At 37.0% G+C, this 72,089-nt stretch overlaps 2 protein-coding genes and 1 long non-coding RNA gene across 7 annotated transcripts; 2 read left to right on the top strand and 1 right to left on the bottom strand.

Moving 5' to 3' along the window:
* Window positions 1-1,964: 1,964 nt before the first annotated feature.
* LOC147543980 (uncharacterized) lies at window positions 1,965-7,823 on the top strand. Of its 4 annotated transcripts, XR_015224302.1 has the most exons (7): window positions 1,965-2,118; window positions 3,742-3,850; window positions 4,783-4,927; window positions 5,014-5,250; window positions 5,342-5,509; window positions 6,171-6,240; window positions 6,811-7,823. It is a non-coding gene; the product is annotated as an uncharacterized LOC147543980 (long non-coding RNA). The 4 variants fall into 4 exon arrangements; XR_015224304.1 differs by lacking the exon at window positions 3,742-3,850; XR_015224305.1 differs by lacking the exon at window positions 1,965-2,118 and having other exon boundaries at window positions 3,160-3,850; window positions 6,877-7,823.
* A 1,488-nt stretch (window positions 7,824-9,311) lies between these two features.
* On the top strand, window positions 9,312-10,259 carry LOC147543979 (uncharacterized). The gene is made up of 2 exons (XM_086635555.1): window positions 9,312-10,002; window positions 10,111-10,259. The coding sequence occupies exons 1-2, from the start codon at window positions 9,312-9,314 to the stop codon at window positions 10,257-10,259; spliced, it is 840 nt and encodes a 279-aa protein (XP_086491681.1).
* Window positions 10,260-20,086: 9,827 nt separating this feature from the next.
* Window positions 20,087-45,350, bottom strand: LOC147543978 (WAT1-related protein At5g64700-like). Of its 2 annotated transcripts, XM_086635065.1 has the most exons (7): window positions 45,126-45,350; window positions 44,835-44,897; window positions 44,620-44,736; window positions 32,647-32,899; window positions 23,975-24,133; window positions 20,758-20,909; window positions 20,087-20,526 (listed from the first exon to the last, which is right to left on the bottom strand). In XM_086635065.1, exons 1-7 carry the CDS (start codon window positions 45,296-45,298, stop codon window positions 20,319-20,321), a joined length of 1,125 nt encoding a protein of 374 aa, XP_086491191.1. In that variant the 5' UTR covers window positions 45,299-45,350; the 3' UTR covers window positions 20,087-20,318. The 2 variants fall into 2 exon arrangements, with proteins under 2 accessions (XP_086491191.1, XP_086491192.1); XM_086635066.1 differs by lacking the exon at window positions 23,975-24,133 and having other exon boundaries at window positions 45,126-45,343.
* Window positions 45,351-72,089: the final 26,739 nt, after the last annotated feature.

The raw sequence follows: 72,089 nt of genomic DNA, 5'->3' as shown, positions 1-72,089 counted from the left end.
TATTTCGATTAATCAATGTTTTGGCTATGCACTATATGTGTTAGAGTACTATTGATTAATATTTGGAGTTATAGTGTATCAATGGAAAATAGATTATAATCTCTTTGACATAGATTTAGGTGCAAGAGCAAACGTATCTTATGTTTGATATATTTGTAATTGTTATAAGAGGCATGTCAGCATATGTATACGAGTAAATTTTAGTCACATGTAATACTACATAGTGTGAAGCATGTTCCTGCATAAACTTGACTCAATCAATGTGAAGATCATTAGATTGAAAATCTTCCATCAACTTTACAATGTTGTGCACCTAATTATCTTGGGATATTTAAAGTATAATAATACCCAATGTCAAATAGTTAGATTTGGAATCTAGTGTAAAATGAACCAAGGAATGTGAGTATTTGAGAATTGATTTTAGTGAATTCTCAAACTCTCAATGATTCTACAAAAATAGCATAAGTTAAGTTATAAATTGGATTTATTTGTGTTGTTCTCTTATTGTTCAACACGAAACTAAAATAGTGAGGGTGTCTAATCTCTAATGTTTGACACAAAACTTGAAATAGTGGGGGTTAATATATTTGTTAATCAAGGAGGATTACATATATACTAACCTATAAATTCAAAATAGTGGGGGTAATTCATTTTCATGAGATGATACTTGAAAGAGATAATATATTCATATATTGAGATTATGAGATTCAGAAAATCATTATCAACAAAGTGGTAACAATCTTGACATTAGAGTGGTCAATCTAATATCAAGAAGATTGTTGTTACATGGTAAAAGAAGATCAATATTTTTCGATTCTAAATGAGATTTTGAAAAAAAAAAAATTATATATTCAAAATGTGTTGAATATAATTGGCTTCTTTTATTTTGGAATCCAATATCAATTTGAAAATATGAGAAAACTTTTGAGAAAAGTTTATAATAGTGACAAGTCACTTGAATATGTACATATGGTAAATCAAATAAAAATGTAGACGTCTATGTGAAACACATAATTCAAGATGGAATTAATAGTGTTAGATTTGCAAAATGTAAACATCGTTTATCAAATCTCTGACGAGAGATATGCTTAAACTTTAACATCTAGAGAGATGGGGTTGAAACTCTTTACATAAAAGTCACCATTGACGGCAACCCAACCTAACACTAGGAAATGACTAGTCTTAGGTTCAATGGGTAACAACAAGTCATTGATAAGTGGCTAGTTTCAACACTTAAATTTTATATCTAACCCTATCTAAGATGATAAGTGTTGGTTGCTACGGTATGAGGTTGAGTTTAAAACTCTTAATGAAGTTCAGTCAAAGACAAGTATCTCTAAAGTAGCAAAGATACTGGAAGAACTTCAACTATGTGAACTTAGAGGTGGTGCCGCCTCTCATTAGATTTAGAGTTTATCTAAGGAGAGTTCATGAAACCAAGAAGCACATGGCCATATAAGTGCTAAGCGAGAAACGTGTGGAGCAAAAGAACAAATGTATTGTGTGTGTGGTGTTACCGGTTTTATCACAAGGAATAACTGGTTCAAAGCTACAAGCTACCTGGGATTTCGATAAAACTTTGTGCACTTACACTAAGGTATGGTTCAAATCGAAAGATACCGTACTTTATGCACTAATACTAATATATTTCGTTTGGCAAAGGAGTTTTATTAATAATTGTCCAAGTGGGGGATTGTTGGAATTTTGGACAAGTTATTAAGTAATCTATTTTATAAAATCAGAAATTAATTTTTATAATGTTTGAATTTGAAATTTATGTCTAATAGTTATATCTATATAATAAAACAGGTGGATGTGTGCTGACTGGGACAAACCCCTGGATAAATCCGGCCGTCCGTCCCCACGTCAGCACTAGCATCCACCGTTGGATTGAGTTACTCGGGTGCTTGTGGGTATGTATCTTTTCGGAGGCTTGTGACGGAGAGACACATCCCTCCTCACGGACATGCCTCTTCTAAACTCCCTCCATAAAAACCATCACAGTCAGAAATTCTCCATAGAAAAGGATTGGCTTTGGATTTTGTTTTGCTTAGAAAGGATCGGCTTCGGATTTTGGTTTCCTTAATTCGTTTGGTGGTTGTGGTTGATGCCGGCAAGGTCAGTGTTTTTCACAAAAATTGTTATGTTCTTTGAATTTTATATTGAATGTTCTGTTCTCTGAATTTTTTGGGTAGAATTCATTCGATCACTTCTCAAAAACTGTTTCTGCTCTTCTTTTGTAAAACTTGCACATCTTCTTTTGTTTATGTTCAATGGAGAAACCTTGAAATAAAACTTGCACATCTTCTGTTTGATGAAATGCCTGAAAGAATTTTTGTTGTGTAAAAACTGATTGCTTGCTTTATGTTCAATATAGAAATCTTTATCATCCTTTCATGCTCTTTATCATCTTCTTTTGTTTATGTTTAATAGTGTCGTAAAAGAAATATTGGGTTAGTGTTTCATTTTATTATATAGATTTCTTTTTGTTTCTTTCAAATTTGTTTCATGACAATAGTTATCTTCAAACACAAAAACCCCATTTTAAAAACAGAGAGAGAGAGAGAGAAGGAGAGAGAAGAGAGAGAACACAGACCTCCTTGACATTTAGATGATGTAACCCATGAAGTTTTGCAAAGAGAAGCATCGTAACCTTCTTTTTTTAAATTCATCACTAGGCTTTTCTTGAGAGTACTATTGTAATTCAATAGAGAAATCTTCATTATCCTTTCATGCTCTTAATGACTCACTGATTGCTGTTTTTTTTTAATGTCAAAACTGAGCTCAAAGTTGTGGCTTATTCCTTTACATTAATAGTGTCCTAAAAGAAATATTGGGTTAGTGTTTCATTTTATTCTAAATCGTGTTGTTCTTCTTTGCATTATGTTTATCTTCTCTGAATTTTCTAATTTCCTACTGCCCTCCATAAAACCATGAACTATCCGGTTCAGAATTTTTTTTAGCTTCATTCGTGTGCGAATTCGGTCGGCGTCGACACGGTTAGTACTGTGTTCTTTTAAATTTCTTTTTGTTTCTTTCGAATTTGTTTCATGACAATGTGAAATCATGATGTTTGCGGGATTTACAGAGATTAGACACGTCATATATGTTAAGTTTAACTTTAGATCCTCTACACAAAATTGATTGCGTACTATGAAGAAGAATTGAATTTAATGTTATCAAAATCAACTCTTCTCATAGTACTTATTTCTAGAAAGGGGATTTTGGTGTGTTTTAAATTCAAAATTTTCTAATTTAGAATGATGTGAATAGTAACTTTAGTGAACTCTATAGTTCACTTTTGGGTTCTTGGGTAGGTGGGTCTTCTGACTTTATTGTGCAAATGGAGGTAAAGTTGTGCATCAAGTGGGGATCAACAATTTTTCCCTGCAAAATATTAGTACATTTTTCAGACTTAAGATTGGACAATATATACACACACCAATTGAGCACAAAGTTGTGGCTTATTCCTTTACATTAATAGTGTCCTAAAAGAAATATTGGTATTACATGGAGAAAAGATTTACCACGAAAGCTTCAAATGGACGGAAATCAGTGTCATCACAACCCTACCCACAAACAAGTAAAAAGTACTATTAGAATTGATTACCTTAACTCATCATTAGAAATCATGAACTTCTCCATCGGGTTCGTCTCTGAGTTTTTTGGGTTTAGGAAAAGTTTTTATCTTGAATCTCCACTTTCTTTCTGAACTCTCATGGACTTATGGTTATAATGAAGGAGTTGAGCGGCAACTAGGTTTCATGATTTTTTCTTAAATCTCCACCTTCTCTGTCAAGAGTTCCATTGAACTTACACTTTTGGAGTACTCCAACGTTGGGGATTTCCGGTGAGTAATCAATACTCCTCACTGAATGCTTAGTTGCTACTCAATTTTAGAATACTCCTGTCTCAATTTTGGAACACTCCCAACACGTGGTCTGTATTCTTAGTACTATCTGTTCTGTATCCTTAAGGTCCTGACTAAATTAATGTTCTGTTTTCTTAATACTATGCTGTATTCTTAAGGTCTTTGACTGAATTTCTGTTTACTGTTAAGAAATTTTGGAATACTTTCAAATTTGAAATCTCCATGTGTTTGTCTTTTTCAAATATTAATTTATGTACAGGTCTATTGATCAGTGTATTAATGTTTCATTGTTGGCTTGTGACATGAACGATATTTTTTGTTTCCCCCAGCTATTCACCGGTCAAGACTGCAAGAATGAAATTACAATTTAAATACTTTATCAGGGAATGTTGACATAGCTGCTTAGATTAAGTGTCAAAATCACTCTTTGATATGTTTAGCTGGATTGTTTTTTCTGATTTACAGTTATAGGAAAATTTGCTATGACCTTTGTTCTATGAAAACTTGACATAAATATCAGATGTAGAGGAAACTCGAAAACAGACTATAACTAAATTGAAAATGATGAAACAAAAATGCAAAGGTGAGTTCAATTCTTCTTCTTCTTTGGATTTCGCTAAATTTGGAATTTCGCCCGGAAAGAGATTCATTGTAGTAGTTACAAGTAAAATGGCTAACAAATATGTGTTTCATGCAAGCGTTGTGGTCTTCGTTTGAATTAGGGTTCTGTATTGCTCTTGTATAATATCAACTACCACTTTTCCTATTATTTTGATGAAACTTATTTTTTCCTATGATACTCTTCGTTTTGATTAGAGTTCAGAAATACTATTCGTTGTGAAAGTTGGCTTACAGATTAATATTGCATGCAATTTGTGTTTACTAACTATTTTTTTCTTTCATTGACACAGGACTTGCTCGGATGTCATCAGTCGATTTGAGAAACACTTGGGGCTCTATACTGAAGAGTATGAACAATGCATCGAGAACATTTTTCCAAGTGACATATGATAGTTAAATCGCAGTTATAGCCACAACAACACAAATTTTACCCAGGTTTCTTTTGACTCGGCCATACTCATGCTTTTATGTACTTCATTTGTGTTTACAGTTGAGAAATTTAATTATGAATACCTACTCAGAGCACTTGAGCAACTATCGCAGTTTGAGAAACAGGCATATGTAAGAGTAATTGATTCAGTTGTACTAAAAGGTATAAACTTCGAAGACATAAAGCGAGCGGGCGAACATATGATCCTCCAAAATGGATGTAAAGACTTATTTAAGAGAGTTATCAAGAATGAAAAAGCTAAATGCAGCTATCCATGTACTCTCATATTGTTGGTGTGTTGATCTCATGAGATCAGCTTTTGCATCAGGTACATTTCTGAAGTCCCGTCTGTGTTTCTATATTATATGCCGCAACTAAGGTTTATGAATAATTGAAGATTGTTTTGTTTCTCTTAACAGGAGGTCTGGAGGAATTAACCATTCACGCAAACGAGTTTGTATATGAAGATGGGGTTTCGACATGCAAAATTCTTAGGTAAGTGGAGTCTCTGTGAGAGAAAGCTGAAGCTTGCAAGGACATATCAAAGACTAACGAAAACAACAAGAGGCCCGTAACAGTTTATATAGGTAATTATGTGCGTGACTTTCTTTGCCTCCTAGAAGCAGATATAGGAATTGTAATCGAGTTAAGTGGAAGTCTTAGGAGATTAGCCACACAATTTGGTGTTAGTCTTGTCCCCCTGTTCACGGGTTTGGTGAAGAAACAGAAGGAATTCAGACAAATTGGTGAGTCTGCTGGTTGGAATGGGCTATCTGGTACTCTCTGCACATCGGATAGTTGGGATGAAACACATGCCCTCATTCTAGATCATTATAGAATTTGATAATATCTAAGCTCTCCCAACAATTTCCATGCCTTCATATATAGTAATAGTGGGGATAATGGTAGGCACCAATCAGGAGCACCAAAAGTTCTAACACTTTATACTTAATTTGGGATAAAAGGGTACGACGTTTGTCCCCTATTCGAGAAGTTGTAGAAATCGAGATTGCAGAGGTTTTTTATATTGTCGAATTAAACCAGTCCCTTAATTCGCGGGACTTTTACTTATTTCATGCCTTGCGAGTGAAGAATAAGCGCCTTAGTATACTATATTCTGACTTTATTTCTTTGATTTTTTTATTCAACATTTACAGCTTTGTGGATACCAACTGATCTTTGACTTTCAGTCTTTTTTATAAATCACATATCCGAATTTTATCTTTTTCTCTTTTGTATATTGTAAAGGTGAGTTGGGTATTGCAATTTTGGTCGGAGCACATATGCTTCTCTGTCTCGGCTTTCGACAACATGTTTGGTGAGTTTGCTTTAACATTTCTATCTTGGCCCCAATAAAGTACGTTTAAAATTTCATTGTAAATATTCATCTTTATGTGGGTTACTTTGTCTTTTGTTTCATGTTTGACATAGTAAATGTTCTAAAAATTTTGACGTGTGGGAATTTGGTAACATTGAGTCTCCGATGTAAGGCTTTGAAATTCTTAGCTTTGCTCTTCAAGATAGATACCTGTCCAAATACCCAATATCTTGAGGTTTATACAATTTTCTTCTGTAAAGAAAATTCAAAAGATTGAGTCAGAGAATCATGTAATAACACTACATATTTGTCGAAATTGTGAGAAATTGCTTCTCTCTGTAATTTGTACGTTATTGAATGATCTTTACACTTTCAAGCCCTAAAATCTGCCAATTCTTTAACTTATAATCGATTAGTTTTCGCACTTGTAAAGTTGTTGGAGAGTTAATGACTTCCGTAAGGAAATCGGAACTTACAAGTTTAAGAACTAAAATCTGCCAATTCTTTCAGATTCAGTAATCTTCTTAGTATAAACATGGGGTATTAATAATTAAATTTTGTTGGGTGCAGCTATGTGCATATAGGATTGGACCCCCCTGACTTGCCATCTTGATACCCACTGATATTTTTTTTCAGGCGAGGAGGATTTTGTGTCATTCATTGAGAAATTGAAATTCTAGGACAGAAACAAGACGAAAGGTTCAAGCGTTTTGGGCAGATTTTAGCGAGACATAGTTCAGTCTAATGCATTCTGCAAGGTCTTTCATTGTCAGAGACAACTATTAGAGAGCATTAGGCAAGAAAAAAAAATCTTATTCTTCGAATGGACAATGTGTTGCCTCACTGATGATATAAAAACACGATTTGAAGTCGTCGGGAGAAAATGAAGTAAGAATGATAAATCAGGGGAGAAAAAATAAATAAATGAGTCTGAAGATTTCACGTAGGGTTATTCTAAAGGGCCTTATGGCCAAGTTGTCGACTACGAGCACAAAGACATCCTCTAAAGTATAATGAGTTTGTCGGCTGAAGCAAAGTTAGCCTTTGCCCCTTACTTTCTCTATTTACTTTTTTTATCTTCAGGTTGATTGTTCCCAATGGTTGATGTTTGGTATACATGCAAGTACAAGGTAGTGATGGACAAAGACGAGTAGGCGGAGAATCACGCGTGAGTGTTACCTTTTTTTTTTTTCCTTTGAAGACATTTGGTGTTTGAGTTTTGAGGTCTTCAATGGAAGAAAACCAGCTAGAGGAGAAGAGGGGTTGATGTCATCTGAGTTCAATGTGGAGCTACAGAGAATAATAGATAAAAACAGGCTGGGGTTATAATAATAAGAGTTAACCCATGATGTATGCAATTATGCTTTTGTTTTCTCATACTTGCAACAAAGTTGTTATTATTGTAGGAACTCTTTGTTTAGGGGGTTGGATTAAAGTCTGTTTTGGGAGTTTCGTTCGTCTTGGTAGACTTGTGTGCTTTTGTAAATCCTTATACTTTTGATGGGTTTGTGGCTAATGATTTTTGTACGAATAATTATTCATTACCATCAAAGATACTTTCTGTTCCAATAAAAGAAAATAAAGATCGTGGCTAATGAAAATTCGATAGTAGTTTATAGTTTTTGTGATGGATAATGGTTGTATGTGGTTGTATGGATATTGAATAACAAAATTAGGAAGTTTGGCTACTCCTATTGAAATAAATTCGTACCTCATTTTTCCACGTTCACCGATTATATATATTCAAACTAGGTAAGTTTATCAAAATAGTTCCGTGCCGGAGGCACGGGCTATAGCCTAGTCTTTTGATAAATTATATGGAGAGATATCTTTGTTTGTGAAAAGATTTTCTACTTGAAAAGTGTCTTTTTGTCTTCTATAAATAAGATTTTCTATACACAACTTGGTGTAGTTTCACAAAGGCTTGTCATATCTTGGGAAGCAATTTGCCTTGTACCCTTCAAGTAATCTCGAGTGAGAGGGGGCAAATAATGCTTTAAGGAAAATGTACCTAGTACACGTTTCAAGCCTCTAATCTCCATCCCTCTTCTTTTCATCTTCTTTGTGTATTCGGAGACGATATTTTCTAACATAAAGTAGAGAACTACGCCTTTTTTTTTCCTCCATGTGTCCGCCTATGGTTGGGTCGCTTTTCATTCGGTTTGGGAGCATTTCTGTTTTTTTAAGCCGTGGCTTTGGGATTCAAAATAGTCCCTCGAGCATAACCTATTCCAAAACTTTACTTGACTAAATTTTGTTCCCAAGTTTTCATTTTCACCTGAGCTCGACCATCATAACTTCTGACTACCACTTCCAACCACCACCACCACTTCCGACCACCACCACCAACTTCAACCACCACCATTTATCTCCCTTTCTCCTTCCCTCTCCCACCCTACCTATCTTTGTTCCGGCGAAGGCTGTCATTGGCCTAAACTGAGAGAGATAGAGCAGGAGAGAGAGGGAGGGAAAGAGAGAGATAGAATTGGTTGTAAATAGCATCTCCCCTTTGTTTCTCATGAAGAACCTCTCTGCAACACCTTACAGCGGTCGCAACAAGGGCAAGTGGTACCCTTTAAATTGAAAAAAAAATGAGAGGGAGGACGATGTGTTGGTGCTGATGAAAATGAGGAGGAGATGCTGGAGATGAGGAGTGGTGGTTGCCGGAGAAGGTGGTAGTGGCGGTGAAGGTAGCATTTCTGCGGGTGAAGATGGTTATGAAGAAAGAAATTGGGTATTTAGTTTTAGGTCCTTTAATGTGGCTGCTCCAAGCTAACATTATTTGCACCCAATTCTTTCCATCCGAATAACAAACTTTTCTGTCCCTATATGGCTGCCTTTAATGTTTTTTTTTGATGAGACTGCCTTTAATGTTGATGTGCGTATATTTAACAATTCAAAATTTGAAGTCAACTACTTCCACGAAAAAATTCACAAAGTTGATTTCTTCAAGGTACATCTATCCTTTCCATTAGCTTCCAACTCTCAATTTGATAAAAAGAACTTCCTATACTAATCTTTTTCACTAATTTCCTTGTCTTTCCTTCTCTCTTTCTTAGAATTAAGCAATCATGGAGGGAGAACATCCAGACTTTAGATCTATGGGGATATTTGGCATCTATAAAGAAGCCTACAAGATTACAGTCTCATGGAAGAAGATCTTTAAATCGTTGACTCTAGCTCTTATCCTCCCCTTATCCATAATTTACTTGTCCCAGATGCAAATCTCCAGCTTTATCTTGGACAAGATCAACCACAACCAAGGAATTGCCGATAATACCGCAGAAGGAAGTTCCGTCCACAATAGAAGTAACAATCAAGTTAGGTCCGGTTGGATCATTTACGGGCTGGTTAACGGACTTTTCTTGTTCTTATTACTCATCTTTTCAGTGCTCTCAACGACCTCTATTGTTTACACCATAGCTTGCATTTATACCTCTACAGAAATCTCCCTGAAGAAAGTCATCAAGGTAGTCCACAAAGCATGGAAGAAACTCACAGTGACTTTCTTGTTGTGTTTTTTTATTTTGGCGGCTTACACCGGTGTGGCAGTTGGAATAGTATTCTTATTCGCCTCGCTAACTTTTGGACCAGAAGGAGAAGGAGCCAATAAAGTGTTGATATTTCTCATTGTTTTATCAGTTCCATATTTTATCGGATTAATATACATCATCATTGTTTGGAACATCGCAGGAGTAGTTTCGGTATTAGAAAAAGATTATGGTAGAAAAGCAATAAAGAAGAGCATAAAATTGGTTAAGGGTAAGTTGTGGATTTCCATTGTCATTTTCACAAAGTTTAAAATCTTAATTGTTAGCATATTTGTAGCCTTTCTAGTACTGGTGATTTATGGAAATATGTTGAGTGTAGTGGGGAAAGTGTTTGTTGGAATTCTGTGCTACTTGTTGCTTACCATTTTAAGTCACTTTTCTCTTGTAACCCAAACCATTGTCTATTTTGTCTGTAAAGCATACCACCAGGAGGAAATCAGTAAATCGGATGTAGTCCAGTTAGAGTGATTTTGTAACGGAAAATGATATATGACTCTCCTCGTGCACTCCGTGGTACATTCCCTTGCTCAAGTGGTTAATAAGACAAAGGGTATTTTAAAGTGCACGAGGGAATGGACTAGGGATCCCTGTATCAGCTCCATTTCCTATCAGTATGATTTTGTATAACTTTTTAGTATTTGTTTGCATTAGGTTTGTAAAATCATTTTTATTTCCTATTCTCTTCGAAAAGGAGACCCAAATTGAATACTGTAACTATATTGTGGTGTTTGTGTAATTATTTTATTTCATTTTATATTTATTCATTAAACAAACCTCTAATAGACTCCTTATCCTGAATCCCTGATGTCTTTCTACTGGAACAATTGATTGAATATCTTTGAATGTTGCTATCAGCTGCACACCCATTGCTAGGGATCCAATCTCACCAACAAATAAAAATTAAATCATATATTTAGTATTTCACGCAAATATGAGTACCCTTTTATGATTGAACATGAAATTACTACTTGTTTGTTTTAAAATCCTATTGTGATCACCCTTTTCTTTTGATTTACCCAGTTTGATATTTTTAGCATGTAAGTGTTATAGCACTTTAATAAGTGATAATCACTTAGTAATTGTGTTCTCAATGTATTCATAACTTTTGAATACATTGTGTTTGTTTTGTACAACTTATAAGAGCCATAGAAATTGAATTTTGACTATTTTATAAGTTATATAATTCTGTTGTGTGCACTACATCTTCAATATATTTTTTAGCAATAAACATTCTTAAATTATTTTCAGGAGTTCTAAAATATAATTAAAATTAGCATCTTATGTCATATATGATAATGATCTATGAATTATTATAATTTTAACAACATATTTTAATGTTACAAACATAATCCACATTCTAGTCTTCCCTACTCATTATTTCTTCAACCACAAAAGATATTCATGAATATCAAATAATTTGATGAGACGTGTCTTCCAGTGACGTGGCTGAGAAAATGGAGGCCCGGTGCGAAATTTTAATTGGGCCCCTTATGTCGCAGTAAGACAGTATAAAAAGAAATCATACACCGCAAATAATTATTCAAAATAAATATTCAAATTAATTATGATGTATTTATTGTAAGTAATGAATCCAAACCACAAATTCATAATACGAACTATAATAGTACCCTTAGAACAAACTAAATATATGGTTAAAGAATCTATAACAGTAAATATTAAATATTTTTGCTTTAAAGTCGATTGAAAATAGGAAAAAAACTAATTTGATAGATAAAAAAGTCAAAACCTCTTAAATTAAAAAAGTGAAGGAGAAAGAGAGATAAGAGAATGGAGAGTAAGAGCATCTCCAATGGGACACTCTAATAAACACTCTAAAAATCTAGTTGTCAAGTGTCAAATAAAGATTCTCTTTCCTAGTGTCAATATAGAGACACTCTACATTTGTTTGGTCTCCAATGGAGATCTTTAAAATCTCTTACTTAAGAGCATCTCCAATGGGACACTCTAACAAACACTCTAAACGTCCTAGTTGTCAAGGGCCAATAGAAATTCTCTTTCCTAAATGTCAATATAGAGACACTCTAATTTTTGTTGGTCTTCAATGGAGATCTCTAAAGTGTCTATACTTAATACACATGTCCTTCTTCAATTTAATAGATAAAAAGTAGTTGAAAAGCAAGATTTTCTATTGGTTGAAATTTAAAAGTAACACTTAGAGAGTCTCAAGTAGACACTCTCATTTTAGAGTTTCTCTCTCTAGACACTTTATAATAAATGTGTCCACCTCATATTAAAGTGTCTAATCAAGTGTTCCATTGGAGATGATTTTTTAACAAAAACTCAAAAAAGTCTATGTGGCACTCTAAGTGTTAGAGATTGAGTGTCCCATTGGAGATGCTCTTAATACACATGTCCCTTTTCAATTCAATAAATAAAAAGTAGTTGAAAAGCAAAGTTTTTTATTGGTTGAAATAATAAAGTAACACTTAGAGAGTCTCAAGTAGACACTCTCATTTTAGAGATTCTCTCTCTAGACACTCTATAATAAATGTGTCCAACTCATAATAGAGTGTGTAACAAAGTGTTCCATTGGAGATGATTTTTTAACAAAAACTCCAAAAAGTCATATGTGGCACTCTAAGTGTTAAAGATTGAGTGTCCCATTGGAGATGCTCTAAGAAATTGAAACGTCAGATTTTAGTTTTGACTTCGTATTGGCATTTAAGTCTGTTCAGATACCAACCTACTAACTACTTTTTGATAGGTTCTGTTTGATAGGTTCTTTTCTTAGGAAAAAGAGAATAATTTTCTTGTGTTTGGAAGGTTATTTAAGGGGGGGTGGGGGGGAGGGAAACAAAAAGGCACGTGACCTCTTTTCTTTTTTTCTTCAAAATTGGAGAATTTAATTACCCAAGCCATGATAGCCCAAACCAGGTCTCAAATTGACCACAACAACACAAAAAAAAAACATATTTCTCGTAGCTTGGTGAATTTAAACAAGCGACCTTCATGGATTGGGGCGGGTAGTTCACCAATTGAGCTAACATCCTTTAACTATCTTAGATTAGTAACTTCATATTATACGTTTCTTCGTATAAAAGTTTTTCAGACGAGGGGCCCTTAGGGAGAGGGGGGGGGGGGGGGGGGGGGGGGGGTATTGGCGGTGCGATCGCACCACTCGCACCCTATCATGCACGCCCCTGGTGTCTTCACTTCATCAATCATTAACATTCGCCCAAAGTCCTACATGTCTAGGATGATTTGGCCCACCAATTTGAATGGCATTGGGAAGTAAGAGAAACCAAATAGAAACAGGAAGAGCAAACTACCTAAAAGCTCTGCTTAGGAGGGTCTACTTCAGGACTGGAGCTTTAAATTAGTAGTATCCATTTTGTTCGACCACACCATCAGTAATCATTGATAGGATCGTCACTACAAATTTTCAGACCACCTCTTTTCCTAGACAATTTCAATTTGACCCTATTCTCGATTTACTCCCATTCCCTTTAGTTTAGTTTATTATTTTTCTTTTTTCTTTTTTTTTGTTGAACTATTATTTTTGTTTTTTCATTATTTGTTTTTGATTCATGCATAAAACAACACTTGCATCACTTTTTACTTATTTAGGTCAACTCCAATCTTGGAAGGATTTAGGCCCAAAAACTATTTTTTTCATTAATATAATTAAATCAAAAGATTCTACCTCAAAAATCAACTCCCTTCTAACCCAAATTAAGAACAAACTCTCCAAGTGGCAAACCAACCTTCTTTCTCAAGCTGGTCGCTCAATAGTTATCTCAACTATTAGAGCGACCGTTCCCCGATACCAGATGCAGTGCTTTGCCATTCCCAAAGGCATTTGTAAAAGCATCGAGTCCCTCCAAAGGACTTTCTGGTGGGGAAAATTCAAAACTTTTCACACCATAAACTGGTCCGCCATTTGTAAGCCACGCAAATTAGGTGGGTTAGGTCTCCGTCTTCCGCTTCTAGATAACCAAGCTTTCCTCAACAAACTTAATTGACGTCTTCTCAACAACCCCCATTCCATTTGGGTCCAAGTCTTCAAAGCCAAGTATTTTCCTGAATCTAATAAACCCTCAGGCTAATCATTCTTGGCCTTGGAAAGCTATCAGTAAACATTTCAATCAGATGGAGGGTTTGGTGTTCTGGGATATCAATAAAGGTACACAAATTAGTATATGGCACGATTTCTGGATCCCAAACCACCCTCCCCCCATCAACAATCAGAATAACTCTAGCCTCGAATGGGTTGCCTAGCTCATTACAAATAACAACTAGAATACTAACCTGCTTAACAATTGTTTTGATAATGATACTTGCAACGCGATTCTTAGCATTAACTTGCAGAATGATGAGGAGGACACCGCTAAATGGACGTTCACTAAATCAGGTAACTTCTCTGTTAAATCAATGTATAATTATTTGAGAAATGTGAGTAATGGACCTATGCACGACACAACGAACTGGTTCTTCATTTGGAATATGAGCACTATACCACGAATAAAACTATTTCTATGGAAATGTTGTACAAACAGTCTACCAGTCAGGGACAAAATTGCCAAGTATATTGGTAACATATACAATTGTACATACTGTGACGAAAATGAAACGCTAGACCATGTGATGCTACACTGCAACTATGACAGAGCAATATGGTTTCACTTTCAGGTTAGATCTGAACAATTAACTACGGTTAAGCAATGAATTCAGCAATGGGAATAATTAAATGAGGAAACTACAAATTTATATGCAAAAATTCTATGGTTTATCTGGAAAGCTAGGTGCGAGAATTGCTTTAACTCACCAAAACAAACACCAATGCAGATGATCATCCGTATCAACAATACGCCCACCACACCACTCAAAATTGAATCATTAGTAACCAATAAATGCTGGAAAACACTAAGGCAACAACAATGGAGACCTCCATCGACACCATTTCTCAAAATTAATGTGGATGCTTCCTTTACGCAATTGACGGAACCAGCTGGAATAGGGTGCATTATCCATGATGAAGAAGTAAATTTTATCATAGCTATCGCAGACACTGTCAGAGGATGAAATTCAGAAGAATGTGAAAGCTTAGCCATACACTACGGTATCTTATGGGCGATCCAACTTGAAATCCAACATGTTCACATCGAAAGTGACAATCAAAACATCATCAAATACATCAATGATCTGAGTGACGGTTTACACTAGCAATCCAAACAGATCATCTCCAAGTCTCTAGATCTCAAGAATCAGTTCACAGACATCATTTTCACTCATGCTCTCAGGGAATGCAACTCCAAAGCAAATGCTCTAGCTAAATGGGGTAGAAATAATTGTCAGAAAAAAGTATGGAATGTAGTACCTTCTTTTATTTCCGCTTTTAGTTAGTTACTTTGTAAGAATTATGTGGTTTGCTTTATTTATATCTCATCGAAAAAAAACTCCAGTGTTGAAGGAACTTAAGCGTAAAAATTGTGCATGTGCCAAACACGTGTGGTCGTATTTAGTGGGTGTGTGATCTTGTGCATGTGCGAAACACGTGGGTGAACTATTTTAGAAATAATGTTTTTTCTTCAAATTTTCAGATTTTGAATTTTCCACTTTTTTTCAAATTAAATATTTACAATTACTTAATTAAAAGTTTAAATTTACTCGAGTACAATTAAACAACAATAATTACAACTGAGTAAAGATAACTAGAAAGGGTTTCTTGGGTCTGGTGGAAGACAAGTCATATAAAACATCTCTAGCTGCCTTAAGCATTTGTGCACCATCTTCATTGAGAGTCCTAGAATCAATCATTATCTTCACACCACATTGATCTCTAGTATATTGCATATGATGGTTCTTGTATTCTTGTAGTACTCGTAAGTTTTCTTGTTGAACCCTTAAATATTCCTATTGTATCCATGCAATTTTCTGTTGTAATTCCACAACTTCATCCATTACAATTGCTCCCCGACGTGCTTCTTCGTCTCTCGCTTCCCGATATTCATCTGTTAAAGAACCACTGACTTTTGTATCTTTAGCAGTAGAGTTTGTAGAATTATCTTCAACTCTTGCATTTGCTTGGGCTTGCTTACGTCAAGTTGGTATTTTCTCTGATGGAGCCGAATAGGGTACTACTACGTCCAAATTGGAACCAGAATCTCTCTTGTCGGATGTTGTCGACCTGATATTTCAGACGTCAACTTGTTATGTGTCATCAAAGTTTTGTAAACATGTTCAAATCTAAAGGTTTTTCCTTTGTTGTGTCTTTTAAAAGCCTCAAGTGCTCTTTCGAACTGAAAGAAACAAAACTTAATAAGTTTATCTTATGAAGTAAAAAAATATAAATAAAATGATTATAAGTTTGAATATTTATCCGATTGTAATCGTTTTTTCCCGCTTTTCCGTACTTTATTTACTAGTCTCAAAATATAAATAAAGCTTTGACATTCAGAGTTTATCTCGCTGAAACGAGATTTAAAACTCCTAGACCTATGATGTCGGTCCGCCTTTGCATTATATCTTCTTCTTGTGCATACAACATTCGTGGAGCTTTTTTGGTTGTAGTTGGATCATAAGCATCATCAAAAGTTTCATCAAATGTTGAGGGAATGTGTGATGATGTTTCCTCAGTATCATCATTCCCTAATTCAATGGACGGGGAATTAGGAGATATCAGTTTCATAAACCTTACGTCGGACATTTATTGCGCATCTTGAGGATCCATTATATGAAGAAATTAATAAAATGAGAGAGAATGAGAAAGATATATAAGAGAAAGAAAGAAAGTGATAGCGAATGAGAGAAAATATAGGGAGAATTTGAGTGTGAGAGTTGATGGGTCATGAAAATGTCTCATCTAAGTCGTTTAACTTAGGAGAGTTTAGTACATTTCGAGGCTTTATTATAATAAAATGGTTGATTTTCTTTGTTAGGTGTCTTTTATTGAGTTAAGTGTGAAAAACGGATAAAATGGGCCAATGATACACAAAGAGCATTTTGGTCATTCGGAGTCAAGGAAATTCTGGTAAATTAGCACTATAAGTATATAGGTTAACACTGGAGTCCAAGACGAACCCGTAGGCGAAAGCAGAAGTCAAATCGGAGTCCGGACGAGCAAATCCTCTAAAATCAAAGTCGGAGTCAAACAAGGTTGACAAGTGGATGCATTCGGGGATGGTTATGGCGTGTGGGACGAAGCAGAACGACGTGGCACAATCTGGAAGCATGAATACCGTAATCCCTTGCATCCGCGTTACTTTGAATTAGGACCCGAAGCTACAATTTTGGTGTAACGCGCAACAACCATATTCCCATACTCTCTACACGTGTGGCCTAATCTGAACAATTCACTTCTGTGTATCCTTCATCTGACGATTGTTTCTTGATGTCGCACCTCCTTTCAGCAGCCGCACTACACAGAATCAGCTAGTTCTCATACACTTGGCCGCCAGACGTCTATTATTTCAAATTTAGGGTTTTCCACTTTTAAACCCCGCAAATTACCTAATTGCCCCTCCTTTTTGTCCAACTTAATTTTCAGCCTATAACTAATTGATAGATGGCTTTCTTGGAGATAAAGTAAACACAATTTCCCATTTCATCCATCTCAATCTTATCTCTTAAAATCCTAACTACCAACCAATATAAATAACTCTTTTCTTCTCATTCTTGAGTAGACTTAGATATCCCTCTCATTTCTTTAACCCTTCCTCTCTTACTAGTATTTCCTCTCTCTCCCCCTCGCTCTTCTAGTAGTAAAACCTTAAAACATCTTATTCTACCATCTTTAGCCACCTTCATCTATTCCTCTCATTACTTTCTTTTCTAATTTCTAGATTTAATTTCTAATTCTATCCCATTTCTTTTCTACAACCTATTTTAATCTAATTTCACTTCTAATCCTCTCTTCTTTCACCTATTCTCAAAGTGCTATTATTTGGATTTGGAGCATAATTTGGATCATACTTGGATAACATTTGGAGCAAGTATTTCGGTGATTTCTTTCTTTGTCTCATATATTTCCATGTATTTTGTTTTATCAACGTATATGTCTTTAAATTCAATGAGTAGCTAATCTTGTATCTAGGGTTGTAGAGGAAACCCATACTTGGGTTTTTTTTTATGAAATGTGTTCTTTCTTTTTCTTTGTAGGGATTGAAATTGATTTAAAAATAATTAAGATATTATTGTCGACAGTTTATGTGTCGTCAGCACAGTTTATAGCAACAGATAAGGGGCGTCGGCAGAATATGGGGACCTCTAAAGGGCGCGGATAATTTGGCGACAAACTCCATTGTCGACTGTGACTTAAAAAAAAAAAAGACCGTCGGCCAGAAATTTTAGTTACGAATTCCCGTGAAAATACTAAATTATGTTGACGGTAGTTAAAATTTAAGAACTCGCCGGTAGCACTGAGGCCGACAACATAAATTCTGTCGCCAGTGTCGTCGGCAATATTACTGCTTACGCCTTTTAAGCCGACACCTTGATGTCGTCGGAGAACTCTCTGGCAACGGCTTTTTCTATGTTGCCGACAATTTTATTCCGTTCGGCAGTAACCTTGATTTTTGTAGTGACTTCTTCTATCTTAAAAAACACACTTATTTCAACCATTTGAGCCATCACCACTGTTACTAACATTTACCTATTTCTTCATTGTTCTTTTTTTTTTATTCTTTTTTTTCATTTAAAAAATATTTTTGTTGTCTAAAAAAACACTTGTTTGCTCATGTAAGTATAATTGATAGTGAATGATCATCTTCTTAGTTACTTTAGAAAGATTGTGAAGATATGGCCGAGAAAATAGGTATGACAGTTATGGACAAAATGTAGAAGGAACGAAAGAGGAGGGAGAGGAAAGGGAGGAAAAGAAATGAGTGGGTCGGGAAATGATGGAAATGAACAAAACAAATGCCGCGACTTCGGAGAATAAAGAAAAATCTCTAGGGCAGAGAAACTTAGTCAATAAACATTGACTTAGAGGCATCTTCTATTTTTAGCTCAGAAATTGACTTGATCGAACATTACCCCCTAATTTTCATCTTCTCTCTTATATTTTCTCCCTCTCTCGTTCTCTTAATTGTTCTCTCTAAATCTCTATCTCTTTCGCTCTCTCACACAAGACACATTTCCTGCGAAGGGAAGTATTCCCTTTGCCGGAATCAGACCTTTCCTCAAGGTCCCCTTCTTCTCAGACGAAGGGGGTTCTGGCGAATGAGACACTTCCCTTCGCCGGAGCTATGTGAGAGAGGGAAAAATTGTGAGATAGAGAGATGTCGAGTGAGAGAAAAAGCGACCTAGAGAGAGAAATCGTGAGGGATAGGGCGAGATGGAGAAGAAAAAAGGAAAAGGGAGAAGGAGAGAAAGAGGGAGAAATAGTGAGAGAGAGAAGGAAAGATCGAGATAGAGGGCAACAATGAGGGTGAGAAGAGGTGGCAATGGTGGTGGTGGGGAAGTTGTGGTGGTGGAGGTGATAGAAAAGATGAAGGTAAAAGGACAATGTTTGATCAAGTTACATTTTTCGGCTAAAAAAATAGAGTTAATTTCTATTTCGCCACTACTTTGTGACCAGCTTCTTTTATGACCCCCTATTTTCTGCAAATTCAAATATGGCCCCCTTTTTTAATGTAAATGTCATAACTACCCTTGCTATAAATATTTTTTCAAAATAAAATTAAATAAAAAACATAAATTCCACCTCGCCCCTCTCTCCATCTCACATCTCACTTCCCCTCACCTCTCTCTCCAACTCACCTATCTCTCTTTCTCTCTCCATCTCACCTCTCTCTCTCTCTCTCTCTCCAACTCACCTCTCTCTTCTCCAACGAAGGTCTCCGGACGAAATTTTTTCCAGCCGACGACCTTCAAAAAACAAACTCTCATCTCTCCCTCTCTCTCTAAACAATCCGGCGAAGAGAAAGAGAGAAAGAGGTCAGTTGGAGAGAGAGGTGAGGTGGAGAAAGATGTGAGGTGGAATTCATGTTTTTTACTTAATTTTATTTTGAAAAAATATTTATAGGAAGGGTAGATATGACATTTACATTAAAAAAGGGGGTCATATTTGAATTTACAGAAATAAGGGGCCATAAAGGAAGTTGGTCACAAAGTAGGGGCCAAATAGGAATTAACTCAAAAAAATATGTCCACGAAAATGTACATAAAACATCAATTCCGTAGAGAATTTATTATCCGGAGATTATCTTTATGTCCCAAAGCCGCGAAAAAAAAAACTAATTTTACTACTTCATATATGGTGGGATATTTCACCCATAATTATGAGAAAAAAATTTGTTCACCCTTTTGGCTCAAACAACCATTTAGCTAAATTATTTTGGCCTAAACCGTCGCGGTCATTTTATTTTAGCCCAAGAGACCATATTGATAATATAGTGGTTTTTTCGGCTATCAAACCAAATTATTCTGGACAGTTATTTTACAGAATACAGATAAATGGAAAAAACTGTAAAACTTCTCAAAAACAAATTTATCTGCCATTAGAACAGGAAAAGTTATAATTCACAAATCACCTGCGCCGACTAGGTATATATTTTTAATTAAGACTTATTCAGACAACTTCTGTGGATGATTTTTCGAGTTGCTTTCTACATCATCACAAAGTTTATCATCACCAGATAAGTCATTTGTTAGTTCTTTACCTTTTCCACCTTCTAGTGATGCCAACGAAACGGTATCATTGTTTTTATTTTCTTTGTTCTTCCCCCACAAAACACCATATAGGCCTCCGACGAAGGCTATGCCCCCTAACACACTGAGACAAAAGCAATATTACTAAATAACAATATATTTATCAATTTTTTTCGAGTTCATAGAAATAGAGAAATTTAATCCGTTTAGATTTTTGAGTTGGACGCATAAAAAACCCCCATAAGAACTAAGCTAAGGTGTTTTAACAAAAAAATAAAAACTAAGCCTATGTTGTAGGAATTTGCAGCCAATTCGTGGAGAGAATAAGTGAAAATGAAAGGTAAAGTAAACAAACCTTCCCAAGCTAATTTCTTCTCCCAAGAAAAAGAAAGAAGAGACGATGGTGAGAATTAAAGACAATGGGGTTGACATAGCCAAGAAAACAGGTCCCTTCTTCTCAATGCACCATGATTGCAAGTAGAATGTAACGCCTGTAACTACAATTCCCTGTCACATGTATTATATATTGTTAAATTTAATAATTCTAGACTTTTAAATGATTTAACAAATTCTTGTTGAGTGGGAAAGTTTTTTGAGGGATTTTCTTACAAATAAGTTTCTGGTTTAAACACAGACTTTTAAATCTGATTTTTCAACAGTAATTTATTTCTATTTCAGTTTTAAATCTGATTTTCCATCAGTAGTTTATTTCTACTTCAACTATGGACATTTAAATCTGATTCTTCAACAGAATTTTTTTCTATAGAGTTTTAAATTTGAATTTTCTGCAGATGATTAGAGAGAGATACAAGGGGAATCTATCTTAGTGGCACCCGAAAGAGCTAAATCGACACAAAAAAGGGGGGTCTTGGAAACAAATTTTAACGGTTGCAAAGCTTGTGAAGAAATACACCACTGTTCACATCAATAATGGTGAAAAAACTTCATTTTGGAAAGATAATTGGGCAGGTTCTTCTTCTCTCAAAGAGGAATTCCATGACATTTGGAAGTGTTCAAATTCTAAAGATCGTTTTATCAAGGATATGAAGGTTAGCATCAATAGCTCTTTTGATTGGAATCTCAAGCTATCCAAAATTTGCAAAGAAGAGGAAGCCATAGAGGCTTCTAATTATTGAACAGAATCTCCAACCCCATGTTCTCTTTTAAAGAAGATTCTTCCTTTAGAGAATGGAGTCCAAGCATTAATGGAGAATTATCCGTAGCGTCACTTTACCATCATTATAACAACTTCTTTTATGCTAGCAACCAAGGTAATCTTCCCAGAGAATTTCCTAGCAGAATTATTTGGAATAGCTTTGTCCCTCCAAAAATTTCTTTTATCATCTGGTCAGCCTATCTCAACTCTATCCCAACTTCTGATCTTCTTCAAAGGAGTGTTTTCTCGTTTCCGAATCGATGTTCGTTGTGCAAGATGGAGGAAGAGACTCCATTAGAACACTTCTTTACAGATGCTCGTTCTCGGCAAATATTTGGAAAGAAATTACTTCTTCTCTTAATAGTGTTTGGCTACATGCTAACCTTACCAAAGACATCTTTGACAGCTTAACTATTCTTACAACAAGAACCATAAATAGCTTCATCAGGTTTGTTGCTCCTTTTGCCATCATTTGGAGCCTTTGGTATGAGAGAAATAGAAGAATTTTCGAGGACGAGGACAAATCCGCTGAAAATGTTATCATTTCCATCAGGTTCTCTTCCACCTTTTTCTCGGATTGGATTTTCATTTGGGATGCAATATCTTATATATATGTAATTTTACTTTTTTTTTTTTTCAGTATTTTCTATTTCCAGCAATTCTTGAATACAATTTCACCTTCTTTCAAAAAACAAATTTGAAGATCATTTGTCATATTAGAAAGTGTTAAGATCTGAATGTAACAGAACTACTAAAGTTGAATCAGAGTTGACCAGGAGTTAGAAGCGGAAGAAGGATAGAGGTGCCTTTAGAATAAAGCAGTGCCTATAGATTAGTCAGTTAAAGAGTTAGTTAACATTTTCTTCTCTTTCTAACTAAATGTTACAATTGTTTTTTTTTTTTTTTGAGAAATGGACTACAATCTACGTTAATACAATTCTCTAAAGAGCTGTCGAATGTGAAGATTATGTCTTCCTAGTTCAAGCCAAATTTTTTAGATGTATTAAATCATTTACTTGACTATGTGTTTCCTAAGTGGGACAAGATAATAACTAACTCAGATCATTTGATCTTATTCTTGGAAAAATAAGTAATCAAGATAACAAGTCGATTCCTTATTGAAGGAAGACGAATCAGGCGAGATGGACAAGGAGGTCCGCAATCCACATGACCTAAAACATCTTGAAAATCAAGTAGTCGAAGAAATTGAGATCTCCAAAAAGTCTAATTTGTTGGATTATTCCAAATGTACTAGTTAATTGTTGATGGTGAACGAAGATTTATCGTGTTTGATGATAAAGATGACTGAGACAATGACATTAGAACAGAAAAAAAAAATATCGAATCATAGGCGGAGCCAGGAATTTGAGTATGGGCGGGCTGAACTTATATTAAGGGTTCACGAAAATTTCCAATTTCTACACACTCCCTATCATAGTGCTAGTTCACATTTTAACATTTATATTTAGAAAAATTTAGAATTTTGGCTAAACTACATCATTGTATCATTGGATCCACATCTATCTTTTATACAAATAGACATTATTGGATTTAATACTAATAGGAATTTTGTGGATGTTAATATATGAACTAGTTTAAAATAGTGAAGAACTTTATTGCCAGTAAGGGAACTTGTTTAAAATAGAAGAGAATATGCACAAGAATTAAACCTTAAAATAGTGAAGAACTTTATTTATGTTATAGCTGTTGATGTTTCGTTGTGGATGTTAATATAAGAACTAGTTTAAAAAAACCAATATGGCCGGTAAGGGGACTCGAACACAAAACCTCATGGTTATAAACATCTTGTCTTACCAACTAGGTTGTTGAAGTCTTTCATTAAAAAGCTCAACGCAAAGTATAAGTCAGGTGGGAAGACTCGGGCTACATCGTAAAAAAGCCAACACAAGGTAGAAGTTACAGGTGGGAAGACTTGGGCTGCAGCCTGGCTTAGCCCACCTATAGCTCCGCCCCTGTATCGAATGAAATATGATAAAGAAGAAGAACAACAAAACGAATCAAATGAAGAGAAACTGAAGAAGAAGAAGAAGAGCCCAAGAAGGAAGAAGAAGACATAAGGATCGAGCTTTTCACTAATTCGATCCGTAACTAACTTTCTTATAATCGAACTCAGCATAGGTGTTACTTTTAAGTTTTAGGTTTGATATTAACTATCTTCTACCTCGTCAAATTTTAAAGTAGACTCTAGACAGAAATCCTATTTAGCTTGCAGTGATTCTCGATTTAGTAGATAAGAATCATTGAAAGAACAAACCACGTCAAGCCACCTAAGATTTCTAGCCAGAGTCCGCTTAATTTTTTTTTCCCCTAGCATTTTTCATAATAAAAGCATATGATGAATCAAATGGTGGAAAAGTAGCTTTACTTAAAAGAAGGAATGCGATAGAAGTATTACCGTGTATGCGACAGCTAGGAGTCCAATATCGAAGTGAAGATGCCATTTGTAAGAGTTTCTCTCAAAAGCAAGTGATACTATGAAGGACTGGATTGTACTCAGAAAGCATTGAAGTGCTGTGAATGGTAGCTTTGAAGGATAGCTTTTCAGTACTGGTACCTGAGTTTGCAATTTATCATATTTCACAATTATTCTTTCTCTGTAATGTTGTTGATTTTGTGAATACATGGCAAATAAAAGTTAGGGAGATGTAGTTCACAAAAAATTTTGACAATTTTTTTTCCGAAATAACGTGGCCAGATTCTTTTCGAAGTTTGATTAAATCTGGATTGTTCTCTTTATGAGTCGTTTATGTTATAACGGTCACGATTCAGTCAAACTTTCAAAAGAGACTTGCCACATCATTTCGACAAAAAATTTGTCAATATTTTTTTGTGAACTTAACATTTTCCTAAAAGTTAATACAATGAGATCGAGCTTGAGACTATATCCGATGGTTTTGGGAATTTGTTGGCGATTTGGTTGTCCATGCCATATCTTTAGGATCAATAGAATTTCACCTATTAATATAAATGGATCAATAGAATTTCACCTATTAAAATAAATTATCGTCCCATACTAGGATACGATAATTAGAACACCACCCGTATCTAGTCTATGAAGGGTTCTAATCTAGAGAAGATTATGAAATTCTTCTTTTGTATTTATACGCGTATAATCAACTGACTGGGTAGGGGATTTTTTTGAAAAAGAAACTTCATTTCATATTAATTTAAATCATCATCAATACAATACTTGATACAATCTGGAATGTTATTGATGCCCCATAAACCGGACATGTTTCTAGAGAGACCAGATTGGCAAGTTCATGAGCAACATAATTACAATGTCGATAACAATGAAGGAAGTGAACTGACTCGATAATGTCTTCAAATTGATGTATGTCTGGCACGAATACATCAAAAAAGGAATACTTTTTTGTTTGTGTCAAGTTTTAGTAGCAAACAATTAGTCGTTTTTGTTCTCTGTGGCCAAATATAGACCCTATAATTATTACTTTGGATCCGCAATGCTAATTATTATAGATAGAGTATTTACTTGTGTGTAGTAAAAAAAAAGAATTTTTAGTCTGCGGTCTAAAAATTTGACCTTAATAGCACCATAAGTCCACTATCTCTTATTAAGTTTGCACCTATCTCTCCCCCTCTATCTTGATCTACCTCTTTCTCTATTTCTCTCTCTCTCTCTCTCTCTCTCTCTTTTTTTGATCGTGATGGGGCAGGTTCAAGCTTAGGGGGAACCCAAGCTTCTTATTTTCTTTCAGATATTGTTCATTTCAATGTACACCTAATTCGGGTTCTTTTTGAAGAGTTGCTATTGAAGATTTGGTTCAACTTGCCTTTAAAGTTCAATTCCTTTCTCTTTGTTGGATTTGATGATTTAAACTTGATATGTATGAAAAATTAGTTCTTTCGTGAACAAGAAAACAAAAGAAAATACGAGGACAAAAAAACGGGATATATCTTCAACCAATGACAAGAAAACAAAAAGTACAAGGAGAGAAAAGCATAGTAGATCTTCAAACAATGAAAGCTACCGAAACAAACAAGTTTACATTTGCGAATCAAGTTTGCGCGATTTACAAACCCAGTTTTGCATTTACTTGCAATTCATTTTTTTTGTAGAAAAATATATTGAAAATGGATCTTGTTAGAAAGATTATGAATTTTTTCTCTTAATTAATATTATTTTGACTCAATTTAGCTAAATTTCCAAGGATGAAAACAATAGGTTAAATATGAACTTTTATAGAAATGAATGCAACCATCTAAATGAGACTTAAGTAAATAAGGAAAGTATTTTAAAATTCGGATAGATAATTTCTCCTCAGTTTAAATTGTAAATATGATGACATGGACTGCTAGAGATCTCTAAGAAGGAAAAATCTGTAAATAATGGCTTGGGAATAGTTATATGAAGGGTTAAGTCTAACTAGTGTTTGTCAATAACAAAAAGAGAAAGTAATCAGAAATATTTTTTAAAGAGAGCCCAACAAAAGAAAGAAAAGTGGATTATTCGAAATATGATTTAGAGGGAGCCATTTTTTTAAGATGCCAAATATTTCGACTAATTTTCTATTTGATCACAAGTTATGGGCCTAACTGGAATTAACTATGATATTAAATATTTCCATGTCTTTAAGAATAGGTGCAAATGGAGAGTTACAGTAGAGAGAGTTTTCACTTAAAAAAAAAAAGAGAATTTTTAAGTATGTGGCATTGGATCTTTCTGTTTTGAATGTGTGTGATTATTCGAAATATGATTTAGAGGGAGCCATTTTTTTAAGATGCCAAATATTTCGACTAATTTTCTATTTGATCACAAGTTATGGGCCTAACTGGAATTAACTATGATATTAACTATTTCCATGTCTTTAAGAATAGGTGCAAATGGAGAGTTACAGTAGAGAGAGTTTTCTTTTTTTTTTTGTTGAAACAGTAGAGAGAGTTTTCACTTAAAAAAAAAAAGAGAATTTTTAAGTATGTGGCATTGGATCTTTCTGTTTTGAATGTGTGTGATTAATTGTGAGAAAATATTCCTATGTGGAACAAAAACAATCTTTTAACCACAAAATGATATACAAGGCTTTCCAACAATTGTCAGTTGATTTTGAATCTGGATTGCCACAAAATCAATATGGTATTAAAAGTAGATCATCTGTTCAAGAGTTACATAGAACATCTCCAATGCAAAATTCAATTTTGAAATTCGGATTGCTGTGCAAGATTTTTAGAGTTTTTTTTATCTTCTCCGATGCAAAACTCAACTAAGATGTCAAAGATGACGCGTTGAAGGTGGAATAGAGATATCTGAAGAGGACACTCTATTCTAGAATGTCCTCTTGAGATATCTTTAATTGTCCAACTAATATTTGAACTTGAACGATGTTAGTACTAAAAGTCGCGGAAGCTATCGAACCTATCCTAGAAATTGATCCGATTATGAAAATTAATCGAAAAGCTAAGTCAAAACCTAAATATGCAAACAGAATTAACGAGGTTCGGCTTAAAGCCTACGTCCTCGGGCGAACAAGAAATATTTATTGAAGGATAGATAAAGACGACTCACACAACCCGCAAGTTCGTCCCAAGATGGTACCGTATAGAAATTAACCTTCTATACTAAATCTTCGACGACCGAAAAATTAAACACCGCTAAACTATGAACAAAATTTCTCTCACTTGCTCACACTCTCTAACTCTCTACTGAGTTGTTGTTGTGCTGTTGTGGTGTGGTAATTAGAAGCACTCAAGACCCCCTTATTTATAACTATTATAAGCCGACTCAATTAGGCAATTCACCACCGACTTCCAATTTTCAATTTGAGATTCCAATTGAATCCAATTTGGAATTGAAACCGCCATCCATCTAAACCGCCACAAATTAGAATGGAAACCGCCAATTCAAATTTGGAAACTGCTTCTTACAATTCTCCACTTCGTACACAATTTGATACTCTTTAAATTTTGGACGAACACCAGGATACTCCTTGTAAGATATATTTGCTTCTTGTAACTTCATCCGACTGCACCATATGACCATGGCTGCCTACGTACCCTTTTATAGGATCAAGCCTACCATAGTTTTACCAATCCTTCACATAAAGTTTACCTTGTCGTCATTACGCCCTTTCGGACAACTTAACACGAGCCGATTTGTAGCAATTTCAGGCAATGCTTAAACTTGCTACACGTCACCACTTTAGTCAACATGTCCGCGGGATTCTCATCTGTGTGTACCTTCATGTGAGAAACATCACCTTCCTCTATGACATCTCCTACCAAGTGATACCTGACATCGATATGCTTAGTGCGAGCATGATGAACCTGATTCTTCGCCAAGTGGATCGCACTTTGACTATCACACCATACATCTACGCACTCCTGCTTAAACCCTAGATCATCCAGAAGACCCCACAACATCAATGCTTCCTTCACACCCTCGGCCATAGCCATATACTCGGCCTCCGTAGTAGATAACGCAACTGTAGATTGTAACATCGATCGCCAACTAACTAGAGCACCATGTACCCTAAATACATAACCAGTAGTAGATCGTCTTCTATCTAGATCGCCAGCATAATCTGAGTCAACATAACCACTTACCTGACATGTGTCTCCACCAAAGCACAAACCCGTATCAACGGTACCCTTTAAGTACCTCAAGACCCACTTCACAGCTTCCCAATGTGTCTTCCACGGGTTTGTCATAAACCTACTAACCACACTGACCGCCTGTGAAATATCCGGACGAGTACACACCATAGCGTACATCAAACTGCCAACTGCACTAGCATACGGTACACGATCCATATGATCCTTCTCTACCGTAGTAGTGGGAGATTATTTTCACGAGAGCCTAAAGTGTGGTGCCAAAGGTGTTGACACCGCCTTCGCATTCTTCATCCTGAATCGAGAAACTACTCGTTCGATGTAACCTTTCTGACTCAAGTACAGTTTCTTACTTGACTGCTCTCTTTTAATCTCCATTCCCATGATCTTCTTTGCAGCGCCCATGTCTTTCATCTCAAACTCTTGACTGAGTTGAGATTTCAACTTATCTATCTCCACCATGCTTCGAGAAGCAATAAGCATGTCATCCACATACAAAAGGAGATAAATAAAGTCACCTTCGCGAAGCTTCTTGATGTATACACAACAATCATAGTCACTTCTGCGAAAACCATGCTTTAGCATGAAAAAATCAAATCGTTTGTACCATTGGCGAGGGGACTGTTTCAATCCGTAAAGAGACTTTCTCAAGCGACATACTTGATTTTCTTTACCCTCAACCTTGTATCCCTCAGGTTGAGCCATATAAATTTCTTCTTCCAAATCACCGTGCAAGAAGGCGGTTTTAACATCGAGTTGTTCCAGCTCAAGATCACTGTGAGCAACAATATTTAATAACACCCGAATAGAAGTATGTTTCACGACTGGTGAGAAAATCTCATTGTACTCGACCCCTTCTTTCTGTGCATAACCCTTGGCCACCAGTCTTGTCTTATACCTTGTACCCTTGATTTCGAAAGAATCCTCTTTCTTCTGGTACACCCATTTACAACCAATAACAGACTTTCCTTCGGGAAATGGGACAACCTCCCATGTCTTGTTCTTGTGAAGAGACTCCATCTCTTCTTGTATAGCAACCAACCAACTCTCTCTTTCCTCCGCGGTAATAGCTTGTTTGAAGGTGACCGGCTCGTCGTCTTCCACCGAGAGTGCATATTCAACCACATTTGCCTGCCCGTAATGCCTAAGAGGTTTGTCTGACCCTAACCTCTGTACCGGCTTATATAACCGTTTCGGCCTAGTGTGTACCGAAACATCCTGCTGTTGTTATTGTAAAATTTGTGTACCTTCCCCTTGAACCTCCTCATGATCGGGTTCATCAATTTCCTCATCCTGAGTATTATCCTGATGCTCCACCTGATCATGATTCCCAGAAACCCGTTGGTCTTCGGCTTCTACTTCCACTACTTGAGCTTTAGTAGACCCAACATCACCACAACTAGGCACAGTAGCTGTCGTCATAACTACAATAGATGACTCATCAAACACCACATCTCTGCTGATTACAAACTTCTTGTCTTCCGTACACCATAGTCGATAACCCTTGACTCCTGTAGCATATCCTAAGAAAATTGCCATCTTTCCTCTATTATCAAGTTTGTTACCTTTAACATGGTAATAGGTCGTACTACCGAAAACCCCAAGTCTCCCGTAATCTGCATGTTCACTTAACCACACCTTGTAAGGTATGTCGCCCTCTTAAGAAGAATGTGGAGACCTGTTCACAATATAACAAGCTGTAGCAACAGTTTCTGCCCACCATTCTACGCCTAATCCCAAATTTGAGCGCATACATCTAGCCTTCTCAAGTAGTGTACGGTTCAATCTCTCTGCGACTCCATTCTGCTGAGGTGTGTTTACTACTGTCTAGTGCCTCACAATGCCTTTCTGATTACAAAACTCCTTGAATGCCCCATCCGTGTACTCCGTCCCATTATCCGATCTTAACGTCTTTAGCTTTCGACCAGTTTTGCTCTCAACCATTGCTTTCCACACCAGGAATGTGTTGAATACCTCATTCTTATGCTTTAGAAAATAAAGCCAGACAAATCTCGAATGATCATCAACGAATGTAACAAAATACCTAAAACCACCCTTGGAAGCTGACTTTGCCGGTCCCCAGACATCGGTATGTACGTAGTCTAATACCTCTTTGCTCATGTGCTTGCTTGTAGAGAACGTCACCCTGTGTGCCTTCCCGAACACACAATGCTCACAAAACTCCATGCAAGGCTTCTTCATGTCCTTCAACAAGCCTTTCCCGCACATCAAAGATAGACCCTTTTCTGACATATGCCCAAGGTGCATGTGCCAAAGCCTCGTACTAGCAGTTGGATCCCTTCCACTGATTCCTACTGCTACATCTCCCGTAATTATTGTCCCCAAAAGTTTGTATAAATTACCGTAACGAGTACCTCTCATTACCACCAAAGAACCCTTAACGACTTTTATGGAGCCATTCTCTATAATTATCTTACAGCCGTTCCGCTCCAACACACCAAGGGAAATTAGATTTTTTTCGCAAATCGGGTATGTGTCTTACGTCCATCAATGTTCTCACCACTCCATCGTGCATCTTGATACGTATTGTTCCGAGTCCACAGTTTTACATATACTATCATCACCCAATATAACTGTACCACCATCTATACTCCTATAGGTAGTAAACCACTCCCTATTTGGACACATATGGTGTGACGCCCCTGAATCAAGCATCCACTTATCGGAGATCTTCTCAGACACCTCTGTTACCGAGAAACATTCGTCAGGGTCTTCTGACACATATCCCGCCTCTTGCATCTCTTGTTTCCCCTTGTAGCCTTCGTTCTTTTACTTCAACTTTCTCTTTAAACAAGCCGCTTTAAAGTGGCCAGCTCACCACAATTAAAACACGTTTTCTCGAAAGAGCCTCTAGATTTGGATCTAGATTTCCCGCCCTTTCCCTTTCCCCTTTCATTACTCCTCCCCCTCGTTACAAACAACCCTTGTGCTTGATCCTTGTCTACTCCACCTGACGTCATACTGCTAGTAACAACCTTACGAAGGTCATCCACTAATAACAAATTTCTCGTCTCTTCCATGCTTAGACTGTCACCAACAAGCATCAAAGTTTGAACAAAGTTCTCATAGGGTTTAGGCAATGAAAGTAACAATATGAGGGCTTGGTCCTCATCCTCAACCTTAACATCAATATCCTTCAAATCTGAGATAATCCTGTCAAACCTATTCACATATCCCTGAATAGAAGAACCCTCTTCCATTCTACATGTGAATAATTTGGATTTTAAGTAGACTTGATTCGTTAAAGTTTTCGTCATGAAACTGCTTTCTAGCTTTAACCACACACTCGCCGCCCTTGTTTCTTCGTCTACTAGGAACGCCACGTCTCTCTCAAGACACAACATAATGGTAGCCCGTGCTTCGAGATCTAACTCCTCCCAATCCTCATCTGACATATATCCTGGATTCTTTCCCGTCAACGTCTTGTGTAATTTCTGCGAGATTAGCAGATTCTTCATCTGCATCCGCCAATAAGAAAAATCGTTTTTCCCATTGAACTTCTCTATCTCATATTTCCCTGATTTGATCGTACCACTTCTCGATCCCATCTTCTTCTTCGTTCAATCTCAACAAGGCTCTGATACCAGTTGTTAGTACTAAAAGTCGCAGAAGCTATCGAACCTATCCTAGAAATTGATCTGATTATGAAAATTAATCGAAAAGCTAAGTCAAAATCTAAATATGCAAACAGAATTAACGAGGTTCGGCTTAAAGCCTACGTCCTCGGGCGAACAAGAAATATTTATTGAAGGATAGATAAAGACGACACGCACAACCCACAAGTTCGTCCCAAGATGGTACCTTATAGAAATTAACCTTATATACTAAATCTTCGACGACCAAGAAATTAAACACCGCTCAAAACAATGAACAAAATTTCTCTCACTTGCTCACACTCTCTAACTCTCTATTCAGTTGTTGTTGTGTTGTTGTGATGTGTTAATTAGAAGCACTCAAGACCCCCTTATTTATAACTATTATAAGCCGACTCAATTAGGCAATTCACCACCGACTTCCAATTTTCAATTTGAGATTCCGATTGGATCCAATTTGGAATTGAAACCGCCATCCATCTAAACCGCCACAAATTAGAATGGAAACCGCCAATTCAAATTTGGAAACTGCTTCTTTCAAACGAATAGAAATCAAATTTTCATATATTTCCAGAATAACTAGTTAGTTATTTACATCGGAAACATACAAAAATTGAGGATCTCTATTTTTTTTACTTAGGAATGAGAATCTCAATTAAAACTTGACAAATATGACTACTTGAAATTTTTTTTAGTTTTGCATTGTAGATGCTCTTAACTCCGAGTGCAACTACTGTGAAAATAGATCACGGCATGAAGGAAAGTTATCACGTAGATAACTTGTCAAAATAGCCTAACATGTGTGCGAACCGCCCTACTTAAGGAAAAAAGGACAATAATCAGAGGAAATTAGAATAGAGAGAGAATTATGGAGAGAGAAAATAACCTGCAAAACAAGCCATAAACCCCACAAGGTGTTGGAGGTGAGCATAAGGAAGCTACCCTTCATCCATGTCCTGTTGGAGCCACTTAGTGAAGCTGGTTCCTCCCCACTACTAGGGTTCCCCAATAATGGATGAATCATAGGTTTTAAACGTGGTCCTTTGTATAAAGCAAGAACAATGGCTCCGACTATGCATAATATAACACCCAGTACTTTAGCTTTCCCCGAATTCCTCCTCAAATTCACAACTTCCATTCTGTTAGAAACAGAAGTAAAAAAATGTATAATATGATCAGATCGTGACTAACAATTAAGGAGTCCAGTAACAAACTTCGATAGGTATTCTTTTGTACTGAAAATAAGGTACGTAAAAAATTTTACAGGGAAGTAATAACACAAATTTGAAATAGTTAGGAGTGAATGTTATATTAAATCATTGATGAATCCAAACTCAATGAATAACTGTTATCTATAATTGTCTAACATTATCTGAAATAAAAATTCCCAAATTTTGGTTGTTTTTTTTTTCAAAATTAGGCAACTTTATCTTCTCACACAATTCAAAACTAAGGTCTAGAGGGGTAGATTTGATGGAGAAAGAGAGAGAGAGAGAAACAAAGATTAGACAGAGAGATTTGCACGATAAAAGAGCACCTTACGAGAAAGAGAGATTGCAGGAAGGGAAAGATAAAAGAAAGAAAGAAAGAAAAAAGAGCACAGTGACTTTCTTTTTTGCAAAAATAGAATTTTACACGAAAAGTACAGGTTGTCAACTAGAGAAGATATGCAATTTAAGAGTTCTTAATGTATTAACTAATATACCAAACTAGAATAGTAAAACGAAAATATTAATTAACTTGGGTTGAATAGAGATTAAAAAGTTGATCTAAAATGAATGATATTTAAATGAAAAAACCAAGCATGCACGCAAAGTTGGATTCTTACAAAAAAAAAAAAAAAAATTAAATGCTAGCGAAGGATTTTGAACCTGTCACGGGGACGAAACCAGGACTAGAAGTCAAGAGGGGCCGATATCAAACAATATTTTTTAATATTCATGGACTTATATGTCAAAATTGACGATTTAAATTTTAAACCACAATTCAATTCACAACTTGTTGGTCCTAGGAAAGTCGCTCTAATTGATGTGAAAATGTCACATTTGGAGAGCCTAACTTAGACTAATTACTCCTTTTCGAGTGTTATCAATAATATTTTATGTGTTTTTCATGTTAGGTACTTATTTTGGAGTTAAGCGTGTGATTCGGAATAAAAAGAGTGAATTATCACTATCATTTCATGTGCCCAAAACGAGAGAAAATGACTTCAAGCAAATCAAATTACAAGTGGAGGCAATGACGAGTCCGACGGTGAAAACGGAAGTCAATTCCGAGTTCGGACGGGGAAGTTATGAAAGAAAGAAGTCCGAGGGTATTTTACTCCTTTGTGACAATTTGAAGATGTAGAGACAAGGATGGAGACACCTCTTGGTTTCTAAACCAAACCCAAAGCCCACACAAGCCCAAAGAAGAATGACAAGGAAGAATTATATGAGCACCCTCTCTTTATAGATTAGAGTCAACAAAGTCTAAATGATTTCACTAAGTCAAGGGACTCTAAGGTTTCAGTAGTTTAGGCTACTATTCATCATCTTCTATCTTGGAAAGGAGGAGAGAGAGAGATAAAGAGGCTAGGGTTGTGCTAGGGTTTGTTCTTGAAGATTCAAAAGGGTTGAGAGCTAGAAAGAGAGAAGGAAGAAGGAGGAGGCCCGGCCAAGCATAGGCCGGCCAGCACACTAGGCCGACCTAGCTTGGTCGGCCGAGCAGTAGCCCGAGCTGCAATACGAGCAGCAGCTCGGGACTGCTGCAACACGGGACGGACAGCATGGGAGGCTACAACAGCGACCGACTCCTCGGCACCAGCTCGAGATGCGCACGGTACCACATCAGCACGGCCGGAACAGCTGCTATCCGGGTAGCAGCAGCTGTTCGGTTTCACGGATGGCAGCTACACGGACAGCTTTAGAATGCATTTGTTGTGCAAGGGAGACGTGACATGTATGGGACGCGCGCACGGGGCTCGGAGCAAGCTTCCTTTGGTCGGAGCTAGGGTTTTGGCCGGATTTCACCATTTCTTTAGTCGAATTTTCATGGTGTTCCGGCCACTTTCTTGGCCGGAAACCTTAGGGCTTTTACTCCCCATCATCTTGGCTAGCTTCCCATATGGTTTGATTTGATTTTGGGTTAGAAATTTCTAGAGGGAGAAAGCCAGGGTTAGCTTTAATGGAGGTTGTGTTCTAAATGGAGAAGATGATGGTGGTCGCTATGGGGAACCCAGAATATTGCTAAGGGGAGATCCGCTGCAACTAAAAACTCATATTTTCCGACGATCTTAGCCTCGAACCACATCGAAAAAGATTCTCTCATCATTTTCTTTCCATTTCTTATTCAATCACCATATTTAGCTAACTTTAGTGTGTCGATTATATGAGATGAAATGTGATGAATTTGTGATTATGTTTAATATGATTTGATATTTTGATTATAAATTTATGTTCATTTATTTCAATTATCGTTTTGATCGTATTTTCATGTGTCTTGTCAAGCACTTCACATAGTTAATAGGCGAAACGAAGTATTCGATTTCGATCGTAGTCTAAGTCATATTTTCATGTGTCTTGTCATGCACTTCACATAGTTAGGCGACTAGACAACACTTTCGTTGACTCGGGATCAACCGATTTAGACATTTGTTTGACTAAGTATGATCTCCGGACATACGTAGTACTTAGAGACATCTACTTTAGGAGTCGAACATCGATTATACCTTGAAACATTAGATCGGACTACACGTAGTCGTAGGTTTACCATTATCGAATTCTCGGTTCGACACCTCTCTCACTTATTTATCTCCCGACACTTGTTGCCTCCCGACTCTTGTTTCCTCTAAACTCTTCTCTCGAATCTCTCTCGCCCGTTTACATTGATTGTTTAGTTTAGTTTTACTTGCTTTCTTCTTTTGTTGCTTTATCGATTAAAATCCCCATTTATCCTTCTTCCTTTTCATCTCAGTCTAAGTTAGCTTTTAATATCTACACCGAGGGATGAGACCCTTCGTTATCCAAACTACCTTCCTATCCTTGGATTGATCACGGCTTTGCCCGGCTTTGCCGGATTACTACTTGATACCTCCGCTTGGGTGTGCAACCTTTTCGGGTGCATCAAGTTTTTTGGCGCCGCTGCCGGGGATAGGTTTAGTAGTTAGGATATAGTTTGTTGTTTTGTTCATTAGTTTAGTGTTATTTGCTTCTTAGACGTCTTTATTTTATTTTGTACTTTCTTAATTTCATTTTTTTTAGGTAACGTTTTACAGAAAAGAGTCAAAAGAGACATAAAGGCGGAAGAAAAGGAAGGAATCAAGAAGCTAAAGAGGAAAAACAAACGAAACGAAAGGAGCATTTGCTAGTATCGCATTCTAACTCTTCCTTTTTACTTGTGCGTGATTGTTTAGTTCTGTTAATGTTAGTCTCCATTTTGTGATTGTGTGTTTGCATCCTTGAAGATTGTGAAATCATGACAAGTTTGTCGTTTGATGATGATGATGATGACATTATTTTAACTATTTCCCACACTAGTGGACCACCTAGAAGTCGTTAAGACTACTCAAACTTATATAGAAATGGTTCGATTAGTGATAGGAATAGGCGAGTTGAGTCTGACCGACCTAGGATGACCATGGGTGAATGTCGACAAATGTATGGAGTCGGACAGACTCGTGATAGATATGGTGTTAAGGATTACGAGCATGAGGGTAATCAACCCCGTAGGAGTCTACGAGACTATCGACAAGAATTTGGGATGACCACACCTTCATGTATGGATTTGTCATTTGATGATAACCGTAGTTACATTAGTATTGATCAACCACATCGAAGTCTTCGTGACTATCGACAAACATATATGGACGGTTCACTTAGTGATGACAATTCCCGACTCAATGATTCCACTCCAAGAGTCGAGTCTATGTATTTACATGAAGCTAGTGAAGAAAGGACCATGGAGACCATTAACCCGGTTTGTGCTATTTGTGCGAGCTTAAACTATTTGACCGAGTATTGTCCCATGAGTCGTGTTCAGCAAGAGTCTTTATCTAGTTATACTCATGTGCCTCATTACGAGGAGACATCTAAAGATAGTCTCCAAGCATTTTTGGAGTATCAGACTAGGTTCAATCGAGATATAGCAGAGATCACGGAATGGATTCTCGAAATTGTTGATAGACTTGAGTCGGAGCCTATCGACGACGAGGAAGGGCTTTGCACACCCCAAACTCAAGAAGAGACTATGAATGATGGTGAGGGTAATACACCTAACTCTAGTCTTAAGTTAAATGTCGAAGAAGCTCCTAATAGACCCTTTGAGTATGAACTGACCGATGACCCTTATTGCTCACTCTCCCAACCTTCGTCATTTCACCATGATAGGACTACAGTAAACATTGATGTTCAGGATGAGGGCTTTATGAGCAAGTTTGGGGATGAAACTATTATGAACTTTCCAATTTTTGACACTTGTGAGGAGGCAGTCTTAGATGCCATATTAGGAAGGAATGGTGGTGTAACCAACTTTGAGGCTCCCGATGCCTTTAAGGGCGTCGGTAACGTAGAAGTTAGAGAGATAGCCGATAGCTTGTTGGATTTTTTACTGAAGGAAATTATGGACCTTGACTTGGTCCCGAGCCTATTGCCTTATCCTTAGAATCTAGTTCGACCTTCCACATGATCTCAGACTCGGTTGTTGACCCCTTCTGGGACACTTCGGACGTTTTGCCTAACATGTATAGGGACTTAGTGGATGTTTTATCCACTAAGCTTGAGTTTGACTTTTTACCTTCAACTGACTTCCTGACCCTTCATTTGTATGTCGATCCTTTTGACGACTTCTTAGTCGTCACCCCTAGCATTCATGCTAACTTAGTGGACCGTGCATCCACTAAGTTTCGGGATGACCTCTTTTCGGTTTTCGTCTCACGTGAACTTCTTTGGTTAAATATTCTTGTGAGACTTTTACCATTTGTATATAGCTTTCTTTGGGTTGAGCCCAAAATCTTCTGTCTTTTGCTTTATGATCGTTAGGCTGGCTAAGTTGGGCCTTGATGTTTGTGGGTATCATCTCTGGAAACCGTCCGCGAGACATAACTCGTGCTCTTGTGTGGAAACAAGAGAATCAAAGGCTAATTGCATAGCTCAATGCAATCGTGTAACCTGCGTTAGTGGTAGACTTTATTTGGTCATGTCTTTTACGTAGGTGTGTGTATATGCTGACTTAAAACTTATTTATTTGATGTACCGAGTGAGGCATCTTAAAAGGATTTACCAGTGTCTACACACACCAGTGTCTACACACACCAGTGTCCCGCATGTGTATATGCTGACTTAAAACTTATATATGCTGACTTAAAACTTATTTATTTGGCTGTAGATCCGTCCCTCACCAGTGTCCCGCATGTAATACGTATTAGTTACTACTAACAACTAAGTTGTTAAAATTTCAAAAAAAAAAAAAAAATAAGTTGTTAAACTCCTTTGTCTACTTCTCAAACGCTTATTATTTGTTAAGTTTAAGATACCTAAGAGCATCTCCAATGCAAGACTCAATCTTAAAATCGTAAGTGCCACCTAGGACTTTAGAGTTTTTTTTGAGAAAAAACCTCTCCAATGCAAAACTCAATTGAGATCTTAAGATGATGTGGAAGCATTAAGTTCTAAGATGTCTCAACTAGAAACTCTATTTTTGAGAGTCTAAGTGTCCTAGTCATCAAATTTAATTTTTGGACCAATAAAAAATCTTTCTTTATCAACCACTTTTTCCTATTAAATGTATGTGTGACATGTGTCTCTATTAGAGTTTTTTAGGGTGTTGCATTGGTAAAGGACTTGAATTAAAGACACTCAAGTTAGCCACATGGGAAAGAGAATCTCTATTGAGACTCAACACATAAGCCAATTAGAGATTTTTTTGAGTTTTGCATTGGAGATGCTTTAAAAGGCTGAAATCTCTCTTTTCATTAAAATAAAAAAATGGACCCCTGTGTTAGGGTTCAGTGCCGATAACACTCCTTACCACAAGACCCGGAATATGATACATAATTTGTAGCAATTTCAATTAAAATCCTAAGATACTATGTTATAGCAGGGATGCATATTAAATTTCCGATTGTAAGACGTCTGACCGTTATTTGTACTATTACAATGAGATGTCGTTTTTTTTTTAAGTTTTGCTATTACAGACGTACAACTAATTAGTACCACATAAATTAATTATGCGTGACTTAAAAAATGAGGTTTTAAAATATTATTCAAAATATGTATAAAAAAAAGAAAAAAAAACCAATCATTACATAATTATAATTCAGGTCGAAATATTTATAAAAACTAAATTACAGTTTTGTGTACTTAATTTCTGAATTTCTCCTTACAACTCTAAATATATCAAATTCTTTTGTTAAATTTTGGATTTCGATAAAACTTGTATGTTTAGAAGGGATTTTCCCTTTTTCTTTTTTGCAAACTCGTTTGCAGAATGCGAATTCGACATGCTCATTTCGTAAACTTTGTTTGTAGAAAGCAAACTCAGTTTGGAAATCTCGCAAATACGGCATGCTCATTTGGAATAATTTTTTTAAGAGTTTTCTCCTTCAAATCTAATGAAGCTTCTTCTTATTCTTAATTACCTGAAGTCAATGGACGATGAAAACAAATCAAAGTCTTCATCTATAAGCAAGGAAACCAAGTCGACATCCATAATCAAGAAGAAGAAACAATAATGAGTCAACAACCCTGGGCTGGAGTGGTTACCAAGTTGGTTTCCACCCTTGAGGTCATGGGTTCGAGACATGGCGTCATATCCCTTAAAATATGCTGACAGTTACAAAAAAAAAGAAACATTAACGATGACAAATTAAAAGTGGAACCTCTAAAACCCTAATATCTTTTAATCCATAATTAAAATTTACACAAATTTACACATATCTACAAAGTTCAAGGCGGTAAACAAATTAGGAAGAGGAGAAAAAGTTTTGATGAAGCTACGTTTCTTTCTTTGTCTTCCTTTTTTTTATTTCTTCTTCTTCCTCTTCTTCACCATCTTCTGTTCTCCTACCTGGGTGAAGATTGATGAAGCTTCATCTTCGTAATGTGATGTGAAAACATCACATTTGGGTCATTTAACTTATATGAATTAGTCTATTTTACTCTTCTGTTTTAATAAGCTATGTCTATATCCATGACAAGGTACCATAAAGCAGTTATGCAAAGAAATGAGTTAAGGAGACCCTAGAAGAGTAAAAAAACGCTGAAAGAATCCAAGGAAAAGCTCCTGATATTAAGAAGCAAAACAGAAGCAAGAGGAGAGAAAAGATCGGCAAGGACATTTTTTTTCATTTTGCATGTAAGAGGGTCAGAAGAGAGTTTAAGAAAGTTAAAGGAGTCTTAATTAGGAGCATGATGGTCACCTTAGTGTAGACTAGAGATGAAAGGAGAAGAAATGAACAAGCTATGAGACAAAAGGCAAAGTGGTCATCATTTTGCACAATTTGGTCAAGTTAGAGAGCCAATGGGTCAATCTAGAGATTTATTGGAGTCAAAGAAGAAGTCCAAATAGCTTAAAGACGCCCTCAAGAAGTTATAGAACTTAAAATCCAAGGGTACTTTTGCCTTTTGATTTTTTTATGGAGAAAACAGGGGGAACCCTCATTTTAGGGCATTTTCTTCCTTAATTCTAAAATTTTGAGAGATAAAATGGAGAATGGAGGCTAAGAGGGTGTTTGATTTTTGCACTTATTAAGTGATTTTCACTTAATAAGTGCGGGCCGGTAATTTTAGGTCGTTTGTTTTTTCACTTAATAAGTGAATATCACTTGTAAGCGGGGTCAAAGTAAGTGCAAAAAAGTAAGCTCCAACTTGGAGCTTATTTTTTTGCACTTACTTTCTAAGTGCTAAAAAAGACATTTCTATCCCTACCGAATATAATAATTACCAATGTAATTATAACTAAAAAAAAAATCTTACAACAATTGATAAGTAAAAAAATCTTTTTAAGACTTTATCAATGACCTTTTTCCTTCTTCACTCATCCTTCACCTAAGTTTTTCTCTTAAATTTCTTTTCACATCTCTTCTTTCATTAATCACGGAACCACCCAAACTCTATGATGTAATGTAAGTTCTTTCTCCTTCATAATTCTTAATTACTTGAGGTTAATATTTTCGACATAAAGCATTCATAAATCGTAATTCTCGTATCCAAACTCGCGAGCATAATGAATTAGTATGAAATGCTAATATGTAAATACTTTAAGGTCAAAATAGACAATTTCTCAATTTTATGACATTTTGAATTAATATAAAAAAAAAAATCAAGCACTTAGAAGTGATAGAAAACAAACGCCATATCACTTACAAGTGATATCACTTACTAAGTGATTATCACTTAGTAAGTGGTAGCACTTAGAAGTGCTAAAAAATCAAACACCCTCTAAGATTCGAGTTTTCAAATCGTGGGAGCAAAAAAGAAGAAAGCAAAAGGAAGAGCAATAAAATAGGTGAAGATGGGGTCGGCCATGCCTAAAGATCTCGGTCATGGCAACCCAGCTTGACCAGCACCTTCTTGTAGCTCGTCTAGGGCATGGAATAGCTCAGTTACCCTAGAGTTTGCTTGGCGAAACACTCCTATTGCTCCCTTTGAGTTCCTTTCTATATTTTTTTTTTTTGAATTCTAGGGTTTATTAAGCTATTCTTAAGGTTGGATTGAGTTATTTAAACTTTCTTGTGATGAATTCTAGAGAATAAAATACTTAATGCGAGTGATTCATGTGTTATCATGCTTAGATTCAATTATCTTTATAAATAATTACTCTAATTCTTGATTCAAATTTAGTAAATAATCTTTCTATAGTTTGAAAACTACATGTTTTTTCTCAATAAACCCTAGGTAGAAAAACTAAAAATAAAGAGAGTATGTTTATGTGGTCCATGATTTTACACTATCATTTGTGCTTGAAAGCAAGAATCTCTCTATGTTTAACTAAAACTCTTGTTTTTTTTATTTTTTTTTTGTTGACAGACTAAAACTCCTGTTGGGGAATAGGGATGATATGCCTTTATGTATTGGTTAGTTTAGTTTGTTTGATGCCTCTCTCATATTTGGTTTATCTTTTAAGTTTCTTTCATGTCTTATGTCAAGCATATGTCATATTTTCTTAATAACCGATCTTTCCGATTTAAGACATTATATTAATGGATCGTGATGACGTTTTGACTAATTATGTCCATTAGGTATATCTAGCACTTGGAGCATCTACCTTTGGGCCGAAAAGACTCAATCTCGAGAATCGACCCAAACAAGCATGTACATGAGTATGGCTCGATAGATTACCGAATCCTCGGCCTCTCTCGTACTTAGAGTAACCCTAGGCCCCCAATAAACCCTTAGTTAACAGTTGAAGTTTAGTAGTTGTTTTTCTTTTGTTTCTTTCTGGTCTATTTCTATTAAAAGCTCCATCTTTGCTTGTTTTAGTTAGTTAGGTGTTTAGGTATGGTTTTTATTTACTTTAGTGGACAAAATTAACACTTGATTACTATGTTCCGTGTGAGTTATCCCTGTATATCAACTTTGGTTTTACCCAGTTTACTATTTGATATCTCCTCTTGGGTTGTAACTCTTTCAGGTTCATCACTTCGTTTCGTAGAAAATTGTGGCTTCACATTGTTTCTCTCGCTAAATTTCAGAAAATTAAGATGGAGAAGAAAAAGAAGACGGAGAAGAAGCAGACCCCAAGTATTTTTTGAGGTAGAAAGTTTGTCTTATTAGCAAAGGGTATTTTGGGATGAAAAATACAAAACAACTTGATTTATAATTAGAGATACTACTTCAAAAACGAATCACAATTACACATAATAAACATGACAGTTATAGTTATTTCAAAAAGTCATTAACATTTTTACTTATTATGTCTAATAGTTTGACTCAAATAACTATACTTTTTTATTTGTTGAACGGCTCAAATAACTATAGTTATTTGGAAAAAATTAATTTGAAGAATTTATGTAAACTATATAATGTTTACTATTTAGGGTGATATCAGGGCTCATGGGACATATAAAATTTAGTAGATACAAACCTGTAATGATGTAATAATTGATGCAGATGAGTGATCCACTTAATGACTTTTGCAAGCGTGTTACTTTTGCAAACAATTCATTGTAAAATTCTAAAAACAATGATTTTCTTATTATGAGTTGTTTGACAAAAGATATTGGACATCAATCGAGTTTGAAAGATCATAACAAATTTAGTCTATAAACATGATTTTTAGAAATAATTTTTAGCAATCTTCAAAACAAGATATGGTTTCACTATACATATAATATGTTTTTTTTTACGATAATACAAAACTTAAGTGTTGTTCCTACAAAATTGTATTCTTCATAAATCTGCAACGCATTAGTTGAAAAAGTAATTACGGTACATCTTGGATTAATAAATACACTCGATCAGAAAACATATTCCTTTAGTGAACTTATTTATTTATCGATAAATGAACATATATTCATTCATCAATAAGCATACTTATTCATTTAAAAGTATTTATATATATTTTTATTTCTTATGATTAGTATTTTTACATTTAATGTACAAATGAACCTAGAGGGTAGTGGGCAAAATTCATATGACAAACTTAATTAATTTATTTTCTTATGGAATCTAACGAGCACCATAATAACCTAAACTCCTAACGAAAATGATGTAGCTGTGAAATTGCTTAGATGCGAAGAAATTATTGAGTTGTACTAACTGATGAGAATGATTCTTAACCAGTTGATAGTATCTTATATCAAATGTGTCATCAAAAGAGGTCTTTCCAGCAATAGTCACTTTACAAAATTACTTGCTACAACAGAAACATAATATGTCAGAATTGTGCTTTCATTACAAAGTTGGGATGCAGTTTGGTGGAAGAAAAAAACAAACAACTTTAGATTTGCTTTCTTCTTTGAGAAGGAATGGTTTTTTTTTTTTTTTGTTAAGAATCTACCTTAGTCGTTATACATCATGAAGATGTGAAAAACAGGATAACCACCTAATTTAAACTAACAATGTTCGTATTTTCCGTTTACTATATATGTTCCCAGAATTTAGTGGTTATTCATTTATATTTACATGGGAGATGCTAGAGTGCCCAGTTTTTAGCCCATTAAATTGCCCAGCTGATGTGGAATCACTAAAAGACAAGGGTTTTTCAAAGTTTGACTACGGTGGGGACCGCTTTTATTTCTAAATGAGGAAAGTTGGGCATTTTAATGGGCAAAATTGCTGGGCACTCTATCATTTCCGTATTTACATGGGTCCTTTGACTCAAATTTTTGTATTCGTTAATCATTAAGAGAAGTAATTCATTTAGCCCCTTTGCCAAATTCAGGTTCAAAAAAAATTATTCATTTGCCGAGGTTATTTATTTATCAAACATTCATTTATCGAGGTTATATAGAGTTGTTTGCATTTAAAAACTTGTTTCTGGCGTCGGTAATACATGTGATTGTGAAAAATATTTAACAATGAAAAATAATTTCTTATGGAAAATTCATTTTTTGCCAATATGTTACTAATGGATTTTATTTTACTTGTAAATTGGCGTTGTAGAGTTTGTTTTGTTAAATGCATAGCTTTTGTTGATCCTGTTGGGGTAGCACCAGGTTGTCAACCCTTCCAAAATTCATTTTTCCACTCATAACAGTAATCATCTTGTTGTTTTACACAATTACAGTTATTCAAGTATTGCTGAAAGTACTGACTGTGTATTGTAAACATAGACTGATGATAAAATCAATTACTGATCTTTCATAAATAAACAAATCCTTAGTTAATGGAAAAAGAAATTGAAGAACAAAAATCAAAAAAGGAAAAGGATTACAAATTACCTGAGTACAACTGCCAACACGAAAGTGATGACAGGAAGAGTATTTGAAGTGGAAGCGGCCAACGAAGCCGATGTATAAACGAGTGCAATGCCATACACGTTCAAGCTGATCGTAATCCTTATTTTTCAAACACAACTCCATATAAGTTCCAAATTCCATAAAAACTACTACTTCAATCATTTGATCTCAAATTCAAGGTGATAAACTGAACATACCCAATCAAGGAAAGCATGAAAATCTTGCAGAACACCACAAATGTTAAAGGTGGAAATTTCTTCCTACACAAAAGTCAATAATCGAACCCTAATTATGGTCAATTAGAAGCTCATTTAAAGGGTAAAAAATATCAAAACTTTTATGAATCCCACGGATTGGTAGCTCAGCTGGCTTAGTATTTGGTGAGATTGCAGTACTACAAGAACTCGATATATCAAGCTTTACTTCCAAAGTCTGGTTGAGTAGTTGATAAGACACGACAGAATATAAAAAGAAGATGAAAGAGTCACCTTTCAAAGATAAGAGCAAGAGGGACTAGCACGACGGTGGCAGCCGCCTGTCGGTAAAAAACAAACACGAAATTGCTCATGCCACCATTGAAGGCAGCTTTGGAGAGGAGAAACATACCAGCATATATAGTTTGTATAAGAAGAAGAGCCAAGTAGGGTTTCTTTTCACCCATATTAATAATACAACAAAACTATCTTCCTCTACACAATGAAAATCTGTGTGTGTATATATATATATATATCATAAAGTTGACGCTGGGTTTGTGAAAATATCTTCTTGATCGTGCAAGAAGCTGTTAGTAATTTGAAGGGTCGTAACGCCACATTTTACCTTTCAAGTTTCATCTTTATCGGTCATAGAGCATCATCATAGATAATGCGGAAAGTGGTTTTCCGGGCATCTATGTGATAACGAGCAGTGATAAGGGTATGTGCAGAAACACTCCGACGCTCTAGTCAGTTATGTCTTGCATGTAAAGGAAGTAATTTAATGAGAGACGAGTCGTTCACCTTTAGAGTTAACCTTGATATGCTTATATAGGTCTAGTTTAGGTTGGTGAAAACACCGGCTTGATAATTGACTCACGGCATGACCGATGGAAAATAAGGAAGTAATTTAATGAGAGACGAGTCGTTCACCTTTAGAGTTAACCTTGATATGCTTATATAGGTCTAGTTTAGGTTGGTGAAAACACCGGCTTGATAATTGACTCACGGCATGACCGATGGAAAATCATTGGCCATTTGCATATTTATGACAAAAATTGTTTGTGTATGAAAAGTGGATCTTTGACAATATCTGGTCTTCCGTTCAACTGTCATTCTATCACTCGAAGAAGAACATGGTTCAGTGGCAGAAATACTTCAGATCCACTTTTCCACTTGCGTCGAGGAAAAACAGGGCTCGAGGTGCTGATATCATTTCCTAAGACCTTCCCACTCTATCACGTTAGTCAAAGAAGGGCGCAGGGGAAAGAGAGAACTTGGGCCCACCGCTTCTGCTTGCCTCTAGCCAAGGCAAGATTCAGGGCGCCTTGGAGATTCGTACCGACATCACAACAATCACTATGGTAAGAGTTACACTCAGGTTGTAGAGCTATATCAGATCAACCTTCGTGATAACGCTATTGAGGGTTTGTTCGTGTTCGGTAGACAATTGAACGTGTGGCCTATGTCAATCTGTTGACTTTTTAACTTGTCAATGCTGACCAATATATGATTCAGCACGAGTCTCCCCACTCGTTAGCAGAATGAAAAGATGCTAAGAAATAGAAGAACTCAGAGGCTTATCAAAACCTGCCAAAGTTAGTCAAATATAATCAAAATATATTGATAAGACGTCAAATTTTCTTAGATAATAAGCGTATATTGGGCAGACAACGGGCATGCCCTGCTATAATCCTTCAATCCTTTTCGTAAGGTAGAGCTGTTAAGATAAGAGATGTTGCAAGTCATGGCCTCGGTTTCTTTAAAAACTCTGGTGGCCAACGGGTCGTGTCGGTCCGGAAACGACACGCTTATAAGGCAACACGGCACGGCACGAAACGTCGCGTGCCGTGCCGGGTCTGGGATTTTAAGCTCCCATACCCGTTAACCACGGCACGTCAGGAATGGAAACACGACCCGCCACGGCCAATGGCATTCCTAACCCGCCACGACACGCTAACACGTTAGAAACGGATACTTAATTTACAAAATATTGTTATTATTTTGTTGAAAATGGTTATTAATTAATAAAATCAATAGTTAATAATATTATTAAGTAATATAATAAACATAGATTTTAAAGTTTAAACAAAGATCACAATGTTTGACTTGAAAATTATTTAGTGGTTCATTTTTTTACGTTTGGAACGACACGGCACAACAACGGTCAGAACCGCCACGGAAACGACACGGCAACGACTGGGCCGTTTCCATGGGGCGTTTCTGTGCCCAGACTTTGTGGTCTGGGAACGACACGGCCCAGCACGGCTCAAAGCCGTGTCTGGCGTGCCCGTGGCGTGTCTAACACGCCACGACTGTTAAACGGGTCGTGCCGCCACGAAACGACCCGTTGGCCACCACTACTTGTAAGCTCTCTAATTTTGTGTCAGATAACTTTGTCGCTCCGTTTACTGGCCTTTTCATGGACTTCTAGTTCTTCTTTCTAATTCTTAAAATCAAGTTTCATTATCTGTTCATGGTGGTCAATAGGTTTCATGTCATTCTCGCAGTCATTCTCCACGTATTTTTCTCAGATTTAAGAGTTATCACCGGAGATAGATAGCACGTCTCAATAATCCTAACAACAATTGTCTCAGGTGTTTATGTTTCAGTAGCAAAGCCTCCTTTCCCCATTCATTCTTCATGGTCCTCTTCGGTCGAATTTCTTCTTCCAGATCTTCATCCTAGGGGATTCTGGTAATTGGAAATGTTCCAAAGTTCTTTTGTGAAGAGGGAAGTACCCTCTTTAGTATTTGAGTTAACCGAGAGAGAGAGATCGAGCTAAAAGAGAGAGAGAGAGAGAGGTGTAGAGAAAATACTTCTCGTTTGGTTGATTTTATTGATATGAATACATGGGTATTTATACAAGTTGTGATGTTTATCTAAAAGTATTAGGGGTACACGAAACGATAGAATACAAGGGATAAACATTGAGGCAACAAAGTTGGTGGTGAGGTATATCTTGATAGACCTCGATTTGGCCGAGATCCTTCTTTATAGCTGGCGTGTCATCGTGACGGGTCCATGCATGGACCCGTGCATGGTGTAGACCGGTGACCCTAATACTCCACGTCAAGTTGGAGCAACGATGCTAATGATGTCCAACTTACCAATGGTCTTCTTGAAAGTGCCAGCTCCAGTGGTTTGGTGAACATGTCAGCTAGTTGATCGACGGAGGGAGTAAATTGTGGAGCAATGATTCCTGTTTTAATCTTCTCGCGAACGAAGTGGCAATCAATTTCGATGTGTTTGGTACGTTCGTGGAAGACAGGATTGCCGGAAATGTGGAGGGTTGTCATAGTGAACCGTCATATGAGCGGGATGATCAATCCCAAAATCATGAAGAAGATATTTTAGCCATTACAACTGTTAGAAGTAACTCGAATATGGATTGGTAACGAACCCGGTTAAACCTACCGAAGCTTGGACCCATTAGCGGAGCTGATTACTGACATAGAGCTGGTGTGCGAAGTAGTGCTCTGAGGCAAAGCTGAACTCCGAGACAGAGCTGGAATGTGAAGCTAGGCTTATGTCGGTTATTAGTATTAGCTTATCCGTGTATAATGTCGGTTGTAAAGAGAGAGTCGGTGAGGCGGTAGGATTAGGGTTTAGTGGCTATATAAACTAAAGCCTAAGAAGATATCAGTAGACACAATCTCACGAATCTCTTGTATAAACTTGTTTCCTTATCATAGTGGAAATCCTCGCGTCATTGTCACCGTGGAGTAGATCACACCAGCCGAACCACGTAAATCTCTGGGTTCTGTTCTTTATTGTTCTTTACTATTCCTATTGCTTGTCTTGGATTACTCGTATTGTTCACATTAACCCCGATTGGGCATAACAAACTGGTGTCAGAGCTCTTGTTTTGAGGTTTCTGTGATGGCGAAATACGAGATAGAGAAGTTCGATAGAAGTAACGATTTTAATCTTTAGATGATTAAGATACGAGCAGTATTAGTTCAACAGGGTCTGCTGAAGACGTTGAATGAGAAGGCTGCAGTCGCTGAATCACTTTTAGAAGCAGAGAAGGAAGATCTCATGGAGAGAGCTCATGGTCAGATTCTACTCTGTTTGAGCAATGAGGTCTTACAGGATGTAGCGACAGAAACTACCGCCGATGGGCTATGGAGTAAGCTGGAGACAAGGTATATGACGAAATCTCTAACTAATCGTTTGTATCTAAAGAAGAAATTATTTAGTTTACAGATGTTAGAAGGGGAATCGTTGAAAGACCATATGGATGAACTCAACCGAGTATTCTTTGATTTGGCAGACATAGATGTCAAATTCGAAGAAGAATATAAGGCGGTACTATTGCTTGCATCCCTGCCACCATCATATGAAAGCTTTGTTTATTATTTTATGTCTGGAAAAACAACTACAAGCTTCGAGGATGTTAAAGCAGCATTGAACTCGAAGGAGTTGCGACGGAGGTCAATGGAAGAAAGCAGTTCAGGTGATGGTTTGGTGGTAAGGGGAAGGTCGCAGCATGTGGTCGATGGGAAGGGTCGTTCACAGTGTAAATCGAAACCTAAGAAGTACAGATGCTTTAATTGTAAGAAAGAGGGGCACTTCAAAAGGAATTGTCCTGAGCTTAGGAAGAAGCCAGTAGAGGCAGTAGTCATCGAAGAAGATGATGGTAGATTCTTGGCAATCATTGAAGAATGTGATGAAGCTATGGTTCTGACGATACATGTCTGCTTCGCAGAAGATAGGTGGATTTTGGATACTGGTTGTACATTCCATGTATGTCCTCATAAGGAATGGTTTTCCACTTACACAGTCATTAATGGCGGTAAGGTGTTAATGGGAAACGACGCTCCTTGTAAGGTGGTTGGAATTGGTACTGTTCAGATCAAGATGCACGATGGTGTTGTGAGGACTATAACAGACATCAGACATGTTCCAAATTTGAAGAGGAATCTAATCTCTTTGGGAACTCTGGATGACAATGGTTGCAAATATGTTGGTGAAGGTGGTGTTCTTCGGGTTTCTAAGGGGAGTCTTAGAAATGTGTATTTCGAATGCAGTGAACACGACAGCGTATCTGGTAAATATTTTACCCTGTACATCTATTGAGTGTAAAACTTGTAATGAGGTGTGGTCTGGTTATCCTGGTAATTATGAGAACTTGAGGATCTTTGGTTGTTCGGCTTATGCACATGTTAAGGAAGGTAAACTTGATCCGAGGGCTAAGAAATGTGTAATTCTTGGGTATTAGCCTGGAGTTAAGGGTTATCGCTTGTTGAACTCGGATTAAAAATCGAAGAAGTTTCTCATAAGTAGAGATGTTAATTTTGATGAGTTAGCCATGGTAACTCAGAAGGTAACGCCTGTAGATGCTCGAGAGGGTGTTGGTAAACAGGTGGAGCAGGAAAATCATGGAGAACAGGTGGATTTTAAGATAGACACTCTGGTAGAGGTTCGGCCTCAAGTAGATGAGCAAGCTGAGGAAGCTGAACTAGAGATGGTTCAGTACAGTGTTACGAGGAACAGGGAAAGGAGAGACATCCGGACACCGGAAAGGTACGGGATGGTAGATATGGTTGCATTTGCATTTAGTGTGGGAGAAAGCATTGATGGAGGTGAGTCATGCACCTACAAAGAAGCTATGGGGAGTTATGATTCACGGCAGTGGTCTCTTGCCATGAATGAAGAGATTGAGTCTCTTCGGAAGAACCAGGTCTGGGAATTAGCCGAGCAGCCTAAGGGTCAGAAGATTGTTGGTAGCAATGGGTTTTCAAGAAAAAGGAAGAAATCCCAAGGGTGGAAGATGCACGTTACAAAGCACGGTTAGTAGCTAAGGGGTTTATACAGCGAGAAGGAATAGACTTCAATGAGGTATTTTCTCCTGTTGTTAAACATAACTCTATTAGAGTGATACTTCCTATGGTTGCTTTGTATGGTATGGAATTGGAGCAGCTTGATGTTAAGACTGCGTTTATACATGGAGAGCTGGAGGAACAAATCTATATGCGTCAGCCAAGGGGGTGTTAGATTCCCAGGAAAGAAGACTAGGTCTGTTTGCTGATAAAGTCTTTGTATCGACTGAAACAGTCTCCTAGGTAGTGGTATAAGCGTTTTGACACGTTTATGGTTAAAACTGCCTATGACAGAAGCAGGTATGATAGTTGCGTTTACCACAGAAAACTATCGGATGGTTTTACTGAGGCAAAACCTGTCAGTACTCCATTGGCAGCACACTTCAAGCTTTCGGGGAAAATGTCACCAACAATTGGTGACGAGACGGAGTACATATCTCGGGTGCCTTATGCAAATGCAGTAGGTAGCATTATGTATGCTATGATGTGCACAAGGCCTGATATTTCACATGCTGTTAGTGTAGTAAGCAGATACATGGGCAGACCTGGGAAAGGTCATTGGCAGGTTGTAAAATGGATATTGCGGTATCTGGGAGGAACTGCGGAGCTTGGTCTGGTTTACGACAGAAGGGCTGACACTTCTGGTTCGGTAGTTGGATTTGTAGATTCGGATTTTTCGGGGCATCTTGATAGGAAGAGGTCGCTGACGGGCTATACGTTCATACTCTGCGGGAATGCCATTAGCTGAAGAGCAGTGCTGCAGTCGGTGGTAGCTTTGTCTACAACGGAAGCTGAGTACATGGCAGCAACAGAGGCAGTGAAGTAGGCAATATGGCTGAGTGGTTTAGTTCGATATTTGGGCCTGAAGCAGGAGGTGACAGAGGTCTACTGCGACAACCAGAGTGCTATTCATTTGACCAAAAATCAAATGTATCACGGGAGAACTAAACACATTGATGTCAAGTATCACTTTATCAAGGACGTGATTGAACAAGGGAAGATCACGATGAAGAAGGTTTCTACGACAGAGAATCCAGCGGATATGCTGACCAAGGAAGTTACAACTTTTAACTTTAAGCATTGCTTAGACTTGATTGGGATTTCCAGATGTTAGCCCTAGCAGGGCTGGAGCGACGATGGCTCAGAGGCGCTGAGCTATGATGGTGGCAGATTTAAGTCAACAGGAGCATATTCAAGTCAAGGTGGAGAATTGTTAGAAGTGACTCGAATATGGATTGGTATTGAACCCGGTTAAACCTACCGAAGCTTCGACCCATTAGCGGAGCTGATTACTGAGACAGAGCTGGTATGCGAAGCAGTGCTCTGAGGTAAAGCTGGACTTCGAGACAGAGCTGGAATGCGAAGCTAGGCTTATGTCGGTTATTAGTATTAGCTTATCCGTGTATAATGTCGGTTGTAAAGAGAGAGTCGGTGAGGCAGTGGGATTAGGGTTTAGTGGCTAATCATAGTAGAAATCATCGCGTCGTTGTCGCCGTGGAGTAGGTCTCACCAGCCGAACCACGTAAATCTCTATGTTCAGTTCTTGATTGTTCTTTACTATTCCTATTTCTTGTCTTGGATTACTCTTATTGTTGACATTAACCCCGATTGGGCATAACAGCAACTGACAGGTGAGAGAAGCGAGAACGCGATATTCAGCTTCAACAGAAGACTTAGCAACAGTAGGTTGCTTCTTTGATTTCTATGATAAGGGACTCGAACCTATCGTGGTAAAGTAACTAGTCGTGGAGCGTCTGGTGGACGGACAACCAGCCCTGTCGGAATCACAGTAACCTAAGATTTTGAAGGAGTTGGTGGTTGAGAGAAAAAGGCCATTACAAATGAAGCCTTTGAGATAACGAACGATGCGGTGTGCTGCATCGAGATGAGTAGTTCGTGGAGATTGCATGAATTGACTTCAATTATTGACGGCAAAAGTAAAGTCAGGGCGTGCAATCGTAAGGTAAAGTAATCTGCCAATGAGACGGCGAATTGGGGTCAGGAAGTGGATCCCCATTAGAGGGAGAGAGACGAAGCATTTGCTCCATCGGGAAGGGAGATGGAGCCATCAAGCCAGAATCCTTGATGATATCTAGAGGAATGCGATAGTTCGATACCAAGGAAGTATTGTAAACGTCCTAGGTCTTTAAGCGAAAAAGTGCGATCGAGAAAGAGCTTTAGTTTGTTAATGGCGAGATTTGTGAAGTCCTCTTCATCAAGGTCACCTTGAAGAAAGGCGTTATTGACGTCGAGCTGATGGAGATACAATCCTTTGACTGCAGTAGTGGAGAGAAGGACCCAAACAGTGACCAGCTTTGCCATGGGGGCGAAGCTTTCGTGGTAATCTAACCCTTCGATTTGGGTATAGCCTTTAGCTACCAATCGAGCCTTGTAACGGTCGACGGACGTGTCGGGTTTGAATTTAATCTTATATACTCATTTGCATCCAATTGGTCGTTTACCAGGGGGAAGTGACACAAGAGACCAGGAGGCCGAGAAGGAGAAGACATCGGAAAACGGTCTTCACGGAAGATAACGTCGCGTGAAGTAATGATTCGGCGTATTTTGACATCATAGACGCGATACCCTTTCTGACGATGGGGATAGCCGACAAAAATCCCTGGTGAACTACGAGGGTCCATTTTAGTCTTAACGATTGGAAGTCGTGTAAAACATAGACAACTAAAGACTCGGAGATGAGAAAAATTAGGGGGAAGCCTAGTAATTTTTCATGGGGTGACATGCCATTTAGAATAGGAATAGTTAATTTATTGATTAAATATACCGCTGTGAGAACGCATTCTCCCAAAAAATTAATGGGTAGGTTGGACTGAAGACGAAGTGATCGAGCTACGTGAAGGATATATGTCCTTGGAGTCTGAAGGTATATCCTTCCGAAGGAATGTCTTTCGACCAAGATGGCAGTGCGTACGATTTGGCTCATAGGATAATGATGACTTTATTGGAAGATCAATCAACCCGGTTCAATTACGAGTAGTAATGCTTAGCTAGAAGTCGCTTACGATTGTCGAATCATTTCGGTTATCCGCGGCTAACATAGACCGGATCCTACAACGGGTTACACATAAGAATTTGTAACTTGAACAGTGAGAATAGACTAATCGGAACTAGTATATAGATGGATATTATCCAGTCTAAGAGATAGAAAGAATCGGGCTCGAAAGAGAAGTCTGAAAAGGCAAAAACCCACTTTAAGGGGGCAACAAAGGATTCCCTTAAGGGAAGATCCCTGGCCGGCCTTATTAAGGGGTGGCCCGGGTAGAGTAAGCCCATTAAGCGCTACTCTGGCCGGCCAGATCATAGGGAAACCCTAATTAGGATTTCCCCATATTAAGGTAATGCCTTATTTGAGTAGGACTCTACTAAGGTAATGCCAATATCCTCATTATGAGTTCAGAAGAGGTGTGGAATTTTCTCTAAAGAAAATCATTCTCTTCACACAAATATTGGAGAGAGAGGATTTTAGAGAAAAGTTCCCATTCTATTTATCAAGTCTAGAATAAGCAATTCTTCATGTCAACCTTCAAGAAAGTCATAGCTGAATGAAAGAAGGGAGTTCGAGTTATACGATTCGGTGTCTCAAGTAGATGAGCTCCACTTGAAGCTCTTTATCTTCCGAATACTGGTCGGAATTTAGTTCGTGGGAAAGAGATTAAAGGTATTCTTCTTCCTTCTAGTTCATAGTTAGTTCATGTACAGATCCTGGATAACTTAGTGTTACACATTAGATGTTTGAGATTCCGCTACCAACACTAGTTAGATATGTATTAGATACATGTAAAATCCTACACTACGTAGTATGTGACGGTATTTGCGTTCGATCACCCCATTGTGCTGGGGTTTATGCGTACAACTACGTTGGTCCATTTTGCTGAAACCATTCTTGAAGGTCATGATTTAAGAATTTTGTTCCATTATCGGAACGAACAATTTGGATGCGAGGAAGAGGAATGGTACCGCTGCCTGAGTGGACGGTAGTAATATGAGTGTCAAATTGAGTATTTACATAATTGAAAAAATTAAGTAGGTGCTTCTTAGTGTCAGATTTATCTGCCATAAAAAAAGCCAAGTGGTATGTGAAAAATCGTCAACCACTGTTAAAAAGTAACGACATCCGGATAAAGAGGGGACTGAAAAAGGTTTTTATAAGTCAACATGTATTAATTCAAAAATACGACTAGATTTGGAAGAACTTATAGGAAACGATAAGCGAGTTTGTTAAGCAAGTGGACAAATATCGCACGAAGAATCTTTTATTGAAAGTAATTTCATACATGAAACGGTAGAAACTAAATACTTTAAACGGGAAATCGAAGGGTGGCCCAAATGCCAGTGCCAAGTACAAAAAGAAACATTATTAATGAAACTACTAATAGATCTAGAAAAAGGGAAACTAAAGGAAAGCGTTCCATGCTTCGGGCGAAGAAAATAGACTCCGTCTTGGCGATCACCACGTCCAATCGTCATTCTCGTTACTCGGTCCTGAAAGACACAAGAGGAAGAGTAAAAAGTCACTTTACAAAATGAAGAGAAGTTGTAATTTGTGAGATAGAGATTAAGTTGATTTTAAATTAGAGAATATGTAAAACATTACGAAGAATAAATGTATAATTGAAAGAAATCAAACCAATATGATGTACACGAATTCAAGAACCATCGGGAAGGTGAACAAAATAGTTAGAGGGAGCAACATCATAACTAGAAAAACGAGAAAGAGACGAGCATATATGCTTAGCCGCGTCGAAATTAATAACCCATGGAGGCGAAAGAGAAGAAAACGTACCAGTGAGGTGAACGCCGGGGTCGGTGCTGTGTGGAGCATGGGCGGTGGTGCTTGTAGACTGTCGCTAGGCGTCAAGAAGATGGAGGAGGCCATGGTACTGATCGTCCATGAGGTAAGTAGCTAAGGGTGCTCTCATGTTGGGCCCAACAGGCGTTACCGAACCTACTAGTGGGCCAGGTCGATTCCGTGGTCGAGGAGCTGGGCCGGAATGATCTGGGATCCATGAAGAAGGTAGCTTGTAGCCTTGATGTGGCCATGCATGTGACAATGGTCACAAAATGGTCGAGCCCGTTTGGTCCGAGATCGGTCAGTTCAGTCGAAACGATCAGACCGAGGCTGATCAATCTTGCCGACGGCCAAAGCGGCAGCTTCTACACCCGTGTTGCTGGAGGTGATGATGTTTTGCTTAACCTCTTCCTGTTTCACGAGAGAGTGGATAAGTAATATTGTCGGAAAAGGATCCATTAGAAGGATTTGGCTACAGATAGCCGAGAAACGATCGTGTAAACCCTAAAGGAATTCCATAGCCCTCTCTTGATTGGAGCGATCAAGAATGGACTTGCCATGACCACAAATACACGGTTTAATGGCGAGAAGATTATTAAGTTCATCTTGTAATGATTTTAACTGTGTGAAATAAGATGAAACATCAAGACCATCTTGTTTGAAGGTAGTGATAGCCCGTTTAAGTTGATATATTTTCGGGGCATTGGTTTGAAAAAACCGATCATGAAGATTCCGCCAAATATCGACGGCATTTGTTATCATAAAGAATTTATGATCGTATATCCTCAGCACTGATTTCATGAGCCAACTAGCGACAAGGTCATTACATCGACTCCAAGAATGAAGTTCAGATGGAGTAGTAGGTGGTGGGATTGTACCATCGACAAATCCCAACATATCTTTTGCCCTTAAAGCCATTGTCATGGCACGGGACCAAGAAGCATAATTGTCTCCAGATAATAATGGAGTGATAAGGACCGTAGTCGGAGAGTCAGAGTGGCAAACCTCGAAAGCAGGTGGTGGTTGAAGTGGAGTTTACTCAGATCAGGAATCGATTGGAGTAGTCATGATTCAGAAAAAAAAATTGAGTCAGGATCTTATAACATCTGAAGAGGGAAGTACCCTCTTTAGTATTTTAGTTAACCGAGAGAGAGAGAGAGAGAGAGAGATCAAGCTAGTTGAAAGAGAGAGAGGTGTAGAGAAAATACTTCTCGTTTGGTTGATGTTATTGATATGAATACATGGGTATTTATACAAGTTGTGATGTTTATCTAAAACTATTAGGGTTACATGAAACTATAGAATACAAGTAATAAACATTGAGGCAACAAAGTTGGTGGTGAGGTATATCTTGATAGAACTCGGTTTGGCCGAGATCCTTTTTCGTAGCTGGCGGGTCATCGTGACGGGTCCATGCATGGACCCGTACATGGTGTAAACCGGTGATCCTAATAGCTTTGTCATAGCTCTTACCATCTCGAGGTATTTCAGGATGTGAACCCATATGTTATCATACTTCCCCAAATTTTGAGTCACAACGATTTAGGAATCATTGAAGACTTACATCCTTGTTGCTTAAATCTACTTGCCGAATTTGAGACTTGCCAACAAAGGTTGATACTTAGGTTTATTTTTGTGACTAAGAATTTAAACGGTAAAGTTGATCGTAAAGACGATTTCCTTTTCGGGATATTAACATGGCTCTTGACCTCCCAAGGCTTTATTACTGAAGGCACCATCCACATATAATTTCTCGCCCACTTATTGGCCCAGGGCTGCCACATTAACTGTGCATTCTAAGATGAAGTATTTCAACGCTTCCTCTTTATGGATCCTCTTGGTGCGCGAGTCGATATCCAATTTACTAAATGCTACTTCCAATTTGAGCAGTCTTCGAGCTACGTCTAGTTTATGTAAAGTATTTCTTAATAGTTGATCCATGTGTAGTTATATGGCTTGAGTTTATAAATAAGACCTCAGTTTCCTTCTGGTCAATATCATAACATTGTTTCATGTGCCTCTTTGCTTGCCTCTATGTCAGAGTAGAGTTTCTAGTGACTCATGCTGACTTATCAACAATCTCCCCGGTTAGAGTTAGTCTCAGGTGGCAGAACCCTTCCGATCCACCGTTCTTATGGCTCTACAGAGGGCTTGCTTATTTTTTGTGAGGCTTAGCACGTCCACTAAGACAATTCATTGACTAATCAAAATTGATCATTATTTGGCTCCTCAGATAAAAACTAGAAAAGAGGGGGAGAGACCGACTGGGAGAAAGGGGAAGAGAGAGAGAAAAAAAAAACGAGAAAAAAAAGAGATTCCTTAAAAGGGCGTGTAATTCTCCAAAAATAAAAGTAGACCCTTTTCTTTTGGTGATAGAAAAATCACATATTGTTCATCAGAGACATCTTGGGCAATGAATGTCATATGAAAACCCTTAAGGCTATAATATGGCGAACAAGGCCATCCTACCTTTATGTTTCTTATATTGTGTACCACAATCAATAAATGACGGATTTCACCTTGACACGACCTCCAAAATTTCGGAATAGATGCCTAACATCAAGCAGTAGTTGGAGATTAGAGAGAGGTAGGTGTAAGGACCAATAAAAAAATCATATGATGAGTGATTCCAAAGATGAGAAGATAATTTCAAATGTTATGAATTTATTTTATAGTATCCCTTGGTCTCTAAAGTAGAAACTAAATTATTTGTTTGCCAATGAACATATATACTAGCAAATATATTAAAACAAGAAAGTGGTTCTTCCAAAACAACTCATATGAATAGACTATTTCTTTTGTACCCTTTCAACTTATGGTCAATCTTGCCTTGGGTAAAATTCTGGTTCGCCTTTTGATCTTTTTTTTGTTGAAATGTGAAATGTCATTAAGTAACAAGAATATTATTACAATACATATTAACTAAAAAGTAAGGTACATTTTTCGAGTTCTTCGATCTATTTTTCTTGCGAGCCTATTTTGCTAGCTTGTCAGCTTGTTCACTGAGAGTCTCTTCGTGTAGTTGAATTTGACGTTGTCCAGTCGCGTTACGATTTCTTTGATTTTCTGGATGTGGATCCTCAATTGCCATTGAATTTTGTGTCTCGAGTTCTTCAGGTACTTTATAAGGTTAATCTTATCGCTTTCCAAAATGATTGATCTGTGATTATTTTCCTCAACCCATGAAAGACCATCCAGGATAGCTATAGCTTCACTTTCCTCACTGTTTCGTGCTCGGGTTGATGTTACGATTGCCTCCATAAACTTTGATTGAGCATTGTGTACTATGAGACTGGTGCCTATATTTGTGTTGATATTAATAAAAGACGCATCAACATTAATCTTTAAATTTAGAGTCATAGGGGGGGGGGGGTTGCCATTTCTCTAGTTTATCATCAGAAGCGGGTTTTGTTAGAGCGATATTGATTTTTGAGAAAGCCATAATAAGATTTATCACCGATCTAGTATTATTAATTGAATGCTGGAAGCAATGGTCGCATCTAGTTTTCCAAATGTGTCATAGGATGGTTACAAAATGGAAATCGTTTGGAGTGCAACTCATTTGGTTTTGATCTTGCCAAGAGAAAATCCAATCTGCTAAATTTCCAATATTATTCGATATGATATTAAAGTAAAACCAAATATTTTTTGCTAGTGGACAATGTAACAGTGCATGTTCAACCGTTTCAATATCTGAACAGTTGGAGCAACTGTAAGAGTTTCCAATATACTTACCTATACGATCGCGAACTGGAAGAGCTTTCGTACAAATCTTCCATATGAATAGTTTTATTTGAGGGATCGTTGGGAGAGACCAAATGAAGTTTCAGTTTATAGGAGGAGGGGCTTCAGGTTTATTATAGAGGCTAAGATGTTGGTACATAGATTTAACAGAGAAGTTGCCAGATTCCGTGAGAGTCCGTTTTATTTTATCAGGACCTTCGTTATGGAGAGGGATAGTTTTGATGAGATTTTGAGTGGGTTCATCAAAATTAGGTCTGAGAATGTCATCATTCCAGTGTTGTGGGTGATAAGTTGAGAAACTCTAGTAAGAATTGAGTTGTTGGAGTTAAGAATGGGGTTATTGGTGCCTGGGATCCAGTTGTCAGTCCAGATATTAATGTTGTCTCCCGAGTGTACTTCCCAGGTGATAAGGTTATCTATCTGATCATATTGTTTTCTGAGGACTTTCCAGTTCCAAGAATGGTGAGATTTAGCTGGCCCCGGTGTGGTTGAGTTAGGAAATATTTGGCTTTCAGAAATTGGACCGGAAGAGCTTCTAGCTCAGAATTGAGCCGCCATGCCAGTTTACTGAGGAGGGTTGTGTTATCCAAATAAGGGTGATGGATACCTAGCCCTACAAGTTTCTTAGGGAGACAAATATATGACCAGGCCTTGGTGCATATACCTTTGGATTTTCCCCACCAGAAGGACTTTTGTAAAGTCGCTACGCATTTGCTTACGCTTTTCGGGATTGCAAAGCATTGCATCTGGTATTGAGGAACTACCGAACCAACAGCTGTAACTACAACCGTGCGGCCAGCTTGAGAAAGGAAAGAGTGGTTTCACTTAGAGAGTTTTGATTTAATTTGCTCGAGAATGTTATGAAAGACCTTGGTTTTTTTTATCTCCGATAAAGAGTTGGGCTCCTAAGTATTTTTCAGAGGTGGAGGCATATTTGACTTTAAGAGTTCGCATGATGATGCGCTGGGTGAGAATTTTTTGAGTTAAAGATGTTGGGTTTAGCGTAGTTAATAGTTTGACCCCAGGAAGAGCAAAAGAGGTTTAAAATATTCTTGAGGTTATGGATGTTATCGATAGTGTTTTTGCCGAAGATGATGCAGTCATCAGCGAACAACAAATGAGAGATAGTAAGGTTGGGGTTGTTGGTAGGGAACCCCAGAAATTGACTATGTTCAAAGTGGGAAGGGAGGAGTCCGCTAAGACCTTCCATAGCCAAAGTGAAAATAAAGGGTGAAAGAGGGTCCCTTGCCTGATACCTCTGGAAGGAAAGAAGGATATGCAATTTGATCTGATATACATCTATAATATTCTTTGTTATACATTGTATTTGTGTTTATAACTTTTCATTTGTTAATTATTAAGCTTACAAATATTTTTCATTTGGATATACGAATTTACTTTCCTTTCATCCAATCTTGGATCTACCACGGATAAGGCATTACTTCAATATGAGACGTGACAAGCAACCACTCTCCTTGGTTGACGATTAATGTCATGTACTAACAGGTTAATGCTCACCACTTGCACATAGCCAACAACAGGTAGTCCAATAGGTATTGTATCTACTCTCCCATATGAAGGTCTCAAGCCCGAATTTGGATATAAATAAAATACTCCATTTAATTTGGTGTTAGGCCAGTAGTTAATTGTGTTTTTGTCCGATTATGTAAGGCTTTAAATTAGGCAGTTATCGTACTTATCGCATCGTATTGATGTATCAATGCCTTTGTTATGACTATTGTAGTCGATATCTACAAAATAGGGAGATTTGCTATTTGGACCCCGTTCATATAATCGACTTGCTGTTTCGACTCTTTTTTTTCTAGAGTTGCACTTTGGACTCCCTTTTTCAAAAAAATAGTTAAATATAACAACAGAAAAATACTTTGGAGGTGAAAATACGATTTTACCCAAAGCAGATGAGAAAATACTATTCTACCCTCTACTTAATCTAACCCAACTTATTTTTTAACTCACAAGTTAACCAAACCTAAACATACGACCCGCGAGCCAGAAAGAAACCCATATCCAAACACTGCCAAAATAGATGGGGAGAAAGAAACCGATATTCCATCGACCTTCATCTTCTTTCGTTCTCTCTATAGCTTGCCAACAAAATCCATTGAGAGAAAGAAATAGTATGATACTCCATGATTTTCAATAACAAATGATGAATCTCAATTACATATTTACATATACCAATCAAATAAAAGAATAATGGGATTTAAATCAAAACCTATTGATGCATTACCATCAAACAAGTGATTCACCAACAAATAGGAATTTAAATCAAAACCTAATACCTAAAATTTAATCTTCTTAAATGATGAATCTCAATTACAATTTAAAAAAGTGATGAACTTCTTCTTTACCTTAGCAATTACAAAGAGCAGTAAACATAACTACCTGAGTGACAATCTTCAACAATAGAACTAGCAAACTACTAAAGTGACAAATAATGGGATGAAATTCTTCAAATGATGAATCTCAATTACAAATAGCAATTCAAATCAGGAGAAAGAAAGAAGAGTTTTCGATCTTTAAGCTTTAGAGAAATTTCAAGCTTTAGATCTTTAACAAATCAAGCATTTAGAATGAGAAAGAGAGTATTCACGTTAGATTTAGGGAAAATCAAAGAAACACAACAAACATATTCCTGATGATTTGTGATTTCACTAACACTTGATGCACAATCTTCAATCTGTTAGGAAAAATAACCTAATTAACTTGTTCAGGAATATGAAGATAAACGATGCGAAAGTAAAAGTAGAGACACCAAGATTATTTAAAGTGGCAAAAAAACCCCTCCAAACTAGAAGGTAAAAAACCACGGGACCTAGTCCAGAAATCTTCCACTATAATTAAATAATGGGTTACACAACTCTTCACCAAACCTATGGTGGATAAACTGAACAAAGAAACAAAGAAATAAAATCTCTTACTCCTTAGGATTTGAACAAATCCTAGATTACTAAAGGTTGAAGAAGATAACCACAAACTAAATTGCTTCACAAGATTAATAATCTTCTTTTCTTCAAACCAATATTCTGCTCTTTCAATCTCTCTTGAAAGAACCACTTCAGAAATCTCTCTTTCTCTGACTTCTCTTTGTTCTGGAAGTTGTTGTGTATAATCTCTTCCCTTTCATTCCCTTTTATAATGATAAATAGGGAGGTTTACCAAAAGAAATAGGAATTCCTTTTTAAGCTTGAAAAAATAGAAACTTCTATTTTTTCCCCAAACAAGGAATAAGGGAAATCCTATTCCAACTAGGAGTCCTTTAATTATAAGGAGGGACCCCAACAAACTCCCCCTCCCGACTTATGAAGAGGGACCTACCATCCCCAAACCTGCAACACTGCTACATAGCTCATGTTTGCCTTTGAGTAATGGTTTTGTCATCATATCTGAACCATTGTCGTCAGTATGGATTTTCTCGATCTTCAACATACTCGTGTGGAGGATACTTGGTAGATGGTGCTCTCTCTCTAGTCGATCTTCTCAATTCAACTGGTGGTTCATGTTGAACTTCCATTTCTTGCTCAACATCATCACCCATAGGAACATCTTCATGAGCTTCATCTTCATGATTTTGTTCTTCACCTGCATTATCATGCATAACCTTAGAAGAGATATGTGGATCTAGATCAATGAGATCATTACTATGATTCTCATGCTTCTCAACTTTCCCGAAGTCCTCAATAGTTTGGTTTTCAAGAAAGACCACATCTCTACTTCTAATAAAAAGATGCATTGCTTGGCTTTATCATCAAGCTTTGCTCTTTGATCTTTAGGTATATGCACAAAAGCCCTGCAACCAAACACCCTTAAGTGTTCATAACTGACTTCTTTCCCAGCCCACACTCTCTCAGCTACATCTCCATCTAATGGTGCTGAAGGTGATAAATTAATCAGATAACACGCAGTACGCATTGCTTCACCCCAGAAGCTTTTAGGCAGCTTTGCTTCTGAGAGCATACATCTGATCCTCTCCACAATAGTGCGGTTCATGCGTTCTGCTACACCATTTTGTTGTAGAGTTTTGGGAACTGTCTGTTCATGTCGAATACTATGGGTTTTGCAATACTCTTCAAACGACCCGATGTATTCTCCTCCATTGTCAGTGCGAATGCACTTCAATGATTTTCCTGTCTCCCGTTCTACCATGTTGTGGAAATTCTTGAAAACTGCAAGTACCTGATCTTTGGTCTTTATGGCATATGCCCAAACTTTCCTGGAAGCATCATCTATAAAAGTAACAAAATACAAAGCACCACCAAGTGTTTTGACCTTTAAAGGTCCACAAACGTCAGAATAAACAAGCTCCAAAACACTGGATTTTCTTTCAGATGCATTCCTTTGAAAAGAAACTCTATGTTGCTTTCCTACTAAACAATGAGAACAAGTGTTTAAATTTATACCTTTTACGTTCGGTAAGTCTTGTCGTTTAGCAAGGATTTGAAGTCCTTTCTCGCTCATGTGCCCGAGTCTTCTATGCCAAAGATCAGTGGAAGAATCTTTTTCAACTGCATTCAATTCTCCTTTACACAGTTTTACTTGAGTTCTGTATAAAGTACAACACTTCTTCCCTCTTGCTATCACCATTGACCCTTTTGTGAGCTTCCACTTTCCATCACCAACGTGACTGTGGTACCCTTCATCATCTAATACTCCGGTAGAGATTAGGTTATATCGAAGATCTGGTATATGCCTCACATTCTTAAGAATCAATGTACTCCCTGTGCTCGTCTCGATTTTCACTTCTCCAATTCCTACGATTTTTGAGAAACCTAAGTTTTCCATCCTGACTTTGCCAAGGTCACCAGTTCTGTAAGAGTTAAAGAAATCCTTACATGGAATAGCATGATACGAAGCACCTGAGTCAACCAACCATGTTGTTTCTGGTTCTGACTCAGTCATACTTAAGCAAGTGTCTCCACAACCTGAGAGTAAGATAATGTCATCACCTGAGGCAACTGCCGCAACATTATCTTATTTTTCATCATCCTTTTTATTTTCCTTCTTTGGTTTCCTGCAATCACTCTTGTAATGACCCATTTTTCCACAACCAAAACATCGAACTTCTTTCTTTGGTTTTGATCTCCCCCTTGACTTATCACGGTTATGAGGTTTTCTACTTTTACCTCTCCCCCGTCTTTCTGTAACAAGTGCCTCTGAATGAGACTCGTCTGACGATGATTTCCTTCTTGTTTCTTCATTCAACAAACTACCTGTTACGTGATTCATACGCATTATGCCGTCAGGAGCAGAATTGCTAAGAGACACCACCAATGTCTCCCAACTATCTGGTAAAGAATTTAGAAGAAGTAAGGCCTGCAACTCATCATCCAAAACTAACTTCATTGTAGAAAGCTGATTTACTAGACTTTTCATCTCATTCAAGTGTTAAGCATTTGAGGTTCCTTCTTTATATTGTAATTTTCCTAGCTTTCTGAACAAGTAAGCCTTTTTGGCAGCTGTCTTCTGATCATACAATTCTTCTAATTTCCTCCATAGACTATAAGCGGAAGTCTCCGTCGATACATGATGAAAAACACTGGGTTCTACCCATTGTCGAATAAATCCAACAACTTTACGATCTTATACCTTCCAGTCTTCTTCATCTATCTTCATCGGTTTTGTACCGTGACTTTCAATGGGTGCAGCTAGGTCTTTGCAGTATAACAAATCTTCCATTTTTGCTTTCCACATCAAATAGTTTTCTCCATCTAAACTAATCATGCGATTAGTATTCACTTCCATATTTCTGAACAATAAATCCAACCTTAGCTCTGGTACCACTTGTTAGGAAAAATAACCTAATTAACTTGTTCAGGAATATGAAGATAAACGATGCGAAAGTAAAAGAAGAGACACCAAGATTATTTAACGTGGCAAAAAAACCCCTCCAAACTAGAAGGTAAAAAACCACGGGACCTAGTCCAGAAATCTTCCACTATAATTAAATAATGGGTTACACAACTCTTCACCAAACCTATGGTGGATAAACTGAACAAAGAAACAAAGAAATAAAATCTCTTACTCCTTAGGATTTGAACAAATCCTAGATTACTAAAGGTTGAAGAAGATAACCACAAACTAAATTGCTTCACAAGATTAATAATCTTCTTTTCTTCAAACCAATATTCTGCTCTTTCAATCTCTCTTGAAAGAACCACTTCTCCTCTTGCCTTGGTTCTTTTAGGGTTTATGTTGTAAAAATAGTGGATGAACCAGGTTTGCAGATAGAAGAAGAAGTAGGGTAAAATTGAAGAGGAACCAGGCTTGAGTCCGTCCAAACGGGTCATAACGGTCTTATGGACCTAATATTTTTTACCTTTAATTTCCGTACACGTGGCACCCATCATTTTATTGAGTAAAATAACCTAGGGTGTCGGAAGTGCAATATTGATTACATAAGGGAAAACTGATATTTTTTTCACCTATAATTTTAGAGACAGAATATTCCCTTTTGATTCCGTCAAAAGGGAGTCCAAAATGAAACTCTGGAAAAAGGGAGTCCAGCAAGTCAATTATACGAAAGGGAGTCCAAACAGCAAATTTCCCTAAAAAATAGAGTCTTTTATCCACAAATTCAATGACCATATACAAATCGTCCAAGTTCCAAAAAAAAATAATATCTTAAGGTTATTGTTAGAAATGTTATATTGAAACGTAAACTAGAACAGGTAGGGACTGAAGATCTGAAATGTGTATGCGGTGCATTACCTATAAACCATTAGTTGTTTCCTCTCATATGAGATTCCTTAAAGATTACTAGGTAAATTATTTTCCAGGATACGAAAAGTCTTTGTGAAATTCCATCAATCGATAATTAACGAAGATTTAAAATTAGGAACATTAGAACATATCGAAGATTTATAACTAAAAAAACATATCGAAGATGACAAAGTATTTTCCATGACACTTAATGCTAAAACATTTGATTTTCCAACATTCTCAACAAATTGTGGAAACTTAATCCATTGGGCATGATGTTCTTATAGGTTTTCTCCAGGTGAAGACTAAAAAGCATGGATTTTTCCTGCGATTTCTCTAGGTTTTCTCTCGGTGAACTGCAGAAGAGAGAGTTATAATCGATTTTCTATGGGTCAAAAGATTAGGGAAACATTACTTTAAACGGAAAAGGCAACTTTTGTAGGGGTGTAAACTTCTTATTGAGGAATTATTTTCATGAAACTGAAAAGACTATTTGTGTCTTCTAATTTGAGTAATTTTATTTAACCTGCGATACGTTAGGTAGTAGGAGATAAAAGAGAGGTTCGACATGTAAATTACTCGTAATTGATGTTTTTTGTATTTAATATTATGTTTGGACTCTAAACCCATTGACGTTGTGATTTTAGACCTAAAACCCAAACAACTCTTTTGGACTTATTCTACAGTTCATGTATTATTTTGGTCTTGTAGTCTTTGTTAATTTAGGAGTGAATATATGATTAATTAACCCCCTATTTTTGGACCTTAAACTTAAACATTCTTTTTAGAATACACAACTATTAGCAATGAAATTCAAGTTCATGTTATTATTTTTGAAAAGTTATAATCGTTAGAAAACAGTTTAAAGTTTAATAAAATCATTTGTACTCATATGTCATAAATTTGAACTTCCAATGGTTAATAGTTCAATTGAACACGTTATTCAATGTTATGTCATAAGTTCGGCGAATCGCTATCACTAGTTAGTGTATAACTGAAAAAAAAGTGCAAGAATAATTAAAATGAAGAGAGAAAGTGATGGTTCACTAGCATTATTTTTGAATAGGTAACATATGTAATATGTGACTCGAACTTGAGAACTGAAGGTTGGAAACTAATATCGTAACCAGTAACCACACTAATCAAGAGTTGTTGATATGTGAACGGATGATCATTTAAACGTTCAAAACCAAGAAAAGTAAAGGGATATTAAAGCAAGTTTTGATGGCTAAATTTTAGATCATTTTCAAAAAAGTAGGAGCCCGATCATTACTTGTGCTTTGAACCTTTTGCATTCAGGCCTTGCTTTAATAATTTTCACAAAAGCAGGAGCCCATTGCTTATGCTTTGAACCTTTTGCATGCATGTGTTGCTTTAGTAATATACGTAAAGAGTGACGACTTAGAAACCTACAGGGCTTTGTTGGAATCTTTTATTGACGGAAGACTTTATCAATACTTTTTTCCCGTCTTGTTATTTGTGGGAGCCATAAGTAGCTGACAAAATTTCTAATGGAACCCTCTAATTCTAAAACTTAGAATATCATTTATGATTTTTAAAATTAATGTTACAGACCTTTTGTTGGTTTGTTTTGGTGGGATTCACCGTTTTAGTGCACACATGGTGGGAACCACTACTGGTTGTGGAGATGATTTTTAAAGCCAATATTCACTTGGCCCATAATAGTTCCACATTAGATTGCTAAAGAAATTTGCAAGTGGTGATAATAAGTTGCTCGAGAATCTATTTTAAACACCTAAGAGGGGTAGAGTAGGGTCTGGTCGGGCGGGCTTGGTGCTTAAGGAATTTTGGAATGGAAAAGAGTTCCATTAGCTACCCAGGAAAATTTTATTTCACCTAATCCTTTGTTAGACATAAATTATGCCACTTTCTTCTCCGTGTTTATCTTCAACACCAGTGGCAGATTCATAAATTATTTGCTAGAGAGGCTAAAATTAAAGAGATTTTTCAACGAAATTCAAACCTATGTAGACCAGAATTCCCAAAAGTAATTTAAATTAGAATCACTTGTAAGCAATAAATTAGTATATGATTTGACAAAAAAGGATGCATTACTAAAGATTTATAGCTGATTCAAAAAATCTTATACAGTCAAATAAATTACTCTTAGTTTAATTCTAATTTAGACTTGTACTTGCTTATTCATTTTCATTTAAAATTGGAATCTTGATTCAATGAGCTCGAGCTCATATTGTGAAATATGAGCTCGAGCTCAATAGCAGTTGATCTCCTTGGATTAATCTATGGCAAAGTAAATACAGTTGTACTATTAAGAGCATCTTCAATGCAACACTCAATCTTAGAAACTCTGAGTGCCACCTAGGACTTTTAGAGTTTTTTCTTAAAACTCCTCTCCAATGCAACACTCTATTTGGATCTCTAAGATGACGTGTCGACGGTGGAATAAAGATATCTCAAGAGGACACTCTAGAAATAGTGTCCTCTTGAGATATCTCTAATTGTCCAACTCATCAATATTTGATTTTCAACCAATAGAAATCGAGTCTTCTATATTTTCTAAAATAACTAATTATTTATTGACAAAATTAATTATGCCACATAAGTAAATAAGATAAGTTTAGAGTTTTGCATTGGAGACAAAAAAAATTGAGGATCTCTACTAAAGCCACCTAAGAGCATCTCCAATGCAACACTCAAATGGAAAAACTTAGAGTGCCACCTAGGATTTTTTGAGTTTTTTGTAAAAAACTCTCTCCAATGCAACACTCAATTTGGATCTCAAAATGATGTGGCATCATTTAATATTGAGATATCTCAAGAAGAAACTCAATATTTGAGATTTCTTTTGAGGATCTCAATTGGTCACTCAACATTAAAAGCAAATCTAACCATCTAAGAAATGACACCTAAGTTATTTTTAGGTTTTTAGAGTGTTGCATTGGAGATGTCTTTTGAATCGAGGATCTCAACATTGACATCTAGGAAATAGAAACTCAATTGAGCCTTGACACGTAGGACTATTTGAGCTTTTTTTGAGTTTTGCATTGGAGATGTTGAATCTCAATTGGAACTTGACACATAAGATGAATAGAGATTTTTATGAGTTTTGCATTGGAGATGCTCTAAGGAATGGGTAAAATCAATAATATATGGGCCATATTTTCTCTCCCTAATTGCAAAAATGCCATCCTCTTTCCAAACACGTATTCCCCTTCTCTCTCCACCAATTTTCTCTCTCTAAAACTTCTTTATCCGGAAACCTTCATGAATGAAAAATACATCCCCTGATTGAACTAGTAGGTTCCATAAAAGAGAAGATGATTTCATACATTGATTTCAATATAAATTACTGGCTAAAACATGAGAGTTTTACATCCACAAAACCCTAACTTGAATATATATTATTTACTAAAATACATGAAACAATTAAAATCCTCAATTTAAAACCCTAAAACTTGAAGATCTTTACTGAAATACATGTAGCAATCGTTGGTTGTTTGTTGTCCCTAGCCAATCTAGGGTTTTATTGTTAAGCAAAATTTTCAACCATGGATATTGATAAAGCTATTCGTGATGCCCACGGTTTCACAGGAAATTTCTTTATCAAGATGAAGTTTCTTTTAAAACTTTAAAGATATAGATCTTGTAGGTCTGGAAATTCTTCTTCCTTCTCTACTTCTTGTTGTCTGACTAAGGAGTGCCCCTGCTGGAATAGAGAAGGAAAAAAACGATGAGGTTAATCAGAAAGAAGATAGTCTTTTGTAATTAAAGAGATAAATACGAGTCAAGTAATATTTTTTGTTGTATGGGAGATTTGCTGTTTAGACTCCCTTTCGTATAACTGACTTGCTGTTTGGACTCCCTTTTTCCAGAGTTGCACTTTGGACTCCCTTTTGATGGAGTCACCCAGGAATATTCCGTCTCTAAAGTTATACTTTAAACAATTCCTAGTTTACCCTTCTATAATCAATATTGCACTTTGGACCCCCTAGTTTATTTAACCCATCTTCTTCTTCTATCTTTAACTCATCTTCTTCCTCACAAACCCTAATAACTTAATTACTTAAATTGACCTTTAGGATTTACAAAATATCTAGCTGAATTAGTTAATAAACTAGTGTTTCCCCTCTTCTCCTTTAGAATCCAACTCGTACTCAGATTTGAATATTTCTTTTGTTTTCTTTCTTGTTCTAGAGATCCTTTGAATTGTCAAAAATATAATCGTTTGAATTGGTTTTTTAGATATTTGTGGATTAAGTAGAGGATAAAATAGTATTTTTCCCTCTAGAAATGTTATATTTAACTGTTTTTTTTTTTAAAAGGGAGTCCAAAGTGCAACTCTGGAAAAAGGGAGTCCAAACAACAAGTTAATTATACGAAAGGGGGCCCAAACAGAAAATCTCCCTTGTTTTATTTCCTCCCTATATGAAGGGGAAGTGCAACAGTCTAGATTTATCTAAGAAAGATCAACGGAAATTGAGCTCAAGCTCATATTTCACAATATGAGCTTGAGCTAACTCAATCATGGCTCTTAATAATGTAGCTACATTAGATATAGCAATATAGCAATATAGAATATCATTGACCATGAACCTAATGACATAAGGCAAATCATTTTGAGAATGCATCATGTAAGGATTTCATATTGGACAGCTTGGTTGGCTCGACAAAAATGCCTTGGGAAAATATTGGGTAGTTGATGCACCCAAAAAGGTTGCACACCCAAGCAGAGGTATCAAGTAGTAACCTGGCAAAGTCGGGGTCGATCCAAGGATAGGAGGGTAATTCGGATATCGAAGGGTCTTATCCACCAATCTAGGTATCAAATGCTAACTTAAACTAAAAAGAAGAAATGAAGAAAGATAACAGGGGTTTTTGATCGAATGAGGAACAAATAAATAAACCGAGAAAAAACTAAGTAAGATTATCAAAGTAAGAGGACGAGAGAGATTCGAGAGAAGAGTCGGAGGGCTGAGAGTCGGGAGGCAACAAATAAGTGAGAGAGGTGTCGAACGGGGAATCCAATATGATAAACCTACAACTATGTGTAGTCCGATCTAATGTTCCAAAGTATAATCGATGTTTGACTCCTAAAGTAGATGTCTCTAAGCACTTCGTATATCCGGGGATCATACTTAGTCAAACAAATATCCTAATCGGTTAAACCCGAGTGGTTGGAAGCGTTGCCTAGTCGCCTAACTATGTGAAGTGCATGACAAGACACATGAAATTCTGACTTAGACTACAGTCAATATTGAATACTTCATTTCATCTATTAACTATGTGAAGTGTTTGACAAGACACATGAAAATACGATCGAAACGATAATCGAGATAAACAAACATCAATTCATAATCAAACATCATCACAAGTTCATCACATTTAATCTCATAATCGACACACGAGAGTTAGCTAAAATGACGAATGAATAATATAAATGACAAAGAAATGATGAGAGAATCCCCCTTTTTCGATGTGGTGCAAGGCTAAGATCGTCGGAATATATAAGTAGTTAAGGTGTATCCGATCTTCCCTTAGCAAAAATTAGGATTCCCTATAGCAATGTCCATCATCTTCTTCATTTATCACAAACCACCATTAAACCCTAACTCAAGCTTTCTGTCTCAGGAAATTGTAGCTCAAAACCAAATCAAACACAAGGAGTAGCTAGCCAATGATGTGGGGAGCAAAAACCCTATGGTTTCCGACAAAAAAAATGACTTGAAAATTCTTGAAATCTCCGGCCAAGGCATGAAGAAATCCGGCCAAGATTTAGTTGCAGTTGAGCCTTAGCTTGCTGCCCTGTACCATGTCGCGGTCGTCCCGAGCAGTCCGAGCTTCTGCTCGTGTCCTTGCTGTTCCGGCCGGTTTAGCATCCACCCGAGCTGCTGCTTGAAAGGTCGAGTTGCTCTAATGGAGCTCCATCCCGTGATCTATTGATGTTGCCGCTGATGGAGCCTTGTTGTCCCGAGTGATGCTGGTTCGCAACTGCTCCATTCAGACCTTGCTGTCCCGCGCCGGCCAAGCTCTTGTCGGCACCTTCTCCTTCTCTCTTACTCTCTCCTTCAAACCCTCTTGATGAAGAACCCTGGACCTTCAAACACTAGCCTCCTTAGTCTCTATCTTCAAAGTTGTCTATTATAGAAGATGATGAATAGTAGATAGATCCCATTGACC

Source organism: Eschscholzia californica, unplaced genomic scaffold (genome assembly GCF_041429995.1).
Source record: "Eschscholzia californica isolate CP2 unplaced genomic scaffold, dmEscCali1.0.p SCAF_4, whole genome shotgun sequence".
Classification (NCBI taxonomy): Eukaryota; Viridiplantae; Streptophyta; class Magnoliopsida; order Ranunculales; family Papaveraceae; genus Eschscholzia; species Eschscholzia californica.
Note: the sequence above shows the minus strand (reverse complement) of the source record. Positions and strands in the feature narration are given on the sequence as shown.

Excerpts from the sequence above, each read along its gene's own strand:
- LOC147543979 (XM_086635555.1), top strand. The coding sequence starts at position 9,312 with ATGGAGGGAGAACATCCAGACTTTAGATCTATGGGGATATTTGGCATC. Across the intron at positions 10,003-10,110 it reads GAGCATAAAATTGGTTAAGG|TGGGGAAAGTGTTTGTTGGA; the intron begins GTAAGTTGTGGA and ends TGTTGAGTGTAG.
- LOC147543978 (XM_086635065.1), bottom strand. The coding sequence starts at position 45,298 with ATGGGTGAAAAGAAACCCTACTTGGCTCTTCTTCTTATACAAACTATA. Across the intron at positions 44,898-45,125 it reads CTTGCTCTTATCTTTGAAAG|GAAGAAATTTCCACCTTTAA; the intron begins GTGACTCTTTCA and ends ACTTTTGTGTAG. Across the intron at positions 20,910-23,974 it reads TCCTAGCTGTCGCATACACG|GGAATTGTAGTTACAGGCGT; the intron begins GTAATACTTCTA and ends TACATGTGACAG.